Source organism: Symphalangus syndactylus, chromosome 5 (assembly GCF_028878055.3).
Source record: "Symphalangus syndactylus isolate Jambi chromosome 5, NHGRI_mSymSyn1-v2.1_pri, whole genome shotgun sequence".
In the NCBI taxonomy this organism is placed as follows: Eukaryota; Metazoa; Chordata; class Mammalia; order Primates; family Hylobatidae; genus Symphalangus; species Symphalangus syndactylus.
In genome coordinates, this window is record NC_072427.2 from 110,636,181 (window position 1) to 110,708,269 (window position 72,089).

General features: G+C 37.8%; 1 long non-coding RNA gene and 1 pseudogene across 1 annotated transcript; both read left to right on the top strand.

Annotated features, from left to right (window-relative positions):
- The first annotated feature begins 12,274 nt into the window (after positions 1-12,274).
- Positions 12,275-36,558, top strand: LOC134736841 (uncharacterized). The gene is made up of 3 exons (XR_010121223.1): positions 12,275-12,353; positions 34,114-34,215; positions 36,387-36,558. It is a non-coding gene; the product is annotated as an uncharacterized lncRNA (long non-coding RNA).
- LOC129481606 (uncharacterized) lies at positions 14,299-17,242 on the top strand (annotated as a pseudogene).
- Positions 36,559-72,089: the final 35,531 nt, after the last annotated feature.

A 72,089-nucleotide genomic window follows, 5' to 3' on the forward strand; every position in this document is an offset into this window, starting at 1 on the left:
TAAGCCTGTTATATATCATTTCATCATTTATAATTTATATATTGTCACAAATTAACATATTAATAAAGAAAATAGGCATATGCTTTGTCAATCTAGACAAAATATGATAGCAATATCACAGATTGATATATCTATTTCAATATGTGAAATCAAAGCCTATCATTTCACTGAGCATATAAAAATTCCAATAATATATGAAGGCCCAATAATTGATTTAAATCAAATCCCATAGATGAGTATTTAGGCTGTTTTTGATCTTTTGCCTTTTCACATGATGTTTATTTATTTAAAAAGACTACATACATATATATTTATGCACTTGTGGATTCATTTATAAGCCACACAACTTTTCCAGGGTTGCAATTCTAGCATCCATTTTTATTAAGTGCTTCAAAATGTGACTGCTGTATGTTCTATAACTAATGTTTCTCATGAATAACTACTATGTGATGATTTCTTCAGCTCTTTTACTTCAGATTATATCCTTTTAGGATTGTTATGAACTAAGTTGTATCCTTCCCAAAATTCATGGGTTGAAGTCCTAACCCACAATGTGACTGTTTTTGGAAACAGGGACTTTAAGGAATTAATTAAGTTTAAATGAGGTCATAAGGGGTGGACCCTCATCCAATACGACTAGTGTCCTTATCAGAAAAAGAAAAAAAAAAAAAACAGACATCAGGAGCACATACACAGAGAAAGACCAAGTGAGGACACAGTGAGAAGGTGGCCACTTGCAAGTCAGGAAGGAAGCCCTCATCTAGAATCCAACCTTGCCATCACCTTGGCCTTGGACTTCCAACCTGCAGAACTATGAGGCAATACCTTTGCCTAAGTTACTCAGTCTAAGGTATTCTGTTATGGCATCCTTCGAAGATGAATACAAGTGACTTAGGTCCTTTCTGATAAATATTCCATATTTAATATGTCTTATATTTCCCTATTTCTTTTCCAAAAGGTGATCTCACATACTGGGAAATGAGAAACAGAAACGTACACAATTTGTTTCCTACAAGAAAATGATGGGGCCTCATGACCTGTTATCTATCTGGTTTTGACTTTGAGTGTTCTATTGAATCCATATCTTGCCCCAGTGGCTGCTGAGGTTCAGTAGCTGCCTGTTCTCATTTGGGGATGTGGCTAATTGTCCAAAATTTCACTGTCTTCAGTGTTGTCTGTACCTCCAGGTCTCCTGATCATGATATGTGGGAACTTCCAGATCCTAGATTTGGTTGAGTCAGACCTGCTGCTCCAGGCTACTGTTTCAAATCACCTGTTCTCTAATGCTGTTGTATTGCTTCTGGGTCATATTTTTCAAGAGGTGTCGTCTACTCCTAGGGAATCTGGTTACCAGTTCTGATTTCCTTACGTTTCTTCTTGCAAATATAGCAGTTTCTAGCACACCTCTACCTTTGGGTTTTTACTTATTGTTGGGCTAGAGTAAGACACGGTTGTGTATCTCCCCTTTTATCTTCTTCTCTTGTGTCCTTGTCACTTATCCTGAGCAGAAAGGGCAAGATTTTGCAATTCTTTCTATGTGACTGAAGCAGCCCTATACTATTTTTATTTTATGGCTTATAGTAAAATTTTATGACTCTCTCTTTCAGACCTTTTTTTGATGAGAGCTAAAATAATTTATTAAAACATACAACTTTTCTGCCATAAAAAAAAAAACCTGACTTTAAGGATTATTTTTGTTGTTGATGACGACACAGACCAAAAGAAAAAAAAATTAATGTGTGTATTCAAGATTGACTAAGCACTTATTTCTTTTTGAATTCTTACTGCAATAATCCCAAACTATCCTGAAGCAAGTAAATAAGTCTAGAGGAATAGAAAAAGGGAAGAGTGAGAAATTATATACTAATATAGAGCAAATTTGGAAGCACACTTTAAGTTGTCTAAAGATACTATCTTTACACACACATGAATTTCTCAACATTGACTTTATAACAGTGAATGAAATAATAGTTCAATTCTTAGGGAGATTATTAGAAAACACTGAGGGAACTTTTTAAATGCACTCAAAAATACTTAACTGAAATTTTTCTAAGTGCTAAAAAGGAGAAGTGAGGCATACCATATGAGTGAATAAAAGGGTCATCTGGGAAATCTCCCCTGAAGAAATGATATCTAGACTGAAAATCAAAGAAGCAACAACAATTGCTAAGGCCTTAGGGAGAGTGAGGAATTGGTGGGCATACAGAATAGCAGTGTCCAGGAGGGAGCATTCTCCTTGGAAGGGATGAAGGGAAGAGGGCAAGGGTAATGCATAAAAGAGAAAAGAGCACCCAGTTAACTCTTAAGCAAGAGAGTTAACTGGGGTCAGAAGAGTTAATATGGGGTCAATAAAAACAATAATATGAGCACAGGGATGGTGTGTGCAGACATCTTCTAGATTATTTGGCGAATGCCAGGAAATGGTCATAGTTGGGACAGATAGAGGAAGGCCGAGGAAAACACTGTCACAATCATTGGCTCTGCTTGATGTACTGTACACCACAGAGATTCAGGCGAAGGTGTTAGGTAATGAAATGGTATTGAAACTGGAAAGATTCCCTTGTCTCCCTCGCAGGGTGCGTGATAGGGATGTGGCCCATTTCTTCCCTGCTCAAACCTCTACGGAGAGCATGTGGATGGGCAGGCTGTGGGGCTTCCGCCCCAGGGCAGTGTCTAGGTGTGAATGTTTACAGCCTCTGAAGCCCCAGTGGGTGTGTGTTATACAGGGTGCTCTTTGAGTTTAGCCATCCATAGGTGGCTTGTGTTAGCTCAATTAGACCTCCTTCCTTACCACAAGGACAGAGGGATTTCTGTATCCCGGGGTTTCTTGCCTTGGTGTACCAGAAGAATTAGATCACACATGGGCTTGGAGAATGTGTGCAAGTTTTAGAGTAGAAGTAGCTCTCAGGAGATAGGGGAGCCAGAAGAGAGATGGTTTTCCCTTGGAGTCGGGCTGCTCAGTGTGAGTGGAAGTAGCTCTCAGCAGATGGTGTTAGGTAACATGGGGTACCTTAAAATGGCGCCGTACCTTAAGATGGGGCTGGTTCCAGGTTCTTCTCCCCTCCTTGACCGGGCACTGTCTGAACCCGCCAAAGGAGGGCCAATCAGAAAGAAGCATCTCCCACCTTCCCTTGGGCTCGCCCCTAGCCCAATCAACGTAGGCCCAAGGGATATAAAACCCAGCACACCAGCAGCCCTCTCTTTCTTCTCTTCCTTTTCCTTGTGTGGTGCCACTCAATACCTCCAATAAAGATCTCTTGACTGCGAACGGTGTAGTTTGGTCTCCGCCCGGCCCCTTTCATTGGTGCTGTGACTTGGATTGGGACTCCCCACCCCACTCAGTGGGACCCTGATCCCTTTCAGGCTCAGTCCAGACCCCGGCCGGTCTTCACTCATTCTCCTGTTCACCAAGCTGTTTGCCCAACACTGGCCTCGTCTCGGTAAGTCTTCCCCTCCGGGGTCTACCTCTCTAGGCAGGCAAGAGACGCCATGAAGCGCCTCGCCTCAAGCCCCTAAGGCCACGGTAGACCCCAAATAGCAAAACTGGCCCACATATCCCCTAGACAACGAAAGCAAAAGGCCCACTTATGGGTCTCTCGATCCTAACATTCTCCAGGATCTCTACAATTATTGCGAGCGAACAGGAAAATGGGTAGAGATCCCATATATCCACAGCTTCTTTCTCCTATGGGATAGACCTAACCTTTGTCTCCCTTGCAAACCGCAGCAACTCCTTGACGCTCTTAAATCGCCAACCTCTCCCTCTGCCCCTGACTTCGACCCAGCCGACGAACCCCCACATACCACCACCCTCTGCCCGCCACCCAACCGGAAGTCGCCCAACCTCCCACTGACCCCCCCCTCTCCAAGGCCTCAACCGCCTATCCTGTCAGCCCTGGCCTTCAGCCCCCCCACCACTCGCTCAAAGTCACACCCCGTCCTCCTTGCCCCCCTTAGAGAGGTGGCAGGAGCTGAAGGTATTGTCCGAGTCCACGTCCCCTTTTCTATGGCTGACTTATCACAAATAGAAAAACGCCTAGGCTCCTACACTTCTAATTCTGCTTTATATATCAAAGAATTCCAATACGTCATCCAAGCTTATAGCCTTACCTTCCGTGACATCTATATGATTCTCTCTAACACCCTCCTCCCCGAGGAGCGTAGGCGAGTCTAGGAACAAGCTGGAACTTATGCAGATGAGGTTCATCAAACAACCCCAGCCCTACCGCTAGGAGCGCAGGCAGTACCTGAGCATGAGACGTTCCGCCTCGTCCAAGACCTCAGCTGTTATCCTCTATTCTTCTCAACTTCCTTGCTGACAGAGGCTACCAAGTATCCCCCCAAAAGGTCCCTCACTCAAGTCACCTATCTAGAAGTCCTCCTTGCCCATGACTCAAAGGATCCCTCCCGAGGTACCCCATCTGAGCCTGTAGAGGCCACAGTCAAGCAGCCCTTCCTGTCACTCCAACAGGCACTACTCAAAGCACAATGGCTTGGCTCTTGGAGTCCTAGGTCAGATGCACGGACCCACCTTTGCGGCAGTTGCATACCTATCCAAACAATTCTGAGAGCGAACTCGGCCCTCAGGGAACTGAGTTTTCTCCTTTCCCTCCTCACTCGTCCAGGCTGGGTTTCCTCCCTTCTCTCGCTCAAAAAATCCTCGTACAAGGTAACCCACGGCCCTCAGCCTTACAGAGGCCCATCAGTTCTTTCGTTTCAGTGATGACTGGCTTGAAGGTTCTGACTCGCAACGCGGCCATCGGCTAATAGGGGACACCCTGTTCAGCCAGCCGCCGTATACATATACCCCTTCCTCTCTCACCATGGGAGGCTCTGCATCCCAGCCGGCCGACTAGACCCCATCGTGCGAGGGTGGGCCCCCTGCCTTCAGGCCCTGGCTGCAGCCTACCTACTACTTCAAGAGTCAAAGAAATTAACATTTAGGGCAGCTGTTGTCATTACCTCCCCCCATCAACTCAAGGAACTCCTGACCTACAAAAGTCTACAAACCCTTCCCCCTTGCCGCGTACTGTCTCTCCTAGCTTCCTTCCTGCACGATTCCGCTGCCAAACATGTGCACCCCTCAGTCCCACCACCCTCCTGCCTGTCTCTCCTTAAACATGAACCCACAAACCCCTCTAAAGCCAGGAACGCCCGTACCCCACAACCCTCTCAAAGTTAGCATTTCTAAAATGCCCTCCCTTCCTACTATTCCTAAGGCATAAGCTGCTGCCCTCATGCCTGCTCCGAGCCTGCTCTTCTGGCTCTCTGCCTCTTACATCTTCTTCTATGGACCCTCCTCCACCAACAGGCCCCCTTCACAACCCTACCTGTTCACCCTCAAAGAAACCTACAACGCTAACCGGAGGTCACACACCAATGTCATCAGTTACACCCGATGCTCCATTGATGCATCTTCAGTAAACCTTCCCCTCCCTAAACTCACCATAATAAATAGCGGTTAGGATCCTTATTTCCACATGTTCCACACCAACAATCCCGCAGCGCCTGTAAAACTGAATGGCCCCAAAACTATGGGTGTCCCTGGACCAGCTGTGTTATGAATTAAATCATCAAAAAAAACCAGACAGACAGACCCCATTCATATATTCCCAACAGGTTCTAGCCAAAATTAACACAACACCTCTCAGGTCTCTAATTCTGATTGTTTCTTATGTGCAAACATCAACAAACCCCCTCTTGCTGCGGTTCCACTATCTAGCTCCATAAACACAAGCAACTCCTCCCCCGCCGACCACCGGCTTTGTAATCTCCCATGTCCCGCTCCTTGCCAACCTCAGCATCCCTATTCCTACCTGTTACAACACCAGCTCCACCCCCCATCGCCCCACAATGTAACATGCAAACAAACTGTTACCCCCCCCAACTTTCCAGCTCCAGACGGCCTTTTAACGGCCATTAATTCCTCTATCCCTGGCCCCTGCATACCGACCACACTAGTCCCTCAACTCACATTGCTCTCCTTCTCTGAAGGCCTTCAAGCCTATCAATTTAATCCTTCCCTTTTCAGGCTCCCAATGGGTATCCTCGCTTTCTGCGCACTACTCCCCTGCCTCATTAAGTTTATGAAAAACCAAATCTCTTTCATATCTCCAAACATTTAACCAGCTTCTCCTCAGAAACTACCAACTTTTAGCCACCAGCGAGGACGGGACAGATTCCACAGACGGGCTCACAACCTGCTAACCCAAGCCACTCATTACAACCACCAACCGATTCCACACATTTCTCAACCATCTCCGCGCCGACAGCTGGCTCATCGCCAACCCATCCCTGCCCCTCAACTGGCTCACGGCACTGGAGGATCTATACCTACAAGGAACATTACCCCATGCACAACCCTGACAGTTCTCCCTGTGACCCCTCCCCACAGCGCCCCCACTCAGCAGGAAGCAGCCAGATGAACCACGACGCCCATTTTCCCCCATTTAAGAAAACAAAAAGGGAGTAATGTTAGGTAACATGGGATACCTTAAAATGGCACCGTACCTTAAGATGGGGCTGGTTCCGGGTTCTTCTCCCCTCCTTGACCGGGCACTGTCTGAACCTGCCAAAGGAGGGCCAATCAGAAAGAAGCATCTCCCGCCTTCCCTTGGGCCTGCCCCTAGCCCAATCCACGTAGGCCCAAGAGATATAAAACCCAGCACACCAGCAGCCCTCTCTCTCTTCTCTTCCTTTTCCTTGCATGGTGCCACTCAATACCTCCAATAAAGATCTCTTGACCGCGACTGGTGTAGTTTGGTCTCCGCTCGGCCCCTTTCAGATGGGGGAGCCAGAAGGAAGATGGTTTTCCCATGGAGTCCTGCTGCTCAGAGGCCCAGGCTCTCCTCCAACCTCCCCGGCCAAACTCCACATCATTCCACCGGTCGATGGCCTGCCATCTGCCAGCTCTATGGGTGTGCTCTTACAGCGGCATGCTCCCCTCAACATCCACCCACTTGGGTCTTCTTCTGCTGATGTGTTCCTCGATGTCCAGTCGGCCCGCTAGGGTCTTGGCGTTTTTATAGGCCCCAGGATGGGGGCATGGCGGGCCAGGGTGGTTTGGGAAATGCAACATTTGGGCGTGAAGGCAGGAGTGCCTGTCCTCACCTAGGTCCATGGGCACAGGCTCGAGGGTAGAGCTCTCATCAGGGACCCACCCTTCTCCTCCCAGCACTTCTCTGCCCTCCTCCCATATCAGTATGGTCGGAGTGTATTAGAAAAATACTTCTAACTATAGTTTAGGCTATTGTTCGAATGTTTGTCACTTCCAAAACCTATGTCAAAATTTAATTGCCATTGTAACATTATCAGAAAATGAGATACTTAAAAAGTGATTAAACCATGAGAGTTCTGTCCTCAAAGGTGGGACTGGTGCCATTATAAAGGACAAATTTGGCCCTTTCTTTGCCCTTCCACCTTCTTTCATAGGATGTCACCAAAAGAAGACCCTTCTTAGATGCCTGAGCCTCGATCTTGTACTTCCTAGCCTCCAGAACTGTGAGTCAATACATTTCTGTTTGTTGTGAATTGCCCAGTCTGCAGTATTCTGTTACAGCATCATGAAAAGGATTGAGACAGAAAATTACTACTGGACAACAGGTGTTGCTATAACAAATACCTGAATACTTGGAAGTGGTTTTGGAACTGGGTAGTGGGTTGAATCTGGAAGAATTTGGAACAGCAAGCTACAAAAACCTGAATTGCTATTAAAGGAGCATTAAGGACAAACTTAGTGAGGGCTCAGAAGAGAACATTCCATTGTAAGGGAAGTCTGGTACTTCTTAGAGATTATCTACGTTGTCATAATCAGAATGTTGTTAAAAATATGGACAGTAAAGGCCACCCTGATGACATCTCAGATGGAAGAAATGAATTAGGTATTGTAAACTGTAGAAAAGGCCATCCCTGTTGTAAGGGGGGAAAGAATCTTCCTGAATAATGTCTATGCCCAAAGGCTTTATGAAAGGCAGAATTTAAGAGTGATGAACTAGGATATCTGGCAGAAGAAATGTCTAAGCAGCAAAGCATTCAGGGTGCTGTGTGGCTTCTTTTAACAGCATAAATTAAAATCTGAAAAGGGAGAAATCATTTAAAATCATCATTGACAATTAAAATGGGAACAGAATTTAGGGATTTGGAGAATTCTCAACCTGGCCATTTGGTGGAAAATGAAAGAGCATTTTTCAGAACAGGAAAATGAGTGTGGTGAAGGGACCATTTGATAAGAAAATTAATATGAAAAGAACAAAGCCAGAGAACATTACCAAAACAGTGGGAGAATGACCACAAAGGCACTCTCAAGATTGCTCACCCCTCCCATCACAGACCCAGAATGCCAAGGCCTGAGGGAAGGAAATATATCAAAAGAGAGGCCTAGGGTTTCCTCAGGACCGTGGTGGCTACGCAGGGCTGCCTCAATGTTTGTTCCCAGCATCTGTGTGTTCTGATACAACATTCCTCAGCTGCCCAAGATATGACTCCAGCAGACTCAGGTGTGGCTATAACTGCTGCTCTAGAAAGTTCAATCTGTAAACCATGGCAGCATCCACAGGGTGCTAATTCTCCAGGTGCAAAAAAATGCAAAAGTTGTGAGAGCATGGCTTTCTCTACCTAGATTTCAAAGGATGCTGTGGACAGTATGGAGGTTCAGGCAGAGATTTATGTCAGGGGCAGAGCTGCTACAGAGTCTCCACTAGGGCTGCACCTATTGCAGCCGTGGGAACACGGCCACCCCTAAGACCCTGGAACTGTAGAGCTACCAGCGTGCAATGTCAGCCTGGGAGAGATGCAGATATAAGACTCTAACCTGTGGGAGATGTTGTATGAGCTAATACTTGCAAACCCATAGGGGCAGCACTGTCTGGGTCCTTAAGGGTCCCAGCACCACCCCAATGTGTCCCTAAAGCAGGATATAGTTTAAAAAGGGTATTCTCAAGATTTAGGGTTTAGTGTTGTTTACTTTGTTGGGTTTTGCACTTGCTTGGGACCTGTTTTTCCTTTTTTCTTTCTTATTTCTCCCTTTTGGAATGGAAATGTCTATTTATGCCTGTTCTACCATTGCGTTTTGGAAGCACATAACTTGATTAATTTCACAAACTCATAGTTAAAAAGAAATTTGCCTCAGGATGAATCAACCCTTGGGTCTCACCCATATATAATTTAGATGAGACTCTAGACATTGAAATTTAGAGTTGATACTGGAACACTTGGGGCTATAGAAATGGAATGAATGTATTTTTGTATGTGAGAAGAACATTAGTTTTTGTGAGCCAAGGCAGAATGATATGGCTTGAATATTTGTCCCATCAGAAACTCATGTTAAGATTTAATTGCTATTATAACAATATTACAAGGTGGGAGTTTTGAGTGATGATGAGGCCATGAGAGTTCCACCTAGCCTCATGGGTAGGATTGGTGGCATTATAAAAAGTCAAGTTTAGCCCTCTCTGTGCCCTTCCACCTTCCACCATGAGATGACACAACAAGAAAACCTCACAAGATGCCAGTCGCTTGATATAGGACTTCCCAGACTCCAGAGCTGTCAGCCAGTACATTTCTGTTATAAATTACCCAGTCTCAGGTATTCTGTTATAGCAGCACAAAATGAACTAAGACAGTATGAAGTAAATTAAATGTGAGAGGAAATTTATACTGAAGTTAAGGAAACTAGGTGAAAAAAATTTTAACAGTCTTGACAAGACATAAGGGGAATTTAAATTCAGGCAGTGGTGATAGGAAAGATGAGAAAAACAAATAGTCTAGAAATGCTTGGGATTTTACATAGGCTGGATTTCATTACTGCTTTGGATGAAATGGTTGAAATAAAAAGCAATTTACAATAATATATTTCTGCATGGAGTGCCTGAGGGGATGACATATTTTATTTTATTTTATTTTATTTTATTTTATTTTATTTTATTTTATTTTTTTTGAGACAGAGTCTTGCTCTGTCACCTAGGCTGGAGTGCAGTGGTAGGATTATTGCTCACTGCAGCCTTGAATTTCTGGGCTCAAGCAATCCTCCCACCTCAGCCTCCAGAATAGCTAGGATTACAGGCATGTGATACCATACTCAGCTAATTTAAAAAAAAATTTGTAGGCTGGGCACGGTGGCTCACGCCTGTAATCCCAGCACTTTGGGAGGCCAAGGCGGGCGGATCACGAGGTCAGGAGATCGAGACCATCCTGGCTAACACAGTGAAACCCCGTCTCTACTAAAAATACAAAAAATTAGCCAGGTGAGATGGTGGGCGCCTGTAGTCCCAGCTACTCGGGAGGCTGAGGCAGGAGAATGGCATGAACCCCAGGGGGCAGAGCCTGCAGTGAGCTGAGATCACACCACTGCACTCCAGCCTGAGCAACAGCGAGACTCTGTCTCAAAAAAAAAAAAAAAAAAAAAAATTGTAGCGATGGGATCTCACTGAGTTGCCCATGCTGATCTCAAACTTCCGGCCTTAAGTGATCTTCCTTCTGGGGCCTCCCACAGTGCTGAGATTACAGGCATGAGCCACTAAGCCTGTTGATGACATTTTTAATTTGAGAGTGGAAATATAAGAAGAGTCACTGGTTTTAAGAGAGAGATGATGAGGAGTTTACTTTTGTTATTTAACTTTTTATGATAATTAAGTTTTCAACTGAATTATTATTTGCAATCTTTAGATAGTCATTTCACAATTAATATAACCAGGGCAATTTTGTTATCTTAACAAAAGAATCTCATTTCTAAAGTACTGATATTTTGAAAGAGGACACTTTTAGAATTTTCTTTCAAAAATATCAACGAATAAATTTGTATATTACTTCTCTCCTACTGTTATAAGACTTAAACTTTGATATGCAAAATCTTTAGCATTTCGTATTTCCTCTACAAGAAAACCTAAGTGAGTAAGGCTAATTAATATTTTTTTTTAATTTTTTCATTTGGGTTCTAAATTTGTATCAGTTTCAACATAATGATGTCCATAATAAGATATGGTTTTCCAGGAGTTATTCTAAAATTGCACATAGCTGAAATTTAGCAGTCTCAGAATAAGAAAAGGTCTACATATAATTACGTTTAAGTTTGCATATTATATTTAATTATTTTAATAACTTGTCTTGACTTTTATTTCCAAGAACTATAATGTTATATATTCTGTGGTCAAATATACACACACACACAGAAAAAAGAGCTATATAGTTCAAATAATACAAAATGTTTCATTTATTTAGCAGTGAGAAAAATGTGATGATACTTTGTTAGTCTGAAAATTATAAATGATATTGAAGCTAGGATGTAAGATTGCTAATGCTAAAAATATCATCTATTTTATTCTGAGTAACATTTGCATTTAACCCTCTTCATTTTCAAATCCTTTTCTCTTTTTGCACTCCTATCATATGGGTTGAATAGTCCTTATTTGAAATGTTTGGGACTGGAAATTTTGGAATTTGGGAAGATTTACATATACAGGATGAGATATCTTAAGAATGAAACCCAAGTCTAAACACAAAATTCATTTGTATTTCATATATATTGATACATGTAGCTTAAAGGTAATTTTATATAATATCTTCAATAACTTTGTGCAAATGAAGCTTCAACTGCTTTTTGACTGTTCCTAGTCATATGAGGTTGTGAAAGGCAGGACTAGCTGGATTTCATAGGCCGACTAAGAATCCTTAAGCCTAGCTGGGAAGGTGACCGCATCCACTTTTAAACACGGGGCTTGCAACTTAGCTCACACTTAACCAGTCAGAGAGCTCACTAAAATGCTAATGAGGCAAAAACAGGAGGTAAAGAAATAGCCAATCATCTATTGCCTGAGAGCACAGTGGGAGGGACAAAGATCAGGATATAAACCCAGGCATTCAAGCCGGTAACGGCAACCCCCTTTGGGTCCCCTCCCTTTGTATGGAAGCTGTTTTCACTCTACCTTATCCATGTTTGTTATGGCTCCAGCTGAGCTTTCACTCGTCATCCACCACTGCTGTTTGCCGCAGTCGCAGACCTGCCGCTGACTCTCATCCCTCTGGATCCCGGAGGGTGTCCGCTGTGCTCCTGATTCAGCGAGGCGCCCACTGCCGCTCCTGATTGGGCTTACGGCTCGCCATTGTTCCTGCACGGCTAAGTGCCCGGGTTCATCCTAATCGAGCTGAACACTAGTCACTGGGTTCCACGGTTCTCTTCTGTGACCCACGGCTTCTAATAGAGCTATAACACTCACCGCATGGCCCAAGATTCCATTCCTTGTAATCTGTGAGGCCGAGAACTCCAGGTCAAAGAATACGAGGCTTGCCACCATCTGAGGAGATCTGTGAGGAAGGACCCCTGGTAACATTTTGGCGACCACGAAGGGACCTCCAAAGCGGTGAGTAATATTGGCCTACTTTCGCTTGCTCTTCCGTCCTATCCTTCCTTAGAATTGGAGGAAAATACTGGGCACCTGTCGGCCAGTTAAAAACGATTAGCGTGGCTGCCGGACTTAAGACTCAGGTGTGAGGCTATCTGGGGAAGGGCTTTCTAACAACTCCCAACCCTTCTGGGCTGGGGACATTGGACTGCCTGGAGGCAGCTTCCACTTTAATTTTCTTGGGGAAGTTGAGGGCTGACTAGAGGCAGAAAGCTGGCCCGAGCTCCCGGCAGTAGCCGGTTGAGATCACGGTGCAGCCGGAAGTCTCCACTCAACAGTCGCCCATGTGAGCGCCCCCTACCTTTCCTCCTGACCCATACCTCCTGGGTCCTGACCACAACTTTCTTAAAAGTGTAGCCCCAAAATTCTCCTTACCTCTGAATCTACTTCCTCTGATCCCTGCCTCCTAGGTACCAATGGTTCAGACGTTCATTTCCTCTAGCAAGTTGTAGCTCCAAAGGGATCTAAGGAAGCTCTACACTGTGTCCTTAGGCACCTACGCTATAACCCAGGAGTCATCCCTGGTGTCCCTCCTGATTTAGGTATATAGCTCTCGACGTGGGCAGTTATGTGGGACCTGTTCCCCACCACCCTTGCCAGGGCCCCAAGTTTGTAATGGCTAAGAGGAGAGAGTGAGAGAGATAGGGAGAAAGAGACACAGAGAGAGACAGGGAGAGAGACAGAGAGAGAGAGAGATGGAGGGAGAGAGAGAGATGGAGGGAGAGAGAGAGATGGAGAGAGAGATAAAGGAGTCGAAGAGAAAAAGAAAAAGATAGAAATAGTTAAAAAAAAAAAAAAAAAAAACAACAGTGTGCCCTATTCCTTTAAAAGCCAGGGTAAATTTAAAACCTATAATTGATAATTGAAGGTCTTCTCCATGACCCCATAACACTCCAATACTACCTTGTTGTCAGTGTAAACAAGGGCATAGCATGAAATCACTGAGACCACTGAAAACACGTAGCTTTCCTGTCAAAAACCCTTAACACAGTAACCCGCAGATGCATTCAATCTGTAGCAGCAACTGCTTTGCTAAAAGTAGAAAAATAACTTTTAGATGAAACCTCATTTTGAGCACACCTCACCAGTTCAGAATTATTCTAAGTCAAAAAAGCAAAAAGGGTGGCTTACTAACTGAAAAATCTTAAAGCATGGGGCTATTCTGTTAGAAAAGGGTAATGTAAACTCCAACCACTGATAATTCCCTTAACCTGGCAGATTTCCTAACAGAGGATTTAAATTTTAATTACCATACAAAGGTCCGACCAGACCTAGGAGGAACTCCCTTCAGGACAGGGTGGTAGATGGTTCCTCCCAGGTGATTGAGGAGAAAAACCACAACGGGTATTCAGTAATTGCTATGGAGACTCTTTTGGAAGCAGAGTTAGAAAAATTGCAGAGTTAGAAAAATTGCCTTATAATTGGTCTCCTCAAACATGCGAGCTATTTAGCTATTTGCACTCAGCCAAGCCTTAAAGTACTTACAGAATCAAAAAGACTATCTCAATCCTTACTCAAAAGGTTACACCCTCTCTGAAATAAATTTGCATAAGAACTGCTTTTCTAGGAATGCATCTTTATGGCACAGCTAGGTGGTTATGAAATACTCAGGAACCCAGCCCAGCTCTAGGACTCACCCCTGAGTGCAAAGGCAATGTTGGGCACGCTGGTAAAGGACCACTAGAATCCAGCAGCCCGGACCCCTTTCTTTGTGGTCAAGAGAGGTGGGAAAACAGGTGCAGGACCGCTACATCGGTGAGCATAACTAATCCGATAAGCAGAGGTCCATGGGTGGTTACTCACCCTGGAAAAGAATAAGCATTAGGCCCTTAGAGGATGCTCTAGGGCTAATGCTCATCAGAAAATGACTAGGGGTGCTGGCATCCCTATGTTCTTTTTTCAGATGGGAAACATTCCCCTCACTCCAAGGCAAAAACGCCCCTAAGATGTATTCTGGAGAATTAGGACCAATTTGACCCTCAGACGCTAAGAAAGAAATGACTTACATTCTTCTTCAGTACCACCTGGCCACGATACCCTCTTCAAGGGGGAGAAACCTGGCCTTCTGAGGGAAGTATAAATTATAACAACATCTTACAGCTAGACCTCTTCTGTAGAAAGGAGGGCAAATGTAGTGAAGTGCCATATGTGCGAACTTTATTTTCATTAAGAGACAACTCGCAATTATGTAAAAAGTGTGGTTTATGCCCTACAGGAAGCCCTCAGAGCCTACCTCCCTATCCCAGCATTCCCCCCACTCCTTCCCCAACCAATAAGGACCCCCCTCTTACCCAAATGGTCCAAAGGAGATAGACAAAGGGATAAACAATGAACCAAACAGTGCCAATATTACCTGATTATGCCCCCTCCAAGCAGTGGGAGGAAGAGAATTCAGCCCAGCCAGAGTGCATGTACCTTTTTCTCTCTCAGACTTAAAGCAAATTAAAATAGACCTAGGTAAATTCTCAGATAACCCTGATGGCTATATTGATGTTTTATAAGGGTTAGGACAATCCTTTGATCTGCAATGGAGAGATATAATGTTACTACCAAATCAGACACTAACCCCAAATGAGAGAAGTGCCACCGTAACTGCAGCCCGAGAGTTTGGCGATCTCTGGTATCTCAGTCAGGTCAATGATAGGATGACAACAGAGGAAAGACAACAATTCCCCACAGGCCAGCAGGCAGTTCCCAGTGTAGACCCTCACTGGGACACAGAATCAGAACGTGGAGATTGGTGCTGCAGACATTAGCTATTTTGCATGCTAGGACTAAGGAAAACTAGGAAGAAGCCTATGAATTATTCAGTGACATCCACTATAACACAGGGAAAGGAAGAAAATCCTACCGCCTTTCTGGAGAGACTAAGGGAGGCACTGAGGAAGCAAACCTCCCTGTCACCTGACTCTATTGAAGGCCAACTAATCTTAAAGGATAAGTTTATCACTCAGTCAGCTGAGGACATTAGGAAAAAAACTTCAGAAGTCCGCCTTAGGCCTGGAGCAAAACTTAGAAACCCTATTGAACTTGGCAACCTCAGTTTTTTATAATAGAGATCAGGAGGAGCAGGCAGAATGGGACAAACAGGAGGAAAAAAAAAAGGCCACCGCTTTAGTCATGGTCCTCAGGCAAGCGGACTTTGGAGGCTCTGGAAAAGGAAAAAGCTGGGCAAATCGAATGCCTAATAGGGCTTGCTTCCAGTACAGTCTACAAGGACACTTTAAGAAAGATTGTCCAAGTAGAAGTAAGCTGCCCCCTCGTCCATGCCCCTTATGTCAAGGGAATCACTGGAAGGCCCATTACCCCAGGGGATGAAGGTCCTCTGAGTCAGAAGCCACTAACTAGATTATCCAGCGGTAGGACTGAGGGTGCCTGGGGCAAGTGTCAGCCCATGCCATCACCCTCACAGAACCCCAGATATGCTTGAACATTGAGGGCCAGGAGGTTAGTGGTCTCCTGGACACTGGAATGGCCTTCTCAGTCTTACTCTCCTGTCCCAGACAACTGTCCTCCAGATCTGTCACTATCTGAGGAGTCCTAGGACAGCCAATCACTAGATACTTCTCCCAGCCACTAAGCTGTGACTGGGGAGCTTTACTCTTTTCACATGTTTTTCTAATTATGCCTGAAAGCCCCACTCTCTTGTTAAGGAGAGACATTCTAGCAAAAGCAAGGGCCATTATATACCTGAACATAGGAGAAGGAACACCCGTTTGTTGTCCCCTGCTTGAGGAAGGAATTAATCCTAAAGTCTAGGCAACAGAAGGACAATATAGTTGAGCAAAGAATGCCCGTCCCATTCAAGTTAAACTAAAGGATTCCGCCTCCTTTCCCTACCAAAGGCAGTACCCCTTAGACCCGAGGCCCAACAAGGACTCCGAAAGATTATTAAGGACCTAAAAGCCCAAGGCCTAGTAAAAGCATGCCGTAGCCCCTGCAATACTCCAATTTTAGGAGTACAGAAACCCAACGGACAGTGGAGGTTAGCGCAGGATCTCAGGATTATCAATGAGGCCATTGTCCCTCTATACCCAGCTGTACCTAACCCTTATACCCTGCTTTCCCAAATACCAGAGGAAGCAGAGTAGTTTACAGTCCTGGACCTTAAGAATGCCTTTTTCTGCATCCCTGTACATCCTGACTCTCAATTCTTGTTTGCCTTTGAAGATCCTTTGAACCCAAAGTCTCAATTCACCTGAACTGTTTTACCCTAAGCATCCAGGGATAGCCCCCATCTATTTGGCCAGGAATTAGCCCAAGACTTGAGCCAGTTCTCATACCTGGACACTCTTGTCCTTTGGTATGGGTATGATTTAATTTTAGCTGCCCGTTCAGAAACCTTGTGCCATCAAGCCACCCAAGTGCTCCTAAATTTCCTCGCTGCCTGTGGCTACAAGGTTTCCAAATGAAAGGCTCAGCTCTGCTCACAGCAGGTTAAATACTTAGGGCTAAAATTATCCAAAGGCACCAGAGCCCTCAGTGAGGAATGTATCCAGCCTATACTGGCTTATCCTCATCCCAAAACCCTAAAGCAACTAAGAGGGTTCCTTGGCATAACAGTTTTCTGCCGAATATGGATTCCCAAGTACAGTGAAATAGCCAGACCATTATATACACTAATTAAGGAAACTCAGAAAGCCAATACCCATTTAGTAAGATGGACACCTGAAGCAGAAGTGGCTTTCCAGGACCTAAAGAAGGCCCTAACCCAAGCCCCAGCGTTAAGCTTGCCAAGGGGCCAAGACTTTTCTTTATATGTCACAGAAAAAAAAAACAGGAATAGCTCTAGGACTCCTTACACAGGTCCAAGGGACAAGCTTGCAACCTGCGGCATAGCTAAGTAAGGAAATAGATGTAGTGGCAAAGGGTTGGCCTCATTGTTTACAGGCAGTGGTGGCAGCAGTAGTCTTAGTATCTGAAGCAGTTAAAATGATACAGGGAAGAGATCTTACTGTGTGGACATCTCATGATGTGAATGGCATACTCACTGCTAAAGGAGACTTTTGGCTGTCAGACAACTGTTTACTTAAATATCAGGCTCTATTACTTGAAGGGCCAGTGCTGCGACTACGCACTTGTGCAGCTCTTAACCCAGCCACATTTCTTTCAGACAATGAAGAAAAGATAGAACATAACTGTTAACAAGTAATTGCTCAAACCTATGCCGCTAGAGGGGACCTTTTAGAGGTCCCCTTGACTGATCCCGACCTCAACTTGTATACTGATTGAAGTCCTTTTTCTACAAGGGAACTTCTAAAAGTGAGGTATGCAGTGGTCAGTGATAATGGAATACTTAAAAGTAATCCCCTCACTCCAAGAACTAGTGCTCAGCTGGCAGAACTAATAGCCCTCACTCGGGCACTAGAATTAGGAGAAAGAAAAAAGGTAAATATATATACAGCCTCTAAGCATGCTTACCTACTCCTCCATTCCCATGCAGCAATATAGAGAGAAAAGGAATTCCTAACTTTCGAAGGAACACCTATCAAACATCAGGAAGCCATTAGGAGATTATTATTGGCTGTACAGAAACCTAAAGAGTGACGTCTTACACTGCCAAGGTCATCAGAAAGGAAAAGAAAGGAAAATAGAAAGGAACCGCCAAGCGGATACTCAAGTCAAAAGAGCCACAAGGCAGGACCCTCCATTAGAAATGCTTATAGAAGGACCCCTAGTATAGCGTAATCCCCTCCAGGAAACCAAGCCCCAGTACTCAGCAGGAAAAATAGATAGGGAACTTCACAGGGACATACTTTCCTCCCCTCCAGATGGCTAGCCACCGAAGAAGGAAAAATACATTTGCCTGCAGCTAACCAATAGAAATTACTTAAAACCCTTCACCAAACCTTCCACTTAGGCATTGATAGCACCCATCAGATGGCCAAATTATTATTTACTGGACCGGGCCTTTTCAAAACTATCAAGCAGATAGTCAGGGCCTGTGAAGTGTGCCAAAGAAATAATCCCCTGTACTGCAGTCCATACATTTCAATCCCTGTATCTTTAACCTCCTTAAGTTTGACTTTTCCAGAATTGAAACTGTAAAACTACAAATAGTTCTTCAAATGGAGCCCTAGATGCAGTCCATGACTAAGATCAACCACAGGCCCCTAGACTGGCCTGCTAGCCCATGCTCCGATATTAATGACATTGAAGGCACCCCTCCCGAGGAAATCTCAACTGCCCAACCCCTACTATGCCCCAATTCAGCAGGAAGCAGTTAGAGTGGTCATTGGCCAACCTCCCCAACAGCACTTGGGTTTCCCTGTTGGGGGGGGTACTGAGAGACAGGACTAGCTGGATTTCCTACGCCGACTAAGAATCCCTAAGCCTAGCTGGGAAGGTGACTGCATCCACCTTTAAACACGGGGCTTGCAACTTAGCTCAAACCCAACCAGTCAGAGAGCTCACTAAAATGCTAATTAGGCAAAAATAGGAGGTAAAGAAATAGCCAATCATCTATTGCCTGAGAGCACAGCAGGAGGGACAAGGATCGGGATATAAACCCAGGCATTCAAGCCGGCAATGGCAACCCCCTTTGGGCCCCCTCCCTTTGTATGGGAGCTCTGTTTTCACTCTATTTCACTCCATTAAATCTTGCAACTGCACTCTTCTGGTCCATGTTTGTTACGGCTCGAGCTGAGCTTTCGCTTGCTTTCCGCCACTGCTGCTTGCCGCTGTTGCAAACCTGCCACTGACTCCCATCCCTCTGGATCCAGCAGGGTGTCCACTGTGCTCCTGATCCAGCGAGGCACCCATTGCTGCTCCTGATTGGGCTAAAGGCTTGCCATTGTTCCTGCAGGGCTAAGTGCCCAGGTTCGTCCTAATTGAGCTGAACACTAGTCACTGGGTTCCAAGGTTCTCTTCCGTGACCCATGGCTTCTAATAGAGCTATAACCCTCACCACATGGCCCAAGATTCCATTCCTTGGAATCCGTGAGGCCAAGAACCCCAGGTCAGAGAACACGAGGCTTGCCACCATCTTGGAAGCGGCTCACCACCATCTGAGGAGCTCTGTGAGCAAGGACCCCAGGTAACAGTTAGGTGTAGAATTTTCCACCTGTGGTATCATGTTGGTGCTCAGAAAATTTCAGAATTAGGAACATTTCAAATTATGAATTTCCAGATTAGTAATGCTCAACCTGTAGCTAATATCAATCCCATTTTCTCTGTTGTTATTCACTGTTTACCCTACTTTATCTTTCTTTGCGTAATTAATGGAAAAACCTTAAACATGAGCAAGGTAACATGTCAAAATAGATACTATAAATAAATTATTAAACCTTCTTTTGAAAGAGATGGATCATGGAAGGTGTAAAGAAAATATCGAGAAGAAATTATATGTAAAAACAGAAAGCATAGCAAACAACAGACCCTAAAATAATTCCAACACAGAAAAAAATTTAAATTGTGAATAAAATATATTTAAAAGAATTTTTAAACATATGGATGACCTAGTAATACCCAGCCAGAATGAGACAAAGGACTCCAAAGAGATAGGAAGTTACTGGTGCCAGAGGCTGCCCTGAGGGTGTGAGCGTTACCCAGTCATTGGATGCATTCTTTCAGTGGCCATGTGGGGACAGGAAACAGAGCCTCAGGCCTTTGCATCAAGCCGAGGCCCTTGAGTGTTGAAACTTCAGGTTAAATAAGCCCTTCATACAAAGAGAAATGGCAGAGAAACTTGTCTGTTTTACCTATTGTTCTCGATGGAAAGAGGAGAAAAAAAATGTCTCCTTAGAACTCTCCTAAGAAGACACTTTTAGAAACACCCTGGTCCATACAGACCTCAATTACATTCCCACTTGCTCTGATGGCCCAAAAGCTAATTAATTTTCAGCAGTCAGCAATTTCAAGCATCATTATCCAAGTAAAGGATATTTTCAAAAAGCAGATATCTGTGAAAGGAAAATAAGTCTTGGGACCCCAAAATCACTAAGCTAAAGGGAAAAGTCAAGCTGAGAACTGCTTAGGGCAAACCTGCCTCCCATTCTGTTCAAAGTCATCCTTCTTCACACTGAGATAAATGTATATCTGATAGCTTCCTTTGGAAAGGCTAATCAAAAACTCAGAAGAATGCAATTATTTGCCTCTTATCTACCTATGACCTGGAAGCCCCCTCCCCACTTCAAGTTGTCTGACCTTTCTGGACTGAACCAATATACATCTTGCATGTATTGATCGATGTCTTATGTCTCCCTAAAATGTATAAACCAGGTGTGCCCCAGCTACCTTGGACACCTGTTGTCAGAAGCTGTGTCACAGGGACGCACCCTTAACTTTGGCAAAATAAAGTTCCCAAATTGACTAAGACCTGTCTCAGATATTTTAGATTCACATTTCAATTAATTAGTGAATTGTGATGTGTTTGTAGCATGCCATTAAGATGGTAAATACTTTCAGGCAAGATGCCTATATCCCATTGATTTAATATGGCTAATACCATATACCTACTAATATAATGTAATAGGAAGTGTTACAGGATCCTTGGGGTGTCAACTTCACCAGCCAGAAACCTCTGCAGCCAGTGGCACCTGTGCCCAAGTTTTGCTCAGGCCCACTGGACTCACTTGGCCTGGAAGGCTGCGCTCAGCTCACGCTACTGGCCTGGATCCCATGCATCCAAGGGTGAGCACAGCGGTAAGGGCAAGCAAGCATGTGTGAGCAAGCAAGCATGGGTCTGGCCACTGTGCACAGCCAAGCATGCTGGCTGCAGTGGCATGGGCACCAGCTCCCTGTGAGACTTCGGCTGGACCAGGCATACAGCAAGCAGCTTCCACAGCTGGCACTGGGGAATGCAGTGGCACCTGGAAGCTTGGAGACACCCAGAAGCTTGAAGATGCCTTGGAGCCTCAAGAGAGTATCACAGCCCTGGCTCAGGGAGCTCGTAAGTCTGGGCTCCTCAAAGGGCCACAGCTCTTCTCTCCTTCTTGTCATCTGCAACATGGTGACCAAGGGGCATATTTCAGCCCTGTTTGTGTTATAGCTCTTTTAGCATCCCCATTCAGGGAGTCCTGAGTTCTTGTCCTGTGCCCAGGAAGAATGAGGCACACGGACAAAAGGAGGGTGAGCAAGGTGAAAAGGAGATTTATTGAGTGATAGAACAGCTCAGAGGAGACCCACAGTAGGTAGATTTTCTCTGCAGCCAGGGTGTCCTGATGAGTGTTCCGCTCTCATCAGAGAGGAGACACTGGAGTGGGTAGCTCCTCTCTGCAGGCAGGTTGTCCTGTCATCTTCTCAGCTTTGAACAGAGAGGAGACCCTGGAGTGGGTAGCTCCTCTCAACAGTTGGTCATCCTTTCTCTTTTTGAGCCTGGCTAAGTTCGGGGATTTTTATATGCTTCAGAGAAGAGAAAGTGCATGCTGATTGGTCCATGAGTGGCCATGGGTGGGCTCAGATAAAGCAGTATAAGTTCCCACTCTGGTCCACAGGGCTGGCAGCCCAGTCCCCAGAATTCAGACCTTCCATTGCTTGAAGATGGAGCTTCACTGGGGACCCACCCCTTTCCACCCAAGAGCCTGTCTGCCTCCTGCTGCAGTTCATGGCACCCAGGCTGGTCATGCCAAGAGGTGCCTGCAGGCAATCACTGAGTAGCGCTCAACTCCTCCTTGGCCTCCTTCCTGTGCTTGTCGGCTCCTTAAGGCAAGATTTTTCCATGTTTCTAAAATAATAACTATATTAAAATTGTCACAACTAAGAAATCATTGTGAAAAAAATAAAATCTCAAGACCCCAAAGTCACCATTCCAAAGGTAAAAGTTAAGCTAAGGGACTGAGTCATTGAAAAAAAACTGAGTTCCTTTGTTCAACAGACAGCTGTAATTACACATACTTACTTTATCTTATGTAAAATGTAGTGCTAGATGAATGCATAATTGACTTATTTCCCCACTTCTTTCTTTTCACATGTGAAATTACACATTATTCTTCCCCAAAATAATAATTATAAGAATTAGTCCCCAGACTAAATTTTACAAATATCATAATTCTTCAGACCAATTTTAAGAAGAACATCAGAGAAACTTAAATTGAGAAACATGTAAAATGTAGATTCAGCGAGCATTAATCGAAGCCTCTCAAGAATGTATTTGCTGAACTCACTACATGCCCTTCTCTCCATTTTTCTTCCCTCTTTCCCTTCCTGCTGCTCTTTCCCATTTAAATATTGAACTTCTTAAAACTTTTTTTGGAAAAATTGCATCCCACAGATCCCACTGTAACTTCTGTCTCTTTTTCCCTGGTCACATCCTCAATCTTGAAAAAATAAACCTCTAAATTGATTGAGACCTGTCTCAGGCACTTTAAGGTTGACACCATCATTAGTACATTACCGTTAACTGAACTCCTATTCTTCTTTGATTTCACAAGTTTTTCCACTAATGTTCTTTTACTATCCCAGAACTGAGTTCAGGATGCCACATTTCATTTTACCATGATGCTCCCTTAATCTTATCTGGTCTGTGACTGTTTCTTAGTCTTTTTTGTTTTTATGCCCTTCACAGTTTTGAGGAGTACTGGTCAGGTATTCTGTAAAGTGTTTCTCAATTTGAGTTGCTCTGATGTTTTCTTAAAATTAGTCTGTGGACTGGTTGTTTTCTTAAAATTAGTCTGAGGACAAATCTCACAATTATACTTTTAGAGAAGAATAATAATATAGGTGAAGTATCCTTCTGATGGCATTGGTGGCCTATCTGGAGCAACTGCTGCCATGATGCCAGCTAAAGTTGGGGAGACACAGCCAGGGCTGTGTGCTCCACCAAGCCAGTGGGATCCAGGAACAGGCAGAAGCCCAGCTCCTTCTAAGCTGGCAGAGCAGGAGCCTCATGCTACCTGCATGCAGCTGCAGCCACCCAGCCATGGCTGTGGACCCAGGCATCCCTGTGCTCTTGGGGTCCAGGAGAAGACAGGACCCCCACCCTCCTAGGCACAGCTGCAGTCGCCCAAGCTGTGGCTGTGGAACTGGGCATCTCTGTACTCTCAGGGGCCCAGGAGGACACTCCCTGCCCCCACAGACTCAGAAGTATCTGCCTCTACTGCCTGACTTTATTAAAAAATTATTAAAAATTTTTAATAAATAATTTTGCCTTAAACATTTATTAAAAATAAAACTTTTTGGCTGGGCTCAGTGGCTCATGCCTGTAATCCCAGCACTTTGGGAGGCTAAGGCGGGTGGATCACCTGAGGTCAGGAGATTGAGACCGGCCTGTCCAACATGGTGAAACTCCATCTCTACTAAAAATACAAAACATTAACCGAGCGTGGTGGCATGTGACGGTAATCCCAGTTACTTGGGAGGCTGAGGCAGGAGAATTGCTTGAACCCAGGAGGTAGAGGTTGCAGTGAGCCAAGATCGTGCCATTGCACTCCAGCCTGGGTGACAGAATGAGATTCTGTCTCAAAAAAATAAAAATAAAACCATTTGATTACAATCAAATTCAAAATTTCTGTTCATCTAAAATCCAATAAAGTAAAATGCTACAAAATAGGAAGGATAGTTTGAACATTTTTAACCCACAAACCCTTGGTATCCAAAACATATGATTAATTGTTAACAATTAGTAGAAATTAGACAATGTAATACAAAATGAAAAAAGATATCAAGCATTTTACAAAGAAATCCCTTATATGAGTCATGAACATTTATGTAAAGATGCTTAACTTCATTACTTAACAGGAAAATAAAAATTAAAATCAGAATTATACACAATTTGGCCTTAGCATATTGGTGAGAAAATATTGTAGCTGCATTGTAGCAAGATTTGATGAGGATCTGGAGTCTCAGGACATCATATTCTGTTCATGGGAGGGTTCAACAGAATATGGAATAATTTGGCCAAAAAATTGGTATTTTCTATAACACGTGCATACCCCCTCCCACAGCGAATTTTTTTTCCAAGGAAGTGCCCTATAAATAAATTAGAAGTTCAACATGAGATATAAGAGGTTTCTTAGCAGAATCATTTGTAAATGCAAACATATATAAACAAGTAAATTTTCAACCAAGAGGAGAATGGATGAATAAATTTGGCTATTCATTAAACTGAATACTGTATAGCCATGAAAATGGACTATAGCCACACACAGAAACATAGGTGACTTCTACAACATAATATTAGTCAACAAAATATAAGCCATGTTAGGATTCATACAGTGTGATACATTTGTATAATGTACAAAAACAGGCAAATAAGTCCATTTGTAAAACTCAGTAGAAAGCAAGGTAACATGAAATAGGCATTCAAAAATATGGATAGCTCTGGGTGTTAGATCGAAATGTGATCATGAAAAGGTTTCAAAGGTATCATTAATGTTTGATATTTTAAACTAGGTGGTAATATGTAGGTATTTATTTTTACTTTTTTCTAAAAGCCCTCTACTCATTATCCATGTTGTGTATATATGAATGAGATTTTAATACCACAGTAGGATAAAAGAAAAATCAGCTACACGTGTTATGCTTTTAAAATTATAAACAATTCAGAAAAATAACTATTTTGATCAAAATGTAAAGAAATGAGAATATAGTGCTTTACATAGAAGATCAAAGATGAGAGGGATAATTAGGAACTGATTTATTAAGAAAACAATCCAAGATTCATAGACTAGTGTTTTCTTCAGTTGTGGAAATGAATCATCACATAGAAGATGCTGGCAGTGTCAGTGAAATGTATCTCTCCTAGCTGTAGTTAGATTATAACCAGTCTTTTATAAGGTTCTGGCTCAAACTTGAAAAGAAAATCTTTCAAACACTTTGCAAATTTGGGACATATTTTTTAAAAAGTCTAGATAAAGTTTTCAAAATGGTGAGCATGGTAGTAGTCAATTAAAGTTTTACCTTTTGTGCCCATGAGTTTCACATGGCCTAAGGCTCATCATGGAAAAAAAATGATGATGATGGTGATGATACTAGTAATATAACTAGACCCATATGCCTCTGGTACTAAGCTGATTGGTACTTAAATATATGAGAACTGAGATAAGTTTGCAACTTCAGATTTAAAATATGTATGTGTATATATATATAAATTTAAATATATATACACATATATTTCAACTTCAGATTTAAAATATGTATGTGTATATATATAAATTTATATGTATATATGTATATATGTGTATATATGTGCATATATGTGTATATATATAAATTTATATAACTATAAATCTATATAAATATAAATCTATATATAAATATAAATCTATACATAAATATAAATCTATATATAAATATAAATTTATATATACAGATATAAATTTATATATATACACATATATGTGTCATAAAGATTTATGTGAAGATGCTTAACTTCATTAATAGGAAAATAAAAATTAAAACCAGAATTATACACAATTTGGCCTTATCATATTGGAAAATATTGGAGCTGCATTATAGCAATTATATGCATAATATATTACATATAATATATAATTATATACATTATATATTACATTATATGATTATATGCATTATATATAATATATGATTATATATAAGATATATAATCATATATAATATATTATATAAAATTATATATAATTACATCACATATATGTAATACATATGTAAATTAAACGTGTAATTATAGTATATATTATTAATTATAATTGATATATAATGCATTATACATATTTACTGCAAGGAATTTAATATATATGTCTGTAGATACACATGTATTTATATATAATATGTGTATATGTTTACACACACATTACATATAAATGTATATACACACACACATTTTATATATATACATATAACATACATAATTTCTTCAAGGAATTTAATTAAGGGATTCTTTAGGTAAAGGCATGAGCAATGAACCACATCATAGATAGCTTTTACATAATATCAAGTAGATTTTTTTAAAGCACAATGAGAAGTTTCTTTAAAAGTTTCAAGCCATGGCATCTCATGATCAACTATGCATTTCAATGCTATGTGAAGGATAAGTTGGAGGGAGTTTTGTTAGCTATCATCCAGACAAGAAATAATGGTTGCCTTGACTGAGATGGCAACAGTGGACTAGAGAAGAGTGCAAACTCAAGAAATATTCAGAAAGTTAACTTGAGAGGACTTGGTAGTTCACTGTGTCTGGAGAGATCGAAGAGTCAAAGATTCCTTCAGAATACTGGTTTATGCAACCAGCTGAAATCAAGTCACTGACTGCGTTAGTTTGTGAATTGAAGAGGAGACAGACCACTTTCAACACATGGAGTATAAGCTGACTGATGAAACTTCTTTGTGGAACTATCCAGAAAATAAACCTTCAGAAATGGAGAGGATGATTCAAAGTAGTGACGTAAATATGGACCTAACTCCAAATACTATAAATGGTGAAGCCATTAGTATAATTGCCAAGGATGCATGCGTGGAGTGGGAAGAACACAGCATGAAGTCAGACGTCTGAGAAGTCCAGCACTTAAGGTAAGGGAAATCTGGACTGAGGAATGAGAAAAGCCTAGTTAAACAGTCTGATGGTAATTAAGAATGTCAAATAGATCAAAGGGGAGGAAGTTGCAGATGTTTCCAGCAATTAAGCAAGGCTCAGAGAGTTCCACAAGTTTTTTAAACAAGAAATTAATCCATGATCATAAAAGAAGGGGTCTCAGTGTAGTCGTGGGATGTGAGTGGTTAAATAAACTGAAAGTAAGTGGAAGATAAGCAAATAGCAATAGAGTATATAGAACTTTTGTTCAAAATGATTGTGTTCTAAAGAAGAGAGATTTTTTACTTACCTTGCATTGTCTGTAAGTAAAGGTAGAGGACTCTTATTTAGAGGACAGAATTCTAACAAACCATTATTCCACTCCTGAGATATGTGTGAAACTTTGGGTGACAGCAAGGAAAGCAATTTCTAATGAACATAAAAGGGACTTCGATATTTTTATTCCGATCATTTATTTTGTGTCTCATTTTAGCCTTAACTGGTTTGGAAGAAACAAATATATTTGAGTAGTTCTATTTATAATCACAGTGAAATATGAGAGAGTACTAAAATGTGAGTGTATATAATAGTTATAAAAATGTGCCTATGAATATTGTATTTGTTGAGTATTTTGCAATTGTCATATATTTAATAGGACTATACAGTAATAATTTTAATTATATTTCAATCTCTGTGTATGCTGTTGTTTGTCCCTTGGTAATACATTTTTTAGTAATACATTCTTTAATAAATCTGTTTTATAACACTTATTTGAATGGATTTTTATGTCCTTGCTTTGCCATGTGGCAGTTCATCAGAGTAAAAGTGGCTTCATTTAAAGTTGCATAGTATTTCACAGATTTAGAAAGTGTCCTATTAGACATGCTATGTAATTTTCAACAGATAAACATAGAAAAATATTCGAGTGGTGATGACGAAGTTCATTTCCATGTTTTGTGCCCTAAGAACTTGTTTGAACAATGGGGATTTCTCTATGTTTGTAGAGATTAATTTCTCAGCACAGAGGCTTGAGGGCAGTGCTTTCTTGCACAAATCCACTTTTTTTACAAAACTGAGAAATTCATCCCCTGGAATATTTTAGTTTAGCCTGGGTGCATATGCTAATAAATAGCTGAAATCCTTAAGAACTACAGAAAAGGACTCTGGGGAAATGTTAAACATATTCACTTGAAAATATAAATAACAATTCCAAACAAAGTACAATTGACCTATTCTTCACTCAAGAAGTGACTTACATATAGCTTATTAGGAAACAAATTATTGCTTTCCCTGCTATTTCATCATCCAGCTGGTTTCACGTTCTCGGTTTCCTAAGCACAGACAGCTCAATAGGCTCTGTATGTATTTGGGCCTCTGGTAAATGATATGAGTAATAAAAGGTAAAATATTTTTTAAACTATTTTAATAAATATGCTTCTTATTACTGGCTAAAAATGTGTTTATTACAGATTATCTAGAAAATGTTGCTCAGCAAGGAAGAAAATTAAAATCATCTGGAGTCTTATGCCCCCAGCCAGAGGTGAACACCCATACAATTAATGATCTTTTATTAGGTTGACATCAAATTATTTAAACTTTTTCCTCCATTAGAACATCTTTCTTATGTGCATATATGTGTAATAAATATCTATCTGTGAGACATATGCAAGCTTTTTAAAGATATCATAAAGAATTTACAGTGTTGTAATCTGATTTATCACTACATTTAGCTTTTTAAAGAAAATATTTCAAATATTCACTATAGAAAATAGGTTGAAGTGAATATTAGTTGGTATTTTATTTGAATTTAATGATACTGATAGGGAACTAGATGCTGTTATATTACTGAATGGCAAACACCAGGGTTAATTTTTTTTTATATTTTATTATGCCCTGTGATTATCAGTTACAGATGTCAATTTGAGTGAATTAAAACTTTTCCTCAAACAATGTGAGGGTTTCATCAACTTCTCAGTGGATATTACCTTACTCTTTGATTAAATGATTCTGTACTCATTCTGAATACATAGCAAGAGTGAGATTTCATACTTAGCAGTAACAGTAAAATGCCCTGTTTTTAGTTATTAGTAAACCTACAAGAAAGCAGTTTTCTGTACTAGGAAATGGTATGACTTGTTCAGATCATTCATAAATACAATTCAAAACAGACTTCACAGAATGGAAAGGATATAGTACATTTTTTCCCAAAATTATGGCTTAAGTGCTCAAACTTTCATGGTCAGAAAATATCATATCACTTTGTAGATACAAGTTTTATTTGGAAATGCCATTGTATTGCAATACCAGTTAATTCACATTGAGCTAATTTTGTAGTTCATAGGGTCTATCCTGCTCACAAGTTTACATTCATTGTGGGGAATTTTCCTCTCTCCACCCCCCCTCCCCTGAATATCCACAAAAAACACACCCATGCCCTGTTTGTAATATACTAAAAAATTATTGTTTATCTGAAATTCAAATTTTACTATGTGTCTAGAGTTTTATCTAGAAATCCTCCACCTAACCCAAAATGAGAGCATTTAAGAGATGATTTCTCAAATATGTTAATATTTAAAGGAAAATAAAAAGGAATAAGGGTGGTTGAAGTGAAAAAAAATGTTTATGTAAGAAAGAGTTGCATGTTTCTGTAACTGAAGTATGTTTTTTTCTGAATGTAACATCTATTGGGAGGCAAGAATTAAGTAGAAAATGGCAAGAGATGAATCAACATCTAGCATACGAAAAGGAATTTTAAGGAAGAATGAGTACAAGGGTAAGTAAGCTTGAAGAGATAGAGAGAAGAGAGAGAAATAGCGGTAGAGACCTAGGGGTAGAGCCACTATTTCTTAATGGTCATATGGAAAGCATACATTTTGCAAGAAGCATGAGTCAGCCATTTTTGTATTCCTAAGAATTTTGGATTCATATTTTTATCCCCTTTGGGCATAAATAAAGGATAATGGAGACTTATGTTGATGTATAAACATCTCAAAAAGATTTTTCCACTACCTAATTATTTATATCAATGAAATAGGCTCAGCTGACTGAAATGCACATTCAGGTAAAAAACAGTATTTTTATATTGTATAGGAACTAGATTAAGAAGATGGGCTAGCCTTTTGACAGCCCATTTCAGTGACAGACTGAAATGTGAATTTCTGTAAAAAAAAAAAAAAAAAGGAGGGAGTATTTGTACTTGTGCAAGGACTAGGTTAAAGTATGAGTAGGGTTTGAAATAGAATATGAATATTTTATTGGTTTGTGATTTAGAACAAGAGGATATTATCTTTCTATAATACAGTGTGTGTATGTGTGTGTGTGTGTGTGTGTGACTTAAACAATGTTTAAGTCGTGAGCACAGCTGTTTGTAAAGGACAATCCATAATTGTGCAGTTTTCCAAAAGTCCTTAAGGAAAGAGTAACTGACCCAGTGGGTGACTTGTGATCAGAGGATAGGAATATTCTTCTAGTACCTTTCCCTCCTGAAAAGTAGGTGACAATGGCATGCTCAGCCCCTCTAAGAGAAGAAAAAAGTTTGCTCTTCACATCTGTAACTTTATAGACAAGTAGAAGTGTGTGTGTGTGTGTGTGTGTGTTTGAAGACATGAAGGTGTGGGACCATAATGCTATTGTTTTTCATAAAATGATTTTGGCAATCTAGATTCTTTCATTGAATCTACATTGAATAGAACATGCCATTTTTCAAAGAGCCTTGTAACTTAAAGAGTTGTTTACATACAGAAAGGCATTCCTTGGACCACCATGAGATTTTCCCCTATAAATATCCATACATCATTCTTCTAGCCGGTTCCTATATAAGCTACATTTTGACTTACATAGAAAAACAGAAGTATAAGTGACAATATGGCATATGCTTACTCAGTTTATATATTTTTTTACATTACATTTTTGGTAGTTTTTCCTGATTAGGGAAAGACAAAGTCATTTTATAGCCTAGTCGTTTGCATTTTGTACACTCTTAAGCATCTTAACACTGGAAATGCTCAGACCATAAATGCTGACTTCCTTCTTGTGTCAATGCTTTTTCTAGTAAGCCAGCTTTGTATGGCAAAAGAAAACAAATCTTATACTTGTTAAAACAAATCAGCAGAACTTACTGAGCTTCTGCTTGTGGCAGAACATTCTCCATGGTTAAGAAAGTTCTATAAAAGATGAGAAAAGTAAACCAAATTATTAACTCCACAAAACACCCCAATTTCTATCAATTTTATGGACTTGGCATTTGTATTGTTGGTAATTATTAAATTAGGCAAAAAATGTGAATTTTTAATGGAAATTATAGGAAAAGGCACAATTGATACTAAGTGGAAAGTGGTTGAATTTTTAGGAGTGAATATTGTTCTGACAGTCAAGCCTATTACAAATTCAAAACTTGCTGATAGATAAAATTTGGAAATCAGAGAGATGGAGATTAAATACCAGCTTCTTTACTAATAAAATAATATAGAACATGACTTAAACATGAGGCCTATTGGGCTTCAAAATGAACTTTCCTTCCCCTCTACCTAAATTTTATTCATTCTCTGAGCAACAAGATAATCTGGACTCCTTAAGGACCCCCACATTGCAATAAAAGAAAACGGTGTTTAAGTCATGAGCACAGCTGTTTGCAAAGGACAACCCATAATTGTGCAATTTTCCAAAAGTGCTTAAGGAAGGAGTGACTGACCCAGTGGGTGACTTGTGATCAGAGGATAGGAATATTCTAGTACCTTTCCCTCCTGAAAAGTAGGTGACAATGGCATGCTCAACCCCTCTAAGAGAAGAAAAAAGTTTGCTCTTCACATCTATAACTTTATAGACAACTAGAAAGCTCTATGATTCTCTAAAATGTGTGAGGGTTTACCAGAGTTTCACTATTACCCCATTATATATTTAATCACTGCTTATATATAACTTTCTGCCTCACAGCCAGTAACAGTATTTGTTAATCAGGGGAGAAAATTTTCACTTTGGCACATTGAAATTGTAACTTTAAAACTATTTTACTAATTTGAAGAAAAAAAGAAAATAGAAGAACTCATTTTATTAAAAAAGAAAAATATTCTGGTGCTTGTTGGGGGGCTTTAGGTACCAGAATACTGTTCCCTCTCCATTCTTCCTGTCTTTATTCATTGACCATTTACTCTAATTCAAACCCAGAAGATTGAATGGTATAGAGATCTCTTCAAAAGTAAGCTGGAAGATGACATTATATCTATTTATGGTCCTTGATTCTGCTCATTTTCTAAGCAGAATAGACTCTACATAGCAGATATTTTAGCAAGAGTATCATTCCCATTTCTGGAGACCTGTATGAAAATACAAGGAATCTAAAGTTTGGTTGGGTTATAAAATTTCAGGTGGCCCAGCCTATGAAATAGGAAACAGAATAGTGTGCAATGTTGGATAAGTTTGTTCTTCTTTAAGATGTTTCCTATTTTCCCAATAGCTGCATAGGGTTTATCCCTCAAAGACATAAAGTTTTTCATAGATTTAAAGAAAAATACAACTAAAATTTCCATGCACTTTTATACCACACAAAATACATTCCTCTAAGCAGCTTTCCGCCAAAAGGAATGCGTTTCATTCCTTAGTGATAAATTTCTACTCCACTGCCTTCAGCTAACATTAGGGATGCTCTTTCTAAATTGGATACAGGGCTTAGCTATCAGAATCCCCAGATGTACCAAATCCTTGAAAAATGATGAGAACTTGGGAAGAAGTGGCAGGACCTAACTCTTTTTTACTGGTTAATTACTCTGGCTTCTAAATTCCTGAAAATGCCAAACTTCTTACATTCTGCTAATTTAACTTTTCTTCACAATCATTCTCCAGCAATTTGCCATGTTTTTAGATACTTGTGTATGTCTTTGCTTTCTAGGAGTTATTAGTATTGTTTCTAATAATCATATAAAGTTTATTTTATTTTGGCCATTCATATTTTCAGCTTATAAGAGTCATTGAGCACACCAAGAAGAGGATTAAAACATAGCTAAACAACTTACTACCTTCCATATCTGCTGATTGATGCCAAATATTGATGCCAAAGTATTTCTATAACTTTGGTGAAAGTAGGTCTTCATAAGCTGGGCAAAAGTATGTTTGTTTGGAATATGGTGTCCACAAAAATTCTCTATCTGCTTACATTTTTCCAAACATGATTAAGTATAAATAGGTTCAAACTCAAATAAATTATGATATCAATATATAGTGACTTCCTTAGTTTCGCCTTTCTATAATTTCTTTCTACGTGTACTTCAGACAATGGCCCCTAAAATCAGAATAGGAGGTCATTAATAATTGCTGAACTAAACAGAAAAGCTTTTTGGGTTTTTGGCTAATTATTTTCTTTTTAAATATTTTATGCCTAATGTATGTTTATCTGTTGTCTCTACCTGAACCAAAATTTATAATTTCCATACCTTTTATGACTGTTCATAATTTTGACTATCTTTTCCTCGTCTTGCTGGACTACCTGTTGCATTCGCTTTATCCACCCCCATGTATTACACAAGTCTTGGAAAATTCTTTCTTAACTTTCTTGACACTACACTCTCTTGGATCTGCCCATACCCCTGCACCAATCAAGATCTTGGAAGAGACACATATCCCCTTCCAGTGGGATCATCTGGAAACTTCCTCATTCCCTATTCCCTATCAGTGGCTAGCATCAGCTAGGGCCAATAAGAACAACCACCAACCAAATGTAACAAGTCAAAAAGGATGCCACAGAAACAAATTTTCTGACTTCCTTCTCCTCCCTCCATCTGATCTCCAGTGGCTGAAGCCAAAGAGAAACCAGAGTCCTGGTTTGGATAGCCATATAATCTACAGTTAAAATAAGGACTATTTTTATAATAAGAAAGTGTGTCATTCATAATTAAATTGGGACAGCAGGCATAAACTTGTCACCAGACTTTGATTCTGAGGCATGGGGCAGTGTGGAGTTGGGTGGAAAGAAGATCTAAAGGATCAGATAGAAAATATTCAGTTCAAATTCTCCATTTATCTTTTCTTTCCCCTTGAGTTTCTTTTAATATATATATTTATAAAACTTTGATATTTCCAAAAATCTATTCCTGACCAACATTTTACCACACTCTGTATCTCTCCTAGAATAATTTAGCCATTTCATAGATATTATGATATTTTGCTGTGATCTTCAGACTCATAGACATCTGATTAAATATGATGTGTTTGATAATCTCACAGGTTTACAAATGCTTCATCACTTCCATGTAAATCCTAGCCTTCTTTTATAAGGTGTAAATCTGTTTTGATTCACAGGGAGAAAGCATTGATGGTGAGGAGAAAAACAGCTGGTATCACACTCTACCCAAGTCCCAAAAGCAGGTTCACATAACTCCTGTCTTCATTATCTGATATCCGGTGAGTCACTGAATTCCTTCATCTAGGCAATCAATCAGTCAATCATCAATTGATTTGATTTTGCCACTTAAATATTTCTAAACTGTGTTTTGTCCTTTCTCTTTCTGCTACCCAAGTGGTTTTTCATGTGTCATTGCTTCCAGAGGCTTTATGGTCAATTGTGTCGTATGCATAGAGGTCAAAGATCATGAATACTGGCAGAGTCTTGGTTTTGATGTTATGGAGGCCTCTGCAGATCTATGAAAGACTAGTCCAGTGCCTTGAGCCTTATTAACAAATGGCTGGTGAAGGCTTTAACAGAAGTGACAGGATTCTAAGGTGATAAAAGCAGAGAAAGTTCAGCTTGATGCAGTAGAACATTAGAAGGGAGTTTTATCTTTGTATATGCTGTTTCCTTTTTTTTATTTTTTAGAATATATGAAACTTATAAATAGTTGGATTTATGATAAGTAGTCATAGTTGAGAAAGCATTGATGGTGAGGAGGAAAATAGCATTGATACGGATAGTGAAGGGGGATTGCGGAGTATGGAATTAAGAAGTGCACCTGAGAAATTTAAAGTTTAGTCTACATTTTTTCTGAGATGAAAATATATGGAAAACACAAAATTTTTAAGGTGGAGAAGAAGAAAATGAAATGCATTAATGATAATTTGCACATTTAGATATTATTCCATGATGCAGATTTTAAATGTAATTTATTTACATAGTCCTTGATGTTGCATGTTTGGACATATACTGTATTTGTATGCTTTTATTCCTTTTTTTGTTATTATGAAAAATGCAGTAATAAATATAATTACACATAAAGCCTCACAGAAATAAATTCAGCTCCAAGAGATAGAGTAATAGAATGCAACTGACAGGCCAAAAAGTGTGTGTGCAGTTTTAATTTTAATATTTATTTTTAAATGCTTTGCAAAAGTTTGAAACTATTCACATTTTCATCAATAGAGAGACTAGAAGTCAAACAGAATATATGTGTTACAGATGTGACATAGTTTTACTCCAGATACGTAGCCACATATGCCCGCACAATTTATGAAAATTAACTATCCTTTCCTATGAATTAAAATATTACCTGTTTTATATGTTACATTCTCATATACACTTAGATCTATTTCTGAATTATCTGTGTTGTGCACTGATCTAGCCACCTGAGCTTGTTACTACAATACTAATTTGATTATGACGGCATTAGAATATGTTACTAATGGAATAATTACTGAGATGATTCCTATTGTATCACTTTATTTTCCATTATTTCTTCACTATTCTAAAATAGTTTATATTATTCTCCTTATAAAAAGAGAATATTAGTTAGAATTTTAAAATCATGCACTGATTCTGAAAGAATAGGTACTTTTAAACATACATCTTCTTGCTCAGTATTATGGTACATCTTTCTATTGTTCAGATTTCCTATTATGTTCTTTTGTGAGGTTTTATAACTTCTCTATTTAGAAGATAAAACATTTTACATATTATTAAGTGAATTACAGTTTTAGCCTTTTTCTTTTCTTTTCTTTTCTTTTCGTTATTTATTTTTTTGAGACAAGGTCTCATTCCTGTTGCCCAGGCTGGGGTGCAGTGGTGCAATTTCAGCTCACTGCAGCCTTGACTTTCTGGGTTCAGCTCAGCCTTCCAAGGTGCTGGGACTACAGGCATGTACCATCATGCCTGGCTAATTTTTTTGTTTTTTGTGTTTTTTAGTAGAAAATGGGTTTTGCCATGTTTCCCAGGCTGGTGTCCAACTCCTGGGCTCAAGAAAACTGCTCTCCTCCCAAATTGCTAGCATTACAGGTGTGAGACACCATGTATGGCCTATCCTTCTTTTAAAAAGCATATTTCCTTATTTTTTTCTTAAATTCTTGATACTATAGAAATAAACGTATCAATATGTTCAGTTACCTTTTTAGATATTCTTCTTAATGCTAATAATGCTTAAAAGCTATGCTTATTTTAATAATTGTAGATGAAATACAAAAAATACACATCTTAACTGAAAGCCTTTCCTCTAAGGTCTGGATCATAACAAGGTTGCCCATTTTTATTCTCTGGGGCATTGATCTGATATTCAACATAGTACTGTGAAGTCCTATGTTGAATAACAATGAAGGAAATAAAAGGCATCCAAATGGAAAATGAAAAATAAAATTATCTTTGTTTGCAGATGATATGATACGATATTTGGAAAAACCTGAAGTCACCACCAAAATACTATTAGAACTGATAAACAAATTCAGTAAAGTTGCAGGATACGAAACAACATACAAAAATCAGGAGTATTTTTATGTGCCCAAAGTAAACAATCTGAAAAATAAATCAGAAGAGTAATCCATTTACAATAGCTACAAATAAAATGAAATACCTAGGAATTAACTTAACCAAAGAAGTCAAAAATCTCTCTAATAAAAACCATAAAACACTGTTGAAGGAAATTGAAGAGTACACCAAACAAGGGAAAGATACTCCACGTTCATGGATTAGAAGAGTCAATATTGTTAAAACATCCACATTACCCAAAATAATCTACAGATTCAGTGTAATCTCTGTCAAAATACCAATGACAACTTTCAGAGAAATAGAAAAAACAAACCTCAAATTTATATGAAACCAAAAAAGACCAAGAATGGCTAAAGCTATTCTAAGTGAAAAAACAAAACAAAACAGAATAAATTGCATTACCTGACTTCAAATTACACTGAAGTTATAGTAACCCAAACAACACGGTACTGGCATAGAAACAGACAGACCAATGGAATGGAATAGAGAAACCAAAAACAAATCCACACCTGTACAGTGAACTCATTTTCAAGAAAGGTGCCAAGAACACACACTGGGGAAGAGAGTCTCTTCAATAAATGGTGCTGGGAAAACTGATAATCCATATACGGAAAAATGAAACTAGACTATCACCATAAACAAAAATCAAATCAAAATGGATTACAAGCTTATATCTAAGACTTCAAACTATGAAACTACCACAAGCAAACACTGAGGAAAGTCTCCAGGCATTGGTCTGGGCAAAAACTTTATTGAGTACTACTCCACAAGCACAGGGCACCAAAGCAAACACGGACAAATGTGGTCACCTCAAGTTAAAAACCTTCTGCTTAGCAAAGGAAACAATCAGCAAAGTAAAGAGACAACTTGTAGAATGGTAGAAAATGTTTGTAAACTACCCCTCTGGCAATTTAGTAACCAGTATACATAAGGAGCTCAAGCAACTTTATAAGAAAAAAAATCAAATAATCTGATTAAAAAGTGGATAATAAAGTTAAACAGACATTTCTGAAAAGAAGTTATATAAATGGTAAATAGGTATATAAAAGGTGCTCAACATTATTGATCATCAGAGAAATGCAAATCAAAACTACAATGAAATATCATCTCACCCTAGTTAACATGGCTTTTATCCAAAAGACAGGCAATAGCAAATACCAGTGAAGATGTAAAAAGGGAACTCTTGTACACTTGTGGTGGGAATATAAATTAGTACAATCATTCTGAAGAACAGTTTTGAGGTTCCACAAAAAAACTAAAAATAGAGATACCATATAATCCAGAGGTACCTGGATTATACATTCAAAAGAAAGGAAATCAGTATATGGAAGATACATCTTCACCCCTATGTTTGTTGCAGCACTGTTTATAATAGCCAAGGTTTGGAAACTGTATTAGTCCATTTTCACACTGCTGATAAGGACATATCAGAGATTGGGTAATTTATAAAGAAAAACAGGTTTAGTGGACTCACAGTTCTATCTGGTGGGGGAAGCCTTACAATTATGGCAGAGATGAAAGGCACTACTTGGCAAGAGAGAGAAAGAGCCAAGCAAAAGAGGTTTCCTTTTATAAAACCATCAGATTTTATGAGACTTACTCACTACCACAAGAACAGTATTGGGAAAACCACCCCCATGATTCAATTATCTGCCCCTGGCCCCCTCCTACAACACATGGGAATTATGGGAGCTACAAATCAAGATGAAATTTGGGTGAAGACACAGGCAAACCATATCATTCCACCCCCAGCCCCTCCCAAATCTCATGTGCTCACATTTCAATACACAATCATGCCTTCCCAACAGTCTCCCAAACTCTTAACTCATTTCAGCATTAACTCAAAAGTCCACAGTCCAAAGTCTCATCTGAGATAAGGCAAGTCCCTTCTGCCTACAAGCCTGTAAAATCAAAAGCAAGTTATTTACTTCCTAGATAAAATGGGGGTGCAGGCATTGAGTAAATAACCCGTTCCAAAAGGAAAAAATTGACCAAAATGACAGGGCTACAGGCCCCATGCAATTCCAAAATCCAGTAGGGTAGTCAAATTTTAAAGCTCCAAAATGATCTCCTTTGACTCCATGTCTCACAAACAGGTCACACTGATGCAAGAGGTGGGTTCTCATGATCTTGGGCAGCTCCACCCCTGTGGCTTTGCAGGGTACAACCTCCCTCCCAGCTGCTCTCAAGAGCTGGGGTTGTCTGCAGCTTTTCCAGGGGCACCTTGCAAGCTGTTCGTGGATCTATGATTCTGGGGTCTGGAGGATGGTGGCCCTCTTCTCACAGCTCCACTAGGCAGTGCCACAGTAGGGACTCTGTGTTAGGGGCTTCCCCTCCATATTTCCCTTCCACACTGCCCTAGCAGAAGTTCTCCATGAGGGCTCTGCCCCTGCAACAAATTTCTGCCTGGACATCCAGACATTTCCATACATCCTCTGAAATCTAGGTAGAGGTTCCCAAACCTCAGTTCTTGACTTCTGTGCCCCCACAGACTAAATGCCACGTGGAAGCTGCCAAGACTTGGGGGTTGCACCCTCTAATGCCCTGACTGGAGCTGTACCTTGGCCCCTTTTAGCTATGGCTAGAGCATCTGGGATGCAGGGCACCAAGTCCCTAGGCTGCACACAGCAGTGGGATCCTGTGCCCAGCCCAGAGAACCATTTTTTCCTTTTAGGCCTCTGGGCATCTGATGGGAGGGGCTTCTGCAAAGGTCTCTGACATGCCCTGGAGACATTTTTCTCATTGTCTTTGGAATTAACATTTGGCTCCTGCTTACTTGTGCAAATTTTTACAGTTGGCTTGAATTTCTCCTCAGAAAATGGGATTTTCTTTTCTATCCCATCACCAGGCTGCAAATTTTCTAAACTTTTATGCCCTGTTTCCTTTTTAAAACTGAATGCTTTTAACAGCATCCAAGTCACCTCTTGAATGCTTTGCTGCTTAGAAATTTCTTCCACCAGATGCCATAAATCATCTCCCTCGAGTTCAAAGTTCCACGAATCTCTAGTACAGGGGCAAAATGTAACTTGTCTATTTGCTAAAACATAGCAAGAGTCACCTTTACTCCAGTTCCCAACAAGTTTCTCATCTTCATCTGAGACCACCTGAGCTTGAATTTCATTGTCCATATAATTATCAGCATATTGGTCAAAAACCATTCAACAAGTCTCTAGTAAGTTTTAAACTTTCCCACATTTTCTTGTCTTCTTCTGAGCCCTCCAAACTTACTATATTAGTCCGTTTTTTATCTTGCTGATAAAGACAAACCCAAGACTGGGTAATTTGTAAAGAAAAAGAGGTTTAATGGACTCACACTTCCATGTGGCAGGGGAGGCCTCACAATCATGGCAGAAGGTGAAAGGCTCTTCCTATATGGCGGTGGGAGGAAAGAGGGAGAGCCAAGTGAAAGGGGTTTCCGCTTATAAAAACCATGAGATCTTGTGAGACTTATTCACTACCTTGAGAACAGTATGGAGGAACTGCCCCCATGATTCAATTATCTCCCCTTGGGTCCCTCCTACAACATGGGAATTATGGGAGCTATAATTCAAAGTGAAATTTGGGTGGGAACCGAGCCAAATCTTATCAGAAACAGATAAATAGATAAAGAAAATATTATTATACACAATGGAATACTATTTGGTTATAAAAAGAATGGGATCCTGTCATTTGCAACAACATGAATGGAACTGCAGGTCATTATGTTATGTTAAATAAGCCAGACACAGAAATACAAACACTGCATGTGCTCACTTATTTGTGGAATCTAAAAGTCAAAACAGTTGAACTCATGGAGACAGAGAGTAGGATGGTTATCAGAGGCTTGGAAGTGTAGTGGGGGCAGGTAGAGGCGAGATGGGGATGGTTAACGGGTACACACAAAAAACAGAATAAGCGTTAGTTTTGGACTGCACAACAGAGTGACTATAGTAAATAATTTAATTGTACATATTAAAATAACTGAGAGTATAATTGGAATGTTGGTAACACAAAGGATAAATGCTTGAGCGGCAGATACCTCATTTTTCACGATGTGCTTATTACACATTGCATACCTGTATCCAAACATCTCACATACCCCATAAATATATACACCTACTATGTACTCTCAAAAATTAAAAAACAAAGCGTATACATTTTAAAAAGTATGAGTGTATAGATCCAAATTAACACACAGCATTTGATGCAACATTAAACTTTTAGAGATATCTTGTAATTATTTGGTTTTTGTTTTAGTTAATTATTTAGTATCGTGTCTTAATTGTCTCAACTTCAAGACTGTCATAATAAATATAAAACTAAATTATTTTTCTAATTTATTTTTTGTATTCAAACATAGCTAATATGTTTTATATGTATACCAGTTTGCAAAGAAGTTGCATAATTTTTTTAACCTTTTAAAAATCAAAGCATTTGGCAAATAAAACAAGATCTCATTTTTCTAAATAATAGAACAAAGTTTAAGGAAGTTAAAATATTTGTTCTTGCTCATTCAATTAATTAATGTTTGAACTTGGTTTATAGTACATCTCTAAGTATAAATGCAGTGAACTTCCTATGACATCCTATACTTCCAAGTTTTTATCTTTATGAATACATTTTGTCTCCTCCCAACATGTATTGCCTGGAAGCAGAAAATGAATTTTACTCTGTCATCCATGTTTAATAAAGTTATTATTTATTTCAGAAACCAAATAATTTATAGAATTTGAAAATAAAACTTACAAGGATTTTTTAACATATCGATCTGTCATTAATATGAACCATTTTTGATAGGATTCTGCCCATATATTTTTATTTCAATGATTTTTCTTTTTAAAGACCTATTTTATAACAAAAAAAGTTGCTATTGCTAGAAAAAAATCATAGCGTTTATCTTGATCTAAATGATAAAAAAAATCTTGAAAAAACCATTTTCATTTAAAATAGCCCCAGGAGTTTCTTAACTCAATGAAGACATTTTAAAGGACAGACTTATAAATGAGCACTAAGATCTGTTCGTTTTTAGCCATTCTTCTATTTGAAATCCTATTTTGTATATTATTTTCCCTGGAGTTGTATTTGAAAGAATATAAAATACGGACGGTATATAATGGACATACTAATGATAAGCATTGGATTGAGCATCTAGGACTTTCAAAAGAAAGTGCAGCATCGTGAAAAGTACATGAATTGTGGAGAGGGATAAGTTGAGTTTTTAAACATGGACTTGACAATTTAGATTTGGCCATGCTAGATCTATAACTTTCTAAGCCACCATGCCTACGTTAAGCATAAGTTCAGCTACGTACTACAAATATATCATCAAAACAATAAAATGGGTTAAACAAAATGAAGGATTGTTTTTCTTAAAATGTATAGAGGCGTGCATTTCAGGCACTGTGGCTGGATTCCAGTGGGGAAGAAGGGCTGGTAAAAGGATAAGTTCAAGGCAAGGATAAACATTATTTCTTTGAAAAGACAGGCCGGGCGCGGTGGCTCACGCTTGTAATCCCAGCACTTTGGGAGGCCGAGGCGGGCGGATCACAAGGTCAGGAGATCGAGACCACAGTGAAACCCTGTCTCTACTAAAATATAGGAAAAAAATTAGCCGAGCGTGGTGGCAGGCACCTGTAGTCCCAGCTACTCGAGAGGCTGAGGCAGGAGAATGGCGTGAACCCGGGAGGCGGAGCTTGCAGTAAGCCGAGATCGCGCCACTGCACTCCAGCCTGGGCGACAGAGCGAGCCTTCATCTCAAAAAAAAAAAAAAAAAAAGAAAGAAAAGAAAAGACAAAATCCCCAAATTTATCTACCCATATCTGACAGGTAAGAACCTTCTTGTCAGGGTCCACCACACACTGTAAGAGAGGCTGAGATTCCACGTCTTCCGGTTGGCACTTTGCTGCTCCATCCAAATGAGGTTGCTCTAAGGAGGAGGAGAATGACTATTAGGTGAGCACCATTCAGAGTCTGCCTTATCCATAATCTTCTACTGTCAGTTAGGGATACAAATTTCTGACTCATTAAAAGCATATGAGAATTGTTTAAGCAAAAAGTCTTAATTCCCTATGTATATAAAAACATTTTAAACTTATAAATATTTACCCATTAATAGGATATTTACATCTCAGATATTTGCAAGGGGCAAAAGTAGTTGCAATAAAAGCTTCAAAACTTATATCACTAAATTGAATTGGTTTGGAATTTTAGGATTTACTTATTCATCTCAAAATTATTTATTGTCGATATCTGCTAGGCCCTGAAGACATAGCATTGACCAAAATAGAAAATAATCCTTGCACTTACTGATCGTATATTCTAGAAAGTTATTCTCATACTATTTAGCAAATAATCATTTTTTCTCAAAATATTGTACAATTCAACATAAATTCCTAAGTGTACCTGGTTAAGTATCTGGATGCTATTCAATCATATGAATCTTAGACAACTTTCCTTAGATCCACAGACATATCTTATGTTTTAAATAGTGAGAAAAATTATTATATTCCAAAATTACCTTGTTGTTATAGATAACAATGATAGATAATTAGCCTTCTGTGCTGTTGATATGTATGTTTGTACCCATTAACCAACCTTGCTTCTTCCACTTCCCCACCCTTTCTACACACTTCTGACTATCATTCTAATCTCTACCTCCATAAGATAGACTTCTTTAGCTCCCACATATGAGCCAGAATGTGTGATATCTCTGAGCCTGGCTTATTTTACTTTATACATAATGACCTCCAGTTCTATCCATGTTACTGCAAATGACAGGATTCCATTCTTTCTTATAGCTAAATACTATTCAACCATATACATGCACAGAGAACGAGAGCACGTTCTATAAATGTTATATATACTATGTTTTATGTTATACTATAAAGTTATAACTTTTTTTATTTATTTGTTCATTGATGGATACTGAGGTTGTTTCCTATCTTTGTTATTGTGAGTAGTGCTCCATAAAACATTTGGGTGCAGGTATTACTCTGATATACTGATTTATTTTCCTTTGGATAAATACATAGTATTGAAATTGCTAGATTATATTGTAATTCTATTTTCAGTTTTTGAGAACTCTCCACACTGTATTTCATAATGGCTATACTAATTTACATTCCACCAATAGTCTATAAGAGTTCCCTGTTCTCTGCATCCTTGCCAGCATTTGCTATATTTTGTGTTTTTGATAGTAGCCATTCTAACTGGGATGAGGTGATAGCTTATTGTAGTTTTGATCTGCATTTTCTTGATCATTAATAATGTTGAACATATTTTCATGTACCTGTTGGCTATTTATACTGGTCTTTTTTTGAGAAATGTTCTTTTTTCACTTTTTAATGGGATTCTATTATTATTTTGCAGTTCAATTGTTTGGGTTCCTGATATATTCTGGATATTAGTCCCTTCTTGGATGATTAGTTTGCAAATATTTTCTCCCATTGTACAGGTTGTCTCTTCACTCTGCTGGCTGTTTCCTTTGCTATGCAGAGCTTTTTAATTTAATAGTCCCATTTATCTATTTTTGCTTTTGTTGCCTGAGCTTATGAGGTCTTTGTCATAAATTCTCTTTGCCTAGATCAATGTCCAAGTGAGTATTGCCTAGGGTTTCTTCTAGTATTTTTATAGTTTCAGGTCTTATAGTGAAGTATTTAATTCGTTTTGAGTTAACTTTTTATACAGCAAGAGATAGGAATATAGTTTCCTTTTTTTTGCGTAATAGATATTCAGGTTTCCTAGAACCATTTATTGAAGAGGGTGTCCTTTCATCAATGTATATTTTTGGGCTCTTTATCAAAAAATCAGTTGGCTGTAAATATTTGGATTTATTTCTGGGTTTTGTATTCTGTACCATTGGTCTTGTTTGTTTTTATGTTAGTACCTTGATGTTTTGGTTATTACAGCTTTGGAGTATATTTTGAAGTCAAGTACTGTGATGCCTCCAGTTTGGTTCTTTTGTTCAGATTGCCTTGGTTATTTAGGTCTTTTATAGTGTCATACAAATTTTAGAATTTTTGTTTCTATTTCTGCAAAGAATGCCATTGTTACTTTGATCAAGATTGCATTGAATCTGTAGATCACTTTGGGTAGTATAGACATTTAAGGAATATTAATGCTTCCATTCCATGAGCAGAAGATTTTTGCTATTTGTCTGTATCCTCTTCAATTTCTTTCATCAGTGTTTTGTAGTTTTCTTTGCAGAGGTCTTTTGACTTCTTGGTTAAATTTATTTCTAGATATTTTTTTCTAGCTTTTATAAAAGGGATTGCCTTTTAAATTTCTTTTTCAGCTAATTTGTTATTGGTGGGTGGAAATGTTAGTGATTTTTATATATTGAATTTGTATCCTGTAACTTTACTGAATTCATTTATTAGTTCTAAATGTTTTTGGTTTTTTTTGGTGGAGTCTTCGTGTTTTGTTTGTTTTTAAATATATAAGATCATCTTATCTGCAAAGAGATACATTTTGACTTCTTTTTTCCAGTTTGAATTCCTTTTATTTCTTCCCCTTGCCTGCCTGTTCTGGCCAGAATTTCTGGTACTATGTTGAATAACAGCAGTGAAAGTGGGCATTCTTATCTTTTTCTAGTTCTTAGGGGAAAAGATTTCAGCTTTTCCCCACCCAACATGATGTTAGCTATGGGTCAGCAATATATTTTCTTTACTGTGTTGAGCTATGTTCCTTCTATGCCTAATGTCTTGAGAGTTTTTATCATAAAGGGATTCAGAATTTTATCAGGTGATTTTTATGTATTTATTGAGGTGATATTACAATTTTTGCCCTTCATTCTGTTCATGTGGTGTATTACATTTATCCATTTACATATGTGGAACCATACTTGTGTCCCTTTGATAAATCCCACTAGATCATGGTGTATTTTGCTATGTTGTTTGATTTGTTTTACTAGTACTTTGTTGAGGAATTTTGCATCTATGTTATTCAGGAGTATTGGCCTGTGGTTTTCTATTTTTGTTATGCCTTTCCTGGATTTGGTATCAGGGCAATGCTGGCCTCATAGAGGGCTCATCTTAAATTTTTTTTGACTAGTTTCGAGAAATTCATTTTAGTTCTTCTTTATAAATTTGATAAAATTCAGCAGTTAAGCCATCAGGTTCTGGGCTTTTCTTTGACGGGAGACTTTATTACTGCTTCAATTTTGTTACTTCTTATTGATCTGTTCAAGTTTTTAATTTCTTTATGCAATCCTGGTAGGTTATGTGTATCTAGGAATTTATCCATTTTCTTTAGATTTTCCAATTTGTTAGCGTATAGTGCTTCATAACAGTTTTTAATGATATTTTTTATTTTTGTGATACCAGTTTGTCTCCTTTTTAATTTTTACTTTTACTTTTTTATGTCTTTTCTCTCTTTTTCTTGGTTAGTCAAGCTATCAGTTTATTGATGTTGTTTATCTTTTTTCAAAAAAACACTTTTTGTTTCATGGATACTTTGTAAATTTTTAGTCTCTATTTTATTCAGTTCTGCTCTGATTTTTATGATTTATTTTCTTCTACTAATTTTGAGTTTGGGTTGAGTGCAGTGGCTGTCACCTATTATCACAGTGCTTTGGGAGGCCAAAATGGGAGGATCACTTGAGGGCCAGACTGGACAACAGAGGGAGACCCAGTCTCTAAAAAATAACTAAATTAAATAAAAATTTAAATTTAAAAAATTAATAATTTTGAGTTTGATTATTTACTTTTTTTGTTTGTTTTTCTAGCTTCTTGAGGTGGCAAATAGTCAGGTTGTTTATCTGAAATATTTCTACTGTTTGTGAGGTAGGTATTTGTAACTACAAACTTCCATCTTACCACTGCCTTTGCTCTACCCCCTAGGTTTTAGTATTTATGTTTCTATTTTCATTTGTTTCAAAAAATGTTTTAATTTATTTTTAATTTCTTTATTGAACCAGTGGTCACTCAGGAGCATGTTGCTTAATTTCCATGTATTTGTACAGTTTCCAAAGTTCTACTTGGTATTGATTTCTAATTTTACTCTATTATGATCTGGGAAGATGTTTGATATGATTTTAATTTATTTAAATTTATGAAGATTCGTTTTTCGGCCCCTAGACAGCATGCTTGGGTGCTAATAGAGATGACAATGGGCAGGGCAGAACTGTTTTCAGCCCCCCGGTGGTATTCATGTGCACTGCTGCAGGAGGGTGAGGGTGGGGCTGTCCAGTCCTCCAGTCTCCTGATTGTGTGAGCTGGCACTGGCAGCAGCAGGACAGTGTACTTGAATTTTCACGCCCCCAGACAGCATGCAAGGGTGCCAATGGTGGTAGGTTGAGTGTTGTCCTCAGGCTCCCAAATGGCATGCACGGTGCTAGTGTCACTAGACAGGATTGGAATATTCTTTTTTTTTTTTCAATTTTTATTTTTTTATTATACTTTAAGTTTTAGGGTACATGTGCACAACGTGCGGGTTAGTTACATATGTATACATGTGCCATGTTGGTGTGCTGCACCCATTAACTCATCATTTAACATTAAGTATATCTCCTAATGCTATCCCTCCTGCCTCCCCCCACCCCACAACAGGCCCCGGTGTGTGATGTTCCCCTTCCTGTGTCCATGTGTTCTCATTGTTCAATTCCCACCTATGAGTGAGAGCATGTGGTGTTTGGTTTTTTGTCCTTGCGACAGTTTGCATAGATAAAGCTGGAAACTATCATTCTCAGCAAACTATCGCAAGGATTGGAATATTCTTTTTTTTTTTTTTTTAAGTATTGGAATATTCTTAAACCCCAGATGGCCCCTGGGCCCCTTGAAGGCACATGCAGATGAGTGGTGGTCCTGCTGCTTGGAGTGGGAGGTTAGTGTCTATGACAGTGGCTCTGGGCAGGGTCTCTCAGACTCTGGGCATCACATGCTTTGGCTTCCTTTGTCTTGTTCCACGGGCAGACTCCCTGGTGTGATGCATGCACTTTCCCCAGGCTGTAGGACACTGCAAAGTCTAGAGTCCTCGGGACCTGGCAACAGTGACGGGTTCAGTCTGTGTCCTGATACTGCAGACCTCTGAGTGGATTTAGGGAGATGTCAGCAGGGGTCTCAATGGAAGGGGAAAAACAGTGGCTATTGGGTCCCAGGAAAGGATATAGTCTGGTAGCTGATGGGCTCTCAAAATGGTACCCTCCTGTAGCTGCTTGAGTCTTGCTTGGGGTGGCAAGGAGGTTGATATGATCCAGCATGAACTCCCACTTTGGAACAATACCATCATATGGACTCCATACAGCTTCCTATACTGGTCTCAGGGCCTGCAAGGGCCAAGGGGCTTCTCCGCTTGCAGATAGCAGACATTCGTGGTGGAAATGAATACTGCAGGTGATCCCTCATTTACCTTTTTCCTACACTGGGAAGTTTCTCTCTCCTGAGGCTCCCAGCCAATCCTGACCAGTGAACTTCTTTGCTTCTCTCTTCTGTGTGTATCTCAGAGCTTTCCTGTGATTTCTCTGCTGAATTCTACTGTTCTCTCTCAGACACTCTATTCAACATGTGATTATTTATTTGCTGTTTTGGTCCTTCTTTGTGGAGAAGGCAAGTGTCAGGTCCCTCTAGTCAGCCATCTTCAAGTCCCAAAGTCATCCCTTTGATATTAATACAAATCTTAAGTCAAATGACATGCATCTAAAACAAAGATTCTGAACCTCAGCACAACTGACATTTTGGCCACTTCTATGTTGTAAAAGCTGCCACTTGAATTTTAGGATGTTCAGCAGCATCTATGATCTCTGTTCACTAGTTGCCAATAGTAGTGTCTTCCTTGTTTTATCACAACCCAAACTCTCTCTAGACATTGCCAAATGCCTCCTAAGAAATCTTCCTGGGAGAAAATCATTGTCTTTGAGAACCACTGATCTAGAAAGTAGAGCTTTGTCATACTAAACAAGGAACTTAGAGTAAAAAATATGCTACAACTCTGTTAAATAAGAGGTTACTTACATAATTTATGCTATTATTTTCAGGTTACTGAAAGTGAAGCCAGCATGTCTTATTTCCTAGCACTACTTTAAAAAATATTTTAAAGGCTTAAAGGAATTATTGATTTTAAACCTTGCTGTCCTTAATTTACATCTTTGAGGGTTGTGGCTATTTATGAAGTGATATACTAAATAAAAAATAATGTTCTGAAAATTTGAGGCAAGGTTGTGTTTCAGGGTAAAAATTAATGACTAGCAGTGTTAATTATTTCACACTTTAAATTGAAATATCTATTGAAAGAAATAATAAATTATGTACAATTTCACAAAACATAAATCAAGAGACCTAAACAAAAATGGTACCTATTTTAATAAGCTATTGGGTTGTTGTTCAATAAATTAGTTTTTCTATCTGAATGTGTAATTTTTCTCTGCTTCAACTTTTCTGTCCAGAACCCTCCAAAGAGCCATATCCTTACCCTTTTTCTGTTACTTGTCATTCTTCCCTATGGGATGAGGTATGACTTCCCTGATTACTAGGGAGCAAATTACAGTCTGAGCAAATCAGCCCCTTCTTTCTTCACTCTTCTGGTGATCTTCCTACCAGCAAGCGTAGACTTTGTTCCCCACACTGCAAAATCTACACAGAACTCCAGTAGAGTTGTGATTATCTAGCTGTGCTAGATTAGCTGGATATGTACCTAGTTCAGAGGTGACGTATTTGTAATTCCACATTTCTATCCAGAAAAAAAGTCAAAATTTTCACTTCCACCTGGCCGTAACCTGTGGTTGTTTTCTAACAGGAGTTACTGAAAACAGACTGCTCTTCATTGAGTTTTAAGAGTTTTCATCCAAATAGGAGCTACGTGATGGGAAACACTCTATGCATTTTTCTTAATTTAAGGAGAGGAAATAGGATTGCATATGGCAAATAAATTAAAATAACATTTTCTATCACTATGTCTTTGGAGGAGTTGAAATAACATTTTTCAAATAAGAATATGGTAACATATGCTGCCATATTAAAGTGGATTTTTGCTTTAAATCAAGGAATTTGTACATCAGCAATTATGAACCACACTGGCTTTTTTAACTATACATTTTTCATATAAATAAATTACTGTTTGCTAGAAAAAAATGGAAAATACATATTTATAATTCCATTGTTTTGGCTAATATATTCAATACAAGTCTGTATCTCTTAATATTATAAAGTCATTTTATGCAGTTTGCATTTAACTTTATTATCTTTCAACATTTCCTTTCTGATAATAAGCTGGATAATTTTCATGGATAGATTAATAATAATAATATTGATAATAATAAAAGCAACTATAGAATCCTTACAATGTGCCTGTCACAATTCCGTTTACTAGGCATCTATTTGTTCATTTAATATTTGCACCAGCCTTGTAAAGTAAGTATTATTGTTATACTCACAAGAAAACAGTGGCACTAAGAAAAACTGCGTAATTTAAACCCAGAATTATAAGGAAATGTGTCTCTAATACCAAATTGAAGTATGCATTGTCAACACAAGATGGCAATGTGTTTAACTGTCTGCTGCCCACTCAGTAAAAATATGAACATTTCTATATGCACTTAAAGAAAAGCATCACTGCACTGAGCAGGAGACACTGTAGTCCTCTCATTCGGAGGGGCAAGTTACTTGATGCAGGATGTCTTACTGAGTACATATTCAGAGTGGATTTCTACTCTTAATGAGCTAAAAGTATAACCACCTAATGGGTTCTTTTTGCCCACTGCCCAGACAGAGCCAATTTATCAAAATGGGGAATTGCAAAAGAGAAAGAGTTATATTAATATGAGTAGAGCCAGCTAAACTAGAGACCAGAGCTTTATTACTACTCAAATCCACCTCCCAAAAAATTTGGAGGCTAGGGCTTTTCAAGGATAGTTTGGTGGGTAGGAGCCTAGGTAATGGGTGCTGACTGGTTGGGGATGCAAAAGTAGGGTTGTGGAAAATAGTCCTAGTGCGCTGAATCTGCTTCTGGGTCTGGGCCACAAAGGAGTCATTGGTCTGGGTGGGGCCATCGGTCTTCAGAAATGCAAAAGCCTGAGAAGACATCTCAAATGGCCAATTTTAGGTTCTACAATAGGAATGTTAGTTACAGGAGTAATTGGGGAAGTTGCAAATCTTGTGACCTCTGGAATAATGGCTAGTAATTACTTAACGATGCCTACATCTTAGCAGAATTTAGGCCCCTCTCATTCTCCCAAACTCATTTCTTTTCATTGGTTTTACAAAGGTGGTTTAGTTTTTGAATGAGCTATCATCTCTTAAACTATAAACTAAATTTCTCCCAAACTTAACTTGGTCCATGCTCAGGAACAACTAACAGCAGTTTGAAGGTTAAAGAAAAGATGGAGTTGGTTAGGTATGATCTCTTTCACTGTCATAATTTTCTTACTATTATAATTTTTGCAAGGGCAGTTTAAAAGTTAATCTTTCTCACTTATGTATTAAGTAAAAGAGTTAAACAAGGACTTTGTCTTCAACACACCTGGCTCAAATTTAACATATTTCACCCACATGACTGTGCCTTATACTAATTTAAAGAAAACTGATGGCATAAAGATCCCAGTCTAGTGATTATAAAGACTTTAATTTTTGCACACATTCACAAGCAGTAACTAATTGAAAATAGTAAATTTTAAAATCTGTTTATGTTGGTAAATAAATATATAACTTCATTGAAACCCCCAAAAAAAAATTGCAACTGAAAGGAGCTGGAATTTTACATAAAACATAGATGCTAGCTCTATTTCTCTATACTATGTGAATATTACCGATAAAATTTAACCTTTACTCTAATTTGTAAATAAAAAGTTATGAAAATGCCCATTTTAATACCTACTAGCATAGCATTAGGTTAAAATTAAATTGAGAATTGGATTGCACTATGATCCAGAAATTACATATTATAGGATTTATTTATGTGCACTGTCAAACTAATTCAAATTTGTTTCTATACCATATTGATGTCAAGATAAACAGTCTTTCAAATTATTTCTAGTAATGATTAATTTATCCTATTTTTTCCTGTCTATCTAGTTTGGCAACATGAAGAAACAGAACATCCCAAATACCAAACAGAGTGTTTGAATAATTATTTAAGAAAAAAATTTTCATATTAAATGAAGAATAAGTTTGATTTAATCAAGTTCATAATTTACCACAAACCATCAGAAGAATTGTTAAGAACATTTATCAGTAGCTAAATTTTTCCTATAAATATATTTATTAAAATCATATTAAGCAAAGAGAGACTTCGGTTTGATAATAGTGCCATCTTCATATTCGCTAGGTCAGAAATGTGCTGTTGTCATGTAATAAATCATTAGCAGGTGTCATGCAGTGTTCAAAGTATTTTCATATTGTGTGTGTGTGTGAGATTAATTGAAAGCAGTCATGTAAGAGAGGTATTATTCTATTATTCTCTAAAGAGCAGGCAAATTAAATAATTCCCTGGTGTGAAATGACTGCTAAGTGACTGATATCTAAAGTCTGATGTGTCAGGCTTCACGGGGTATCTGTCTTTAAAGCAAATCACAAGACTTCATGGATATTTGACAAGTAAATTATGTAATTATGAAACTGTGAACACAACCAAATTCAGAATGGCCTTCTCAGTGTTGATTTTGACATAACACTTCTTAGATGTACTTAACTGATACTGAATCTCCCCCTTATTTTATCCCTTTTCCAGTTTGTCACTCCCTCCTTACATTCACTAATGCTGACTCACTAACCAGAGTTACATAATATTTGAGGATGGTCAGGCATGGGCAGTGTCCTGCTGACATTCTGCAAATTCAAGAGCGAATATCTAGAAATATGGGTGTTACATATTTGATTTGTGTAACACATGCTATGTATTTTGTTTAGTGCGGTTGGACATGAGTATTAAATAACTCAAAAAGATTTCCATCCGTTTTCAAAACCTAGACCTGTCCTGGGCTTTAGTTTACATAGAGATTCAACAGGCCTTTCATGCCACGCTAGAATGGATTGATCTCCACAGAGAAGCAAAGGAAAGACTCAGCATTCAGAAGAAAAATGATGGTACCCCAACTGGGTGCCCTACAATTCAATTTAACTCTGACGCTACCTACCCAGAATGAAAGCAGCCTCCATGCAGTTAGGGCTCGATTTCACAGCCCAATATGTAGCAAAGTTAGAGAGAATTGTGGATTACCTGGAGGTCTATCAAGAGTCAATGGCAAGACTCCAATTGCAAATATTGGTCTCCAGGTTACCCACACTTCTCTCTAACTTTACTACAAATCAGGGGTTCCCACAACCTCCCCCCAACCCTTCATGTTTGATAATTTGCTAGAATGACTCACGGAACTCAGGAAATGATTTTACTTACAATTAATGGTTTATTATAAGGGATACAACTCAGGAACAGCCAAATGGAAGAAATGTGTAGGGCGAGGTAGTGGGAGGTGAAGAGGTGCCGAGTTTCCATGACCTCTTTGAGCATGCTGCCTTCCCAGGACCTCAGTGTGTTCACCCACCTGGAAACTCTCCAATCCCCATCATTTAGGGGTTTTTATGAGCTTCCACTATGTAGACATGATTGATTAAAACATTGGCCACTGGTGCTTGAACTCATCCAGCCTTTCTCCCTTCTCTGAGGTTGAGGGGGTGCAGCTGAAATTTCCAAACTTCTAACAAAGGGCTGGTCTTTCTGGAGACTCAGCTTCCAGTGGAGTGCTGTGCCAGAAACCAGAAGAAAAGACCAAATACGTTTTTATGATACCACAATTATAAAAATTAATTTTACCGGGTTATTTTTATTTTTATTTTTAATGTGACTGCTAGATGATTTAAAATTCCATATATGGATAACATTTTATGTGTATTTGATGGCACTGCCATAGATCTTCCAAATATTTTTTTCAGGTACATGTCCTATTAATTTCTGTGGTCTTATTCCTTGCAAGTGATAGCTATACACATACTATCTCAGAAAAAAGGAAAAACATTGATTTTCTTTAAAACTGAAAATCCTTTTTGAAAGCTTCTTTAAAAAAAAATCCTTGAAAAATAATTTCCATTTTGAAAATATAATTTCATGTAATATTATACTAGTCATATTATATTGCCTAAAATGTAAATAGAGTGTACATTCAAGGTAGAAAGTTAAAATACACAGGCATATGTGAGTTCTGAAACCTTCTATTGGACTAAAAAAATTACATAAATTAGTACTGATAATTACTCTCCAAAGGGCAGTGTCAAAATGATAGATGGATAATTCTGAGTATTGAATGTTCTCTGTCAAGCATAGAAGAATGAATCAGATCAATATACCCAGAGTGATTTTTGATGGTACCTAATGTTTTCATCAATATTTTTCTCTGAGCTTTTCCTTCTCTTTGGTTTTCTTTTTATGATAATCATTCAGATAAATAACTCACCATATCTGCTGATTGTTAATTTTGGAATACTCTTCATCAAAAGGAAACAAAAAAGTAATAACATCATTAATTAGCATCATATTTAAACTATAATCATTATGTACAATCTTTTGTTTCTTTCCATTCAACTCATCTTTGTTTTTTAAGCAAAGTACAAATAAAATATTGACCATATCAAGTATGTCTTAATCCTTGCTTTTTATATACTTATCAGTGAATACTTTCAATCAATGTTTCCTGAGTATTGCTCATCTTTTTATGGAAGACAAATGATGATCTTTTACTTCTGAACAAAATTATGATACCAATTAATTTATAATAACTAAAATATGGATTACAGGTCTCCTTCTGCCTGGGAGAGGTTAGGTCTGCTTAAGTGGCTATAGAGGAAGCAAGAATTGACTCCTCTTCCTAATGGCTGTAGGATAAACCCCAGTCTCTTAAACTAAGAAATATAGTCCAGAAGTTAAGCCCAACATACAACATATTAAAGGGGCAATAATTTAGTCCAAGAGTTACAATGCCAAACATGAGTGATTTATCTAGATGAAAAGTCAATTCCAGATAAATAATCCACCAGAAAGTCAACAAGAAGAAAGATTGGCAGAATTCCATTAATATATCTTTGAGTTGGTAAATGGGTTTCAGAATTCTCTGTATTATGTGGTTTATAGGGAGGAGTTGGTATAATGTGACATACTGAATAGGTGCTTAAGGAAACTTAAGTGGGATAGACAGTCTTTTACCAACAGCAGGCTAGAGACAGGATGAAGAAAGCAAGAAGGGAAGAGGTTCACAGAGTACTAGGAGGGCTGGATGCAGGCAACAATAGACTGAATGTTTATGTTCCTAAAAAATTCATATGTTAAAGTCTTAACCCTGAAGCTGATGCTATTAGGAGGTGGGCCCGTTGGTGAGTGATTAGGTCATAAGAGCAGAGCCTTTTTGAACAGGATTTTAGTGCCCTTATGAAAGACACGCCATAGAGATGCCTTGCCCTGTCCCCATGAGAGGGCACAACAAGAAGTTGCCATCTGCAACTCAGAAGAGAGCCTTTCTTAGAATTAAACCATAATGGCACTCTCGTCTGAGACTTCCAGCTTCCAGAACTATGAGAAATAAATTATTATTGTTTATATGCCACTCAGTCTATGGTAATTTGTTATACCAACCTGACTGGACTAAGACATGAGAGAAACTATTAGCAAGCGCATGGGGGAAGAAAAAATGATTAAAAATATTTAAAAGAATATGAGAAAATTGTCTCCATTATTCCTGTAGTTTTTACATAGTTCTTTAACAAATACCAATTTATTCATTCAAATCATGTTTATTGAGCATGTATTATTGACTCTTCCCACCCTACTGTTCTTACTGTTAGGGAGAAAAATAATTGGGAGATAATTCTTCTCTGGAGACATAGAGTCTTATTGAGTTACATTCAAAGAAATCCGTATGTGTGCTCAGTTGTTAATTGCTCACTTCCCTAGAGTAATTACTTATTTCAGTTTCTTTATGTGGTTGATTTAATGTCATGAAGTATTTGCTTGCCTACAGGTGCTTTAAAAAATACACACAGTTGCACCAAATGAAGCCATGTCTCATGGCACTAATGTGACAGTCCTTGTACACGTCTGACTTTGGTACTTGATTGTTTTCACCCAACTCATTGATTTTAAGTTGACAACAACGATATTTAAGTTTACCTTTTGCGAATTGTGAGGGTTTATTTAGCTTGGCAATGAGCCAAACGTCTGAGGGTACATGTTGCTTATTTCTCAGGTTAGGTTCTTTCTTCCTTTCTTTCTTAGTTTCTTTCTTCCTTCCTTCTTTTCTTCTGTTCTCGTTTTTATTTTTTAAAGGCTTATTCCATTCAGTTGGTTAGTAAAGTCAATGTAGGTCTGTAATGATAAAAAGAATCACACAAATGGCTTAAGTTAATAACCAGATGTAGTCCATTGATTGGTAGGCATAGTTCCTTTAGAAAATGACAAATATGTTTCCAATTTGGAGTGGTGTTTTACATAAAGTGCTAGATTTCAAAGATCAGTATCATTAGAAATATTTTTTAATTTTTCTTCTGAAATTAGATTATCATTAATATTATGCTGAACTTTGGATATACAATATTCTGGTAAATTTCTCTCTCTCTCTCTCTCTCTCTCTCTCTGTCCCACACACACACATACACACACAAACATACACATCCATACATATACAGAAGGCCTTCAGGAAATTCTATTTCATTCTTTAAGTATTGAAAAACTAAATGATTTATGAACTCACTTTTTGAAGAGTGTATTTTTCCTTTGGGTATCTATGATGATGGAAAATATTTTCAAGATTTTTTTTTTTAGGATTAAAGTCTAAGATTGTTGACAAAATGTGGGAGACTTTAAAGTCATTCTCAGAAGTATTAGGCTCAACTCTTTTTACATAAAAATACTGTATGAATAAATTCATTTGACTATTTGAAAGAGCATTTTCTCTAAATATTGTATGCTGCTCTAGAGAAATAGAAACATTCTTTTGCCCTATTTAATCTGTTGGAGAATATTCTCTATGGCCCAATTGATTTCTCAAGATCTTTTCTTTTTTAGAAGAATATGTCAGCTCTCAAGTGTCCAGTAGTTCTTTTTATCAAATGTGGCCTCTTTAAAAGCCGCAAGCATGTCTGGGTTATCAGATCTCCTTTAAAATGCTGCCATTCATCTGTTCAATTTAATGCTTGCTTAGGAGGGAGTTGCTGTATCGACTAAGGGCTATTCCACACTGCAGCTAGGAAAATGGGAAAAGAAAGAAAGGCAGGCCCAAGCTAAGTATACTTAACTCTGCCTAAGACTGTAATACATCAATAGAGCATTAGACCTAATCATGTTTTATATAGTTAGTCAACCACAGAAAAGAATAATCAGAGATATTTATTCAGAAAGGAACACTGTTTAGTCTTTTAAGTATCTGTTGTTCCTTTCTCCCTTGAAAATGGTGTGTAGTGATTAGTTTTCATCCGAACAGGCATTTTCTCCTTCTTAAAAATTAAAACATGCCCTATTTTGAAGAGCAGAAATCAAGAAGAAAGATACAGCTTTTGTCTGTACAATGCTGAAAGGGTGCTTATTAAACAGAGTATAAATAGACTAAGGCCATTCTTACTGGCAGATAATATTTTTGTGTTTTATATATATATTGACTGAGCAGGAGTGAAAATATGGTCCCTTTTCAATGTTCTATTGAATGAACCTACTTTGTACTCATTAATACCTAGTTGGGTCTCAGGGAAGTAAAGCTTGATTTTAATTTACAGTCAGCTTAGTAATCTACTGGTGTTCTGTTTGTTTTAGAAAGCTATTCAGCTTCCTTAAAAGGAGAGTTACCCAAATTAAGAATTTTGTTTTTTAAAAAAGGAAAGAAAATGTAAACAAAGGAAGGAAAGAAAAAAGGAAGCAAGAAAGAAAAAGAAAAGGAAGAAAGAAGCCTAAAGTGTAATTTATGCTGGGAAGCAGTAAGTATTAGTGAAAAGATAATAGAAGCATCCTCCCAAGTCTGAGTGATTGATTTCTTTACTACTTTAGGGGAAGACAATCTGTGATAAGCCATTTCTGTTTGGCCACATTCCATTACAGTAGGAGCCTGAAGGAATAATACCAATGTCAACAGATTGTTAAAAAAAAAATATATATATATATATATATATGTATATATCTGTGTGTATATATACGTATATACACACACACATATATATAGTTTATAAAGTATAAATTGCTATGCAGCAATTTTCAACTACTGTTTCCAGAAAATACAAGAATATCATGAGCTGAGGTGAGTGAGTTGTTTTCTCACAAAAATAGCCTAACCTAAGGATAATATCTTTATAATTCTCAGAAATAATCAATGGATATGTTTTCCATTTTAAGCTTTCAAATCATCTTTTAACACAATTAACAGTTACTACCTCTATGCAAATAAATTTCTAAAAACTAATAGAGTATTTTGAAATTGACAGTCTCAGAACATAATTGTAACCCCGCCTTTCCTGTTTCAAATGATAGAAATTATAGAAACCATATAAAAATCTGTTTAACACATACTTGATTTTGTATCAACAATGCAGGATACTCCCACCTGCTTCAGACACAGACACATATCCTTACACACATTTCTTTTTGAGATGGAGTCTCGCTCTGTCACCAGGCTGGAGTGCAGCGGCGTGATCTCAGCTCACTGCAATCTCCACCTCCCAGGTTCAAGCGATTCTCCTGCCTCAGCCTCCCGAGTAGCTGGGACTACAGGTGCATGGCACCTCGCACAGCTAATTTTTTTGTATTTTTAGTAGAGACGGGGTTTCACCATGTTGGCCAGGATGGTCTTGATCTCTTGACCTTGTGATCCTCCTGCCTTGGCCTCCCAAAGTGCTGGGATTACAGGCATGAGCTACTGCATCCAGCCCCTGTGAACACATTTTAACACAAAGTCAAATGTATACATAACAAAGAAATCACCCTGTTTCAGGAAACAAAGAATAAATTCAAAATGGTAAAATTCAAGAAGACTTGAGGTCTAAAGAGTCATAAAGGAAGCAGAGATGCAGATACAAGTTTATGCTTAAAACCTGGAGTATGCAGATGAAAGTGTGTGAGGAGGAGCCTGGTCTCTAGTACTTGGAAATGAAACTAAGCTTCTCAAAATAGCAGGGAGTCACTAAAGGCAAGAAAAATCCTCCTCAGATCATTTTAGGGAAACAGCAAACATATTTGTTATCAATCCTTCTGTATTAGTCCATTCTCATGCTGCTATGAAGACATACTTGTGACTGGGTAATTTAGAAAGGAAAGAGGCTTAATTGACTCACAGTTTAGCATGGCTGGGGAGGCCTCAAGAAACTTACAACTATGGCAGAAGACACCTCTTCAGAGGGTGATGGGAGAGAGAATGAAGGCCTGCAGGGAAAATGCTGGATGCTTATAAAACCATCAGATCTCATGAGAACTCACTCACTACCAGGAGAACAGCACTGGGGAAACTACTCCCATGATTCAATTACCTCCCACCAGGTCCCTCCAATGACACATGGGGATTAAAATTCAAGATGAGATTTGGGTTGGGACACAACCAAACCACATCATTCTGCCCCTGGCACCTCCCAAATCTCATGTCCTCAAATTTCAAAACCAATCATGCCTTCTCAACAGTCATCCAAAGTCTTAACTCATTTCAGCATTAACCCAAAAGAACACAGTCCAAAGTCTCATCTGAGACAAGGCAAGTCCCTTCTGCCTATAAGCCTATAAAATCAAAAGCAAGTTAGTTGCTTCCTAGATACAATGGGGGTACAGGCATTGGGTAAATACAGCCATTCCTAAGGAGACATTGGCCAAAACGAAGGGGCTGCAGGCCCTATGCAAGTCTGAAATCCAGTGGGGCAGTCAAATCTTAAAGCTCCAAAATGATCTCTTTTGATTCCATATCTCACATCCAGATCACGCTGATGCAACAGTTAGGTTCCTGTGGTCTTGGGCATCTCTGGCCCTGTGGCTCTGCAGGGTATAGCCCTGCTCCTGGCTGCTTTCATAGGCTGACATTGAGTGTCTGAGATTTTTCCAGGCTCACGGTGCAAGCTGTTGATGGATCTACCATTTTGGGGTCTGGAGAATGGTGGCTGTCTTCTCACAACTCCATTAGGCAGTGCCCCAGAGGGGACTCTGTGTTGGGGCACCAACCCCACATTTCTCTTCTGCACTTCCCTAGCAGAGGTTCTCCATGAAGTTCCCCACCCCTGCAGCACACTTCTATCTGAATCTCCAGGTGTTTCCATACATCCTTTGAAATCTAGGTGGAGGTTCCCAAACCTCAGTTCTTGACTTCTGTCTACTCATAGGCTCAAAACCACGTGGAAGCCATCAAGGCTTGGACCTGGCACCCTCTGAAACAATGGCCCAAGCTGTACGTTGACCCCTTTTAGCTATGGCTAGCACTGAAGCAGCTGGGATTCAGGGCATCATGTCCCAAGGCTGCACAGAGCAGGGGGCCCTGGGCCCGTCCATGAAACCACAGGCCTCTGGGCATGTGATGTGAGGGGCTGCAGTGAAGGTCTCTGAAATGTCCTGGAGACATTTTCCCCATTATCTTGGTGAATAACATTGGGCTCCACATTGCTTATGCACATTTCTGTAGCTGGCTTGAATTTCTCCCCAGAAAATGAGATATTCTTTTCTATCACATCGTCAGGCTGCAAATTTTCCAAACTTTTATAGCTCTGCTTCCTCTTGAACACTTTGCCACTTAGAAATTTCTTCCACCAGATACCATAAATCATCTTTCTCAGGTTTGCAGTTCCACAGATCTCTAGGACAGTTGCAGTATGCTACTAGTCTCTTTGCTAAAGCATAGCAAGAATCACTTCTATTCCAGTTCCCAAGTTCCTCATCTCCATCTGAGACCACCTCAGTCTGGAATTCATTGTCCATATTATTCTAAACATTTTGTTTAAAGCCATTCAACAAGTCCCTAGGAAGTTTGAAACTTTCCCCACATCTTTCAATCTTATGAGCCCTTCAAGTCTCTAGGAAGTTCCAAACTTTTGCACATTTTTCTGTCTTCTTCTGATTCCTCCAAATTGTTCCAACTTCTGCCTGTAACTCAGTTCCAAAGTCAATTGCACACTTTTGGGTATCTTTACAGCAGTGTGCACACCTCACTCCTGGTACCAATTTACTATACTAGTCCATTCTCATGCCGTTATGAAGAAATATTTGAGACTAGGTAATTTATAAAAAAAGAAGTTTAATTGATGCATAGTTCTGCAGGTGTAGGGAGGCCCCAGGAAACTTACAATCATGGCAGAAGGCAACTGTTCACAGGGTGGCAGGAGAGAGAATGAGTGCCAGCAAGGGAAATGCCATATGCTTATGAAACCATCAGATCTCATAGGAACTCATTCACTATCATGAGAACAGCATGAGAGAAACCAACCCCATTATTCAGTAACTCCCACTGGGTCTTTCCCTAGAAACATGGGGATTACAATTCAAGATAAGATTTGAGTGGGGACACAGCCAAACCATATCACCTTCAAAGTGTAGAAATTAGGAAAAAAGATGTTTGCAATAATTAGAAAATACATCATTCATTGTCCAGGGGTGTGAGGCCTGAATTGATTATATCCCAGTAATCAGCAACTGTAATGCATGTAGAGTTTATTTGTGCTTATACTGCAACTTAAGGGCTCAGATTTATTTTTTTCTACATATTCGGTCAATTATGCCATCATAATTGATTAAATGGACTCTTTTCTAAACAGAATAGAAGCACCTATTTTCTTATTTATACCAGAATCTTTTCCTGAGTTCATGACTCCCTTGTAGTTATTTACTTATCTAATGATATTATTTAAGCATGCTGTGCCGATCCCAGTAACTTTGTAGTGCATTCTAATATATGCTAATGATTTCTCAATTTGTTATTTATCAAAACTCTCTTGACTATTGAATATTTATTTTTTGTATCTAACTTTAGGTCATTTTATCCTATAAACTCAAATTCTTATTGGAATTTTAGTTCAATTATATATTTATTTGTTAAAGAATTGGCATTTTCATTACTTGAACTCTTCCTATCCAAGAACATGGGAATACCCTTCTATGTATTCAGGACATCCTATGAGTCTTTTATCTTTTGAAACATTTCCCGGTGTCCATATTTTTGTGAATGGTATACTTTCTCATTTCCAATTCAAAGTGTTCTAGGTTGGTAGGGAGATAAGTTATTGATATTTTCTGCCTTTTATGAAAGCATACATTTCATTATTCATTATTAATAATTTCATCATTATTTTACTAGGGTCTCTTCAGTGTTGTAGACATTTACTAGAATTTCTTCGATGTTGTAGGTGTGTAATTACATGACAACATTAGACAATTTTATTCCTTTTTGTATTACAAAATGTTGAAAAGTATTTTGTTTTTCTCTATATTTCCTTTGACCTCAAAAGTGTAGAATAGTTAAGTTGACATCAGACAAAGGATTCTTTCTTTAGGAATTTATACAAATAAATTTTGAGGTTTACCATTTAGAATAAACACTGCTATTGGTTTTACCAAATTATGGTGTACTCATTTAAATTTTCTTCTATTTATAATTTTTTTGAAAGTGGCTTCTATATTTTATTAAATGTCTTTTAGCATCAATGAATATAATCATTCGATTTTCTACTTTACTTACATATTATATTCATAAATATGTTGGTATAAAATCAGTTTCATATTACTGAAAAATATCTCTACTTGGCCAAATAATTTTGAGAATGATTGTTAGATTCTTCTTGTCAATATTTTGCTTTAGATTTAAATTTTTTATTTTTTAAGTTGTATTTTATTTCTAACTGACATGTAATAATTATACATATTTATTGATTACTGTGTGATGTTTGGATACATGTATACATTCTTGAAATGATCAAATCAGAGCATTTAGCTTATCCATCATTTCAATCATTTATTATGTCATGATGATAACAGTTGAAATCCTCTCTTCTAGGTATTTTGAAATATATAATACAATAAATGCTCATAAATACATGCTCATAAATAAAATTGGTCATATGTGCCTTTTATGGTAGTCTCTCATAAATAGAATTCTGTTTTTTCTAACTGATGGTAGTCATGATAAATAGAACTTGAAGCACTTGCTTACAATTTTGATATTTGGCAGAGATTTTTGGTCATTGAACTTAAAAGAACAGTAGCATTTATTGAGATTGCAAAAGAAAAACTGGACAAGGAGGGTGTTTGAGGAGGAAAGTAAAAGGCTTGGCTTACGAATTGTTTAGTTTGAAATAACCATTCTACATTCAAGTTGGTTGTCTCAGGGTTTCTCATGGGGTCTTTATCAAGATTTGGAAGCAGACATCGTTTTTTTGTGTGAAAATGTGTATTACAACTGACAGTTGAATTTACAATCTGAATTTCAAGGCAAAGATCCGATTGGAGATAGAAATGTAAGAGTTACAACTCCATAGATGACATTTAAAGTCAAGGAACTTGAACTTTCAATTAGGAAGTGGATCTAAATACAAAAGAGTTTGAAGGATTGAGCTCTGAAGTGCTTTAGCATTCTGATTTAGGCAAGAATTTGATCAAAGCAAATAGTAGCAGAGCATGCAATGGGAAAACCAAGGCAGTATGGTTACCTTCACTTACTATAGTTACAATTATAGAATGAAATATAAAACTCTGTTATGTTTCATATAGAGAGAGATAGATACACACATACATGTATACACATATTTTTTATTAAGCTGTGGTATATACTTATTTAAATTATTGGTAATTTAAGAAATAAATATCACATATAGCCATCTTCAGAGATCATAAATATAATTCCACAGATTAATTGCTCAAATTTAATAATATACAAACCCACATGCAAATACCATGCATTCATTGACAATGAACTACATATTTTCATTGTGTTGCATTTCATTTGAATCTGCATAGCCCCTAAAAAAATGTATCAGTATATATCAATGAGAACATTCTTTGTATTTGGATTTGCACAATAACTCTTTGTATGGACTGTGTATTCTAAGAGGTTGACCATTCCTAGCCCCCACTCAGTAAATGTCAGTAGCATCTTCCGGTTACTCTAACAATCATATAGGTCCCCACCGCTTGTTAAATACCCCATTTGTGACTGTACTGATCTTAAGTCGATAACCTTTGAAGCTTGTACTAATATTCTGGTGCCAGAAATATTTTTAGTAGTCAATATATTTATTAAATGTAATTAATTAAGCATACAAAATTAATAACTAAAATTGTGCTCAACCTGCGCATGTGTGAATATATAACAAAATTTCAATGACACAATAAATTTAAAATTATTTTAGATATCTAGAAAGAAAATTTATGTGATGATACATTCAAAATTAAATGGCATTTCATCATTGAAAGAATATGCAATTTGAATAATTAACAACTTGAAAGGCCAATAATGACAAATATTATTTTAACTAGTATTTATAGTGCGTTGATATTCAATCGACATACTGATATTATCAATATTAATATCAATATGTAATATTTTTTGTCTGTTTAAAGATACATTGGTAAGTTCTTGCATCCTGGTTTCTCTTCCCACCCAAGATGCCCCTGCTGAATCTCTGTAATTTTTGAGATTTGTACACAATCCATCAACTGAAAAAGTAATTCCTGGTCCATCAGGACACCTTCAGGACTCTGCCCTAACTTAAATTCTGATTAGTTGCATTACACCAGTTGTTAAATAACTTTTCTGTATACCTTCCTCATTCTAGTAAGGATGAAAATAACCTAGTAACTTTATTTTTGAAGCATATACAATTGATTTGAACTGAACTAGGGAAACCTTGTGCTGTCATGTCTTTTTTATTGCTGCTACCAGGAATCTTCTTGTTCTCTAAATTCATTGTTTCCCATGGTCTCCATAATCTTGACAGATGCTAAAAAGTCATGTGATAAAATATAATGCCAATTTTGTTTAAAAACCAATACAGAAACTAAAATCTTCCAATGTTGGACACTATATAATATTTTCTGAAAATCAGAGGCAAATTTTTCATAAAAACTAATGTTAAAATATTTAACATGATTTCATGATTTCAGTTCATTTCAACATGGTGGATGTGTGACTATAAAAAGCTGTAACATGTTAAATGAATACATATAAAAGAGTCAGGAAAGATTAATAGACATAACTGCATAAAATAATAAAAATAATTGAAGTAATATTTGCACAATCAATGAACAATGAACAGCACAAATCAATTGACTTGACAAAAATAGTTCTAAAATATTGTTTTATAATACCTTAGAATAACAAGTAGTAATAAGAAAAAATACCATAGGAATGTGGGTAGAATGAGCAGGCATTTTGTAGAAAAATACATTAAAATGTCAAATAGCATAAAATAAATAACTTAAATGTGCATGATTTTATGTTTTTATTCTGTATGTGTATAATTAGAAGCAAAATATTTGGCTTTATTATTGATAAAATTGATTGTATAGTTGACCCTTGAACAATGTGGAGGTTGGGGACACCAACCCCTATGCAGTCTACTAACAGCCTACTGTTGACCAGAAACCTTACAGAAAATGTAACAATTGAGTAACATACATTTTGTATGTTATATGTTTTATATATTCTATTGTTACAATAAAATAAGCTAGAGAAAAAATATTATTAAGAAAATGATAAGGAAGAGAAAATATGGCCAGGTGCAGTGGCTCATGCCTGTAATCCCAGCACTTTAGGAGGCTGAGGCAGGTGGACTGCCTGAGCTCAGGAGTTTGAGACCAGCCTGGGCAACATGGTGAAACCCAGTCTCTACTAAAAATTAAAAAATTAGCACGATGTTCCCGCAATCCCAGCTATTTGGGAGGCTGAGGCAGAAGAATCGCTTGAACCTGGGAGGCGGAGGTTGCAGTGAGCCATGATTGTGCCACTGCACTCTAGCCTGGGCAACAGAGTGAGACTCTGTCAAAAAAAAAAAAAGAAGAAGAAGGAGAAGGAGAGGGAGACAGAGAGGAGGGAGAGGACGGAGAGGAGGGAGAGGAAGAAGAGGAGGAGGAGGAGGAGGGGGAGGGGGAGGAGGAAGAAGAATATTTACTACTTGTTAAGTGGAAGTAGATTATCATAAAGGTCTTCATCCTTATCGTGTTCATGTTGAGTAGGCTGAGGAGAGGGGAAAAGGAGGGATTGGTCTTGCTGTCTCAGGGTGGCAGAAGCAGAATAAAATCTGCATAAAAGTGAACCCGTGCTATTCAAACATGTGGTGTTCAATGGCCAATTGTATCTTACCGTACAATATAGATATTTTAATACTTGCTTTCATCATCTAATACTACATTTTTAAATGTTACTTATGTTGGACATATAAATACATTTAACTCTCATATAGTATTTTATGAGCAAACTAATGTATATTCTTTATTTCAATGATGGCAAAATCAAGGGTAACTATTTATATTAATCCATTTTCACACTGCTAATAAAGACATACCTGAAACTGGGCAATTTACAAAAGAAAGAGGTTTATTAGACTTACAATTCCACATGGCTGGGAAGGCCTCACAATTATGGCAGTAGGTGAAAAGCATGTCTCACATGGTGGCAGACAACAGAAGAGGGAATTTGAGCAGGGCAACTCTCTCTTGTAAAACCATCAGATCTCCCGAGACTAACTATCATGAGAACAAAACAGGAAAGAACTGTTCCCATGATTCAATTACCTCCCACCGGGTCCCCCACATAACACGTGGGAATTCCAGATGAGATTTGGGTTGGCACACAGCCAAACCATATCACTATTCTTTACTTATTACAATCAGTGCTATCATAAACATCCTTAGCCATATTTGCACATATCCTGTTAACTTAGAAGTTGAATCAGTGTGTCACTGTATATTATTCTCAGCTCTACTAGTAAATGTCAAATTGTTCTCCAAATTGACTAACAATTTCCATTCCCAACACCAATATCTAAGAGTTCCAGTTTCCCCGATACACAGAATTCAGTGTTTTCAGACCTCTTAATTTTTATCCCTTTGACAACTATAAAATAGTTTCATTGTTTTGACTTGCATATTCTCTATTACTGCTTGGATCGATATTTTATTATTTTTACTAGTTATTCTGTTTTCTTTTCCATACTAATATATAGTCATTCTTTATGTATTCTCAATAGTTGTGTTTGTTCATTGTTTGTTTTAAAAATATATTTTCCCAGGTTTTGGCTTACCTTTTAATTTTATTACATCTTCCTGTGCCATTTAAAAATAATATAGTCATATTTATTAATCTCACATAGTTTGTGCTTTTGCCTTACTTAATAATTTCATCTATACCCAAAATACATTTTCATCAACATGTAGATGTGTTAAGCTATTATTTTTTATATTTAGATTTCAAATTCAGGTAAAATGCTATGTTGCATCATGTGAAATATGAATCTAAATGAATCCTTCTTCATATGGGCAACATGTATACAGGTACCAATTACACCTGAGCTATTTCTATGTTCTTCATTCCAATTTATTGATCTATTTGTCTAATTTGACACAAATACCAAACTGACCAAATTACTCACATTTTATAATAACCCTCAAAAAATCTTCAATATTATGAGGTAAAACTAGTCATACATTTTACTTCGAAATTGTCAGCTTCTTTTGGCCTTTGATCTTTATATGTGCTTATCGACCTCACATATTTCATGAAATATTATTGTATAATGGTATTTTTATTGGAATTTCACTAAATTTATGAATTAATTTGGGAAGAATTTTCATGTTCACCATAATAACTTCATCCATAAACATGTTCTAACATCCATCACTTATTCAAGTATACTTTTATTTTTTAAATAAGTTTTATGATTTTTTTACAAAGATATTTTAAAATATGATATGTTCCTACATATCTTATAATTTTGTGCTACTGTGAGAATATATGAGTAAGGATTCTTCACAGAAACAGAACCGATAGGCAATGGGAGAGACAGAGAAAAAGAGAGAGAGAGATTTACAATAAGAAATTTCTCATGCAATTATGGAAGCTAGGAAGTTTAAAATTTACAGTGTGGGCTGGCAGCTTGGAGACCCAGGAGAGCTGACAGTGCAGTTGACGTCTGAAAAATTGTTCTCTTACTCAGAAAGGCTGGTTTCTGTTCTATTCAAGTCTTTAACTGATTGGTTGAAGCCCACTCACATTATGGGGAGCAATCTGCTTTAATCGAAGTTCACTGATTTAAATATTAAACTCATCCAAAACATCTTCCAAGTTGACACTTAAAATTAACCATTACAGTGAATAGTATAATATTTAATATATCGATACATTTTAAATGTGTTATATTTTACATACTTAAATGTATTTAATATATTTGAAATTTTAAAATATAATATTTGAATTAAAATCAAAATTAAAATTTTCTTTTAAAATGCTTTGCTTGTTTTGTATGGAAATTGCTAATATACTCAGAAATACATAGACTGTAATAAATTATTAGGATGGCAAAAAAGTAATTGTGGTTTTGCCATGACTTAATGCACCAACCTTATCGCAAACTTGCTGAATTTTCTAAATATTTCCAGTGGTTTGCAGACTCTCCTATATCTTTTCTATGAAGACAAGCCTATCGCATGAAAAGAAGAACACTGTTTTCTTTTTTGTTTCATGTTTTCTTCTTATAGGAAATTGGATAGTACTTCCATACAATGTTGAATCAAAGATACAATCATGAGAATTCGTCTCTTATTCCTGACTTTTTATACAGTTGGCCTTCTCTACCCATGGGTTCTTCATTCATAGATTCAACCAACTGCAGATCAAAAATAGTTGAAAAAATAATGGTGGCATGAATAGTGAACACATACAGACTTTTTCTTGTCATTATTCCCTAAACAATACAGTATAGTAAGTATTTACATGGTATTTATATTGTTTTGGTATTATAAGTAATCTAGAAATAATTTACAGTATACAAGAGGATGTGCATAGGTTATATGCAAATAATATACCACTTTATATAAGGGACTTGAGCATCCACGGATTTTGGTATTCATGGGGGATCCTGAAATTAATTCCCCATGGATGCTCAGAGATGACTATATATGAATATTTTGCTATAAGATTTAATGTTTACAGTATAAGTTACATTCTGGTATATCTTTGTAGGTATACATACACAATATTTATGTGTATATATACATAAATCACAAATTCAAATTTATAATGTGCCAAATATAATACAAAAATCATTGGTTTTCTCAGCCATTTAAGATTGTTACTGATCTGATGTCCTATTATCTCTGAACACTAAATTGTTGTCTCTTTCTAAATGCTTCTACATAATCACAACTGTCAAAATCAAGAAATTAATATTGATACATTACCACCATTGATCCCAGACTATATTCAAGCTTTGACAAGTGTTTAAATAATACAATTTATAGTAAAATGATCAAATTATGAATCATGTTATCAGTCTGAAACAGTTTTTCCCATAGATTTTGTAAAACATACTTTAATTTTGGGGTTGTCTAATGTTTCCATATAATTAGATTTAAGTTATGTATCTTCAGCAGGAATTTAAGCGATGTTCTATTTTTCTGCTTTCTATGAAATTACATACTGTCTCCCAACGCCCCCACTCCCAACCATTGCTGATAACGTTCAGTGTGATCACTTAATTAAGCTTATATCTTCTACACTTCTTTCTGACTAGGCTTCAACATCCACATAAGCTGCAGCCCCCATTCTGCTCAGATTCTGAAAACCCATGTGAAGACCTCCAGCCATATACACCGCTCTGCACTCTTGATTCTAATATCTTATCCAGGTCCCCCAATATATCCCTACATCATCCTGCTTAGGCTCCCAAATGGAATACGTGGCCATATGTCTGAGGTTAATATCTTCCTCAACGTGCAGGGCTTCTGCAGTACATGAAGAGCTTCCCCACACTTTTAGAGCCCTTTTTGTCCTGTTTCGTTACTGACATCCCATGGCTGATGCCAGACATCACTTGATGCCCTCTTCATCTCACTCAGGCTGTTTTTCCCATCCACCTACTGTGGATGCCCTCTTTATCATGCTTTGCTTCTGACATCTCATGCCAAGACGCTCTTTCCATGCTTTGCTTCAACTAAGTATTGTAGAACTGGATTGTTCAGGAAAACAAAAGGAAGAAAATAAGAAGTGGATTGCACTTTTCTAAAATATGAGAATTGTTTTTTGTAGCTGATATTTAATTTGTTTACATTGATTGAAATTACACATGTATTTGGAACTATTTCTATCGTTTTTTAACTTACTATGATTTTTCAGGTTAATATGTTTAACCTCTATTTCCTTCTTAATATTATCTTAATCAGTTTTTTCCAGATTCTTTCTGTGTGTTTGAAACATTACCTATAATATGTAACATATATGTAATATAAAAATATAATCATCCTTATCCCAGCACCTTCAAAATAGGGCATGTTTTAATTTTTAAGAAGGAGAAAATGCCTGTTCAGATGAAAACTAATCACTACACATCATTTTCAAGGGAGAAAGGAATAGCAGATGCTTAAAAGACTAAACAATGTTCCTTTCTGAATAAATATCTCTGATTATCCTTTTCTGTGGTTGACTAACTGTATATAAAAAATGTAATAAAAATATGTAAAAATATTTTACATATATTTTTATTATTAAATAGAAATCTAGACAAAATAAATAAGTCTTGAGATTGAAGTTTAATGAATTTGATTGTAAGAAACCACCATGTAACCAAAACTCCTATCAATATACAGAAAAAACTTCAATCACCCCAAAGAGTTTCCTTTTTCCCTCTTTCAGTCAATCCCCATCATCTATAATCATAGATAAAATTATTTTGTCTTCCCTTGAACTTTATTTAAATTTGGAATCAAATAGTATAGATTGTTTGAGGTGGGTGAGAAGGAAGACTGAAGCTGACTTCTTTTCCTGGGACAGTTTTGCTGATCATGATTGTCATTAGTAATACATTTACAAGTTGGCTGATATAAGTTAGTTTTGGCTCTGGTGACCCAGCTGGGGTGACTCTTCTGCAAATGTCTATTATCCTTATTCTGGAGCTACTGGGGTAGAAGCTTATGTGCTTCTTATATCAAGGGCATAAAAAGGCAAAAGAAAAAATATATAAGCCCCTTAATAACATAAATCGAAACTAGCACATTGTCTTTTTGGCCTTTGTTGGCTCAAACAGGCCAAAGTTGATATTATGGTTTGAATATTTGTTCCCTCCAAAATTTATGTTTAAATTTAATTTCCACTGTAATAGTATTAGCAAGTGGGCCTATTTAGAGATGATTAAGCAACAAGGATTCTGTTCTCATGGATGGGTTTAATATCTTTCAAAAAGGGCTTTTGGGAGAGGGTTGTCTCTTGCCTTTCCAACTTCACCCATGAGATGACATCACAAGAAGGGCACCAAAAGATGCCTACTCTTCAGTCTTAAATTTAACAGCCTCCAAAGTTGTGAGAAATAAATTTCCATTCATTATATATTACCATGTCTCAGGTATTCTGTTATAGCAGCACAAAATGGACTATGACAATTGAGGGCTCAAATTTAAAGAGGGAAATATATATCACATCCATACTAGGAAAAACTGCAGTCACCTAGCGAAAGATAAGCAGCAAACAAAATAAGCTGGAATTCTTAATGAAATTTGCTCGAGTCTTCTCTCACAGTCACAGTTCCCTCCCACATACAAACTATAATCATCCTTATCCCAGCACCTTCAAAGTTTAGTTCAGTCATTATATCAAGCTCTTGATACAGAAATGTATGAAATAAAGACAACTCATCTGCTTCTTCAATTCCTCACTTGCAGTAGGGCAACAAGAAGAAAATAACTGCAATAAATATCCTGTATGGAAAGAGAAGAAAAAAAAAACCACATACAATAGTCACTGTTCCATAGTACTTATAAAATCTTTCTGTAAAACATGTTTCTCAGTTCTCTTGCTCCAGGGGTTCTCACCTAGCGGTGATTTTGCTCCCCAGGGGGCTTTTGGCAAGGGATGGTGTATTAGACCATTCTCACATCGCTATAAAGAACTACCTGAGGCTGGGTAATTTATAAAGAAAAGAGGTTTAATTGACTCAAAGTTCCACAGGCTGTACGGGAAGCATGGCTGAGGAGACCTCAGGAAACTTACAAACATGATGGAAGGTGAAGAGGAAGGAGTCATATCTTATATGGGCTGGAGCAGGAGGAAGTGCAGGGGGGAGGTGACACACACTTTTAAACAACCATGTCTCATTAGAACTCACTCACTATCATGAGAACAACAAAGGGGAAGTGTGCCCCATGAGCCAATCACCTTCAACCAGGACCCTCCTCCAACGCTGGGGATTATAGCTCAATATAAGATGTGGTTGGGGACACAAATCCAAACCATATCATTTCACTCTGGCTCCTCTCACATTTTATGTTATTTTCACATTGCAAATACAATCAATCCTTTTCAACAGTCCCCCAATGTCTTAACTCATTTCATCATTAACTGAAAAGTCTGCAGCCCAAAAATCTCATCTGAGACAAGGCAAGTACTTTCTGCTCATGAGGCTGTAAAATAAAAAAAAACAAGTTAGTTACTTCCAAGATACAATGGGAGTACAAGCATTGGCTAAATACTCCCATTTCAAGAGGGAGAAATTAG